Below are 68,432 nucleotides of genomic sequence, written 5' to 3'. Positions count from 1 at the left end.
CCGAAAAAAAAAAAACATTGAGTGACAACTAAAGTTGTCTTGTCAAGGCCAGCATGGGCAACTAAACCTCCAGAATAAAGGTCGTGTATGATGAATTCATGAAGAGAAGTTCTGGGAATGCAAAGTTAGTCTCCCTTAAAAAGAAACCCCTCGGTGGTGTGGTAATCCTCCATTACATTGTGTTATTGACACTGTTCCCAGATGAAAGAGAAGTCTTCATCTTCTGCATACAAGTCTTTAAGATGTGCAAAATCTTCTAAGTTAACCTTGAGGATAGTGAGTAATGTGTACTTGCAATTGAGTGAGGATAGTGAGCAATGTGTACTTGCGATTTAGAGCATCATCAACTGTGTTTCAATGGCTTGCTTTATGGTGGAAAGCATGATGGAATTTTTAAAGAAACTTGAGCCAGCAGGCATGTAAATCATTGAATTTCTTTTGAGAGTTGAGATACTTGAGAGGATGATGATCATTATGTAAAATAAAGTCTTTTTAAATTAGGTAATGTTCCTAATGATTAAAAGCTCTGATTATAGCATACAATTCTTGCTTATAAATGGACCATTTTTTCCTGGTATGATAGAGCTTCTCACTGAAGAATTCAATTAGACAACCTTATTGAGTCAAAATGGCTCTAATGCCCACCTTAGAAGCATCGGTCTTAATCTTAAAAACTTTATGAAAGTTTGGTAGTGCTGAAATAGGAGCATTGGTGAGCTTCATTTTCAACAAGTTAATGCTTTCTTGCTAGGGCTATTCCCATCTAAACTCATTCTTCTTAAGACTAGCCGTTAAAAAGGCTGCTACTTTACTAAAATTTTGGATAAACCTTTTGTAGGAAGTGACAAGGCCATGGAAACTGCAAAGTTTGGTGATATTTTTGGGTTAAGGCCAATCATGAATTGCTTGGATCTTCTTTAGATTGGTATATGCCCTCTTTACTTATAGTTTGTTGTCTCGCAGTGCTTGGAAAACTTTCCTAAGTTGAAGCAGATGATCTTCGTTCGTGCAGCTCTAAATGAGGAGATCATCAAAGTACACGCCACAAAGTGACTAATAAAAGGCTTAGGGATTTGACTCATGAGGTGCATGAAGGTGCTTGGGGAGTTACAGAGACCAAATGGCATAACCTGCCATTCAAGTTGTCTAGATGCAATGGCTAAAGAATATTTATAGCTTTTTAATTAAGAGTAAATTAGTATTAGATTAGAGCAAATCATATAAACTTCGTTTAGGATCGGTTGCATATGTAATTGATAATTTAAATTACTAGTTTCCTACTCAAGATGAGGTCTCTGCATCTATAGAAATTCTCTCATCTATTATATGTGTTCCAACACATACAATATACATATACATATATATATATATATATATATATATATGGAAATTTATTTTTATTTAAAAACTCAATTTCTTTTCTTATTGCATTTTCCAGTTCTGTCACTACCACTTCTATTGTGAGGAGTGTTTTTTTTTTTTTCCCTTAATATATAGGGCTTCAGATTGCTGAAGGCATTTTTTACGACAAAGACTGTTCTAACTGATGTTTTTTGTTCTTACTGATGTCTTTCTGAAGAAAGTATAGAATAGATTTGATCATCATAGCACAAAATGAAATCATTGTGGTTTGGCTTTTATGTGATCTCTTTATTTGTTTCTATATGATGTTTTAATTTTTTAACTACTAAAATGGTAGAGTTAAAATAGTTAGAACTAGAAGTATATATCTATATATATATATATGTTGCGCAGGATAAGTTGGGCTGCATCGTTGTACGTAATTTTCAAAGTTTCATCCACATGCAATATGGTTAATGTTGAGGATCTTCACAGGTGAAAGATAGAAAAATATCAGGGTTTTTAATGATCTAACCACATATGATTTTTTATATTTATATGTAATCCCATATTCACAAATTGCCCATGATATAACCTATTTTGCAAGCAAATTTACAACGAATTTGGATCTGTGCTTGGTTTTTGGGTAAAAAAATAGACCTGGCCCCTATCTTCCATGATCATTGACCTGCACGGTCACCCACCCCAATTCGGCATTTTTAATCCTCCTCCTCGCCATCCGAATGAAAACAAAGAAAAATAATCAGCTTCAACACACAGTTCCCCATTCCAAGGTAAGAAAATTCAGAGAGAGTTTGGAAAGAAAATTTCTGGAGAACTCTTTTGTCCGTATTTCTCAATATCAAAGGAAATTGATACGTTATGTCACCACTACAACGACACCGTTTAAGTAAATTAAAATAAAGTGCAGAAATTGATTAAATGGCAAGAAAAATAGGTCTTTGGGCTTCATGAAGGAAATGTTGTCTGGTCCACGCCTGTGTCATAAAGAATAATTTTGATTATGTATATCTGAAAAGCCCAAGTTCACAATCTTTTATATATCTCTTGCCGAGTAAGCAAGACTGTTACACATTAAAGATTCTATCAAAGAATCTTTTATTAGAAAATTATTAGTGTGTATATATATATATATATATATAATTTTGTTAAAAAAAACCATATAAAAGATATGTCATTAGTCTTTTATTAATAATAAATTAGATATTGAAATTTACTGTTGATAAGAGATTGGTGATATGTTTCTTATGATATAAGATTGAAATGCACTGTAATATAATATATACATGTATATATATACTTATACATATATACGGTGAAGATTTATAACTTAAAGGGAAATGAGAAAAGGACTGACTTTTGTTAAAAACAAAAAAAGAAAAAAGAAAAAAGAAAAAGAAAAAGAAAAGGCAGAACTCAACAACAAACACCCTTTGTGAAAAAGGAAAAGATACGGTAATTAAAACCATTATATTATTCATTATAGGAAAATATATGTATTTTCCCTTTCGGCTCACCAATTTTTATCCAACAAAACAAGCTGCATAATTTGGGTCATTTCCTCCCTTTGCAAGCCACAACATCCATATCTTGATCCTGAATTGAAAATATTTAATAAACAGTACAAAACCAAAAAAAAAAAAAAAAAAAAAAAAAAAACCTAAGTTTGATATGTAAGATGAACAGAAACAAGAAAAGAAAAGAAAACAGAGAGAACTAATATATGAAGAAATGTTAAAAAAATAATAATAATAATAAATTATTCAATCTGGAATTTGTTAAAAAAAAAAATATGCAATTTGTATTATGGCCATGCACTTGGAGGCAGCATTATTAATTTATTATACCAATAAGTAATCAGTTAACCTACACATGATTACCAACTACAAGCTTGACATCTGGCATATATTGCTTATCTAGTAATCGAAGCAAAAACTTTCAATGCCAGCAAATGTATATTTGCAACACAGTATTATTATATTTATATTTATCTTCAAATCATCTAATCGAGTTCTGCCTTGGGCTTTGAGGCCGATGTTTCCACTTTACAAAAAGGGTTCAAAAATCGAATCATTCTATACCAAGCCCACCCTTAACCGGAAACCAGGGGCTTGTCTGGACTAAAAGGATGATTTCTCTAAAATAAAATTACTAAAAATATTTTAAGATTTTTTTTTTTAGTTAAACACCATAAAAGAGTAGATTTTAAGTTCTTTGTAGTACTTTTGAAGCTTTGGAAATCACTCCAAAATGGATCCTAAAACTACGTAACCTTGAAGTAGCATCACATGGATGCATCATGATAGAGAGCAATTATATAACCATAGAAATGAAGAACCAAAACCCTTTTTACTTTCCTCCCTCTCACTTAAATTATTGTACGAGAAAAGCCAAAAGTGGCTAAATTTTAACATTTCGCTTCCTTTTATATTTGATCTTCACATACTATCCAATCTTTCTAGGTTGTCTTCTCTTTCCCTTTTAAAACTTTTATCATTTCTTCTTTGACCTCTTTCCCTCAAAATCCAAATGGGTATCTTAGTTGAAAGTAACTCCATCCGCTAAATTATATAAATACAGTTTGCTTTCAAAGTATCCCTATATCTAGCTACTTGAATCATACATACACAAAATTACAAAATTACCATATTGTAACACCACCGCGGAACAAAAATGGAAGCCTCTACGAAGAAAAAAGTAGCCCAAAAACCATACCAAACTCCAACATGGTGTTGGTACTCTCCAACATGGTGTTGTGCTTTGTGATGGAATTTGGTGTGGGTTTATATTGTTGTACCATAGAGCACAATCATTCAAGGTGTTAGTCAAGAATGATTGTTGTTGGTTCTTGGTTCTTGATTTTGTTTTTTGGGTTTGTTAAGATTTTGTTTCTGGTTTTAATGGAAATTTAGGGTTCTTGAGAAGGTTGTTAACTTTTGGGAAGAAGAAGAAATCAAAATGTAGTAGATGAGAGAGAGAGAGCCAAAAATGTTGTTTTTCAAAATCTATTTTTTGAATATTTTCTTTCTCAACGTTTTTCATTACAATTTTCATACTTTTAAATACATCAAAAAGACAATAAGGCATGCTGCCATATTGAGCAATAAATACAAAAGCATTACAAGTAACCAACCAAGCCAAACTACCTCAACTAACTCTAATCAATGTGCTGGTCATGCAAGGAATCTTCTTTAATGGGCAGTTCAGCTTGTCTAAGGCATTTGAATTTGAAAACCAGCTCTATTTGACTTGAAAATTGGAGGGAAGCCTTTTTGAATATTAAACTATGTTTTAGCCAAAAACCAGATAAAACAAAGTCCATTTACCCATTCAAAAGTAATCAAACACGAGGCAGTTTTGCCCAGTTTTCTGGGCAATAAAACTGCACAAGAGTCAGATTGTTTTGGGCTTAACTTAGCCTTCACAGCTCCAAATTGGGCCATTCTTTTTCCTGCTTCTTCCTCTGCATATCTAGTTTATCATATCCAAAATTCAGGTCCAAATCCTAAACCTACTTCAAACGGAATCCAAGGAAGTGGATTTATATTGCTGGAAATACAATTCCAGCAACTAGACAAAAAAAGGCCTTAAGCTAGATAATGAGCTTAGGGCATTACAAAAAGGATATTGTTCTTAAACATTACAAGATAAAATAAAATGCATAAACATAAATAATGTTTGGTCTTTGATGTTGCAAAACAAAGAGTGCAAGTGTAACCGAACTACCTTGCACATTGTGGCAAGATCACCACATTTCAACACTCCTCCTTGGTGTTCTTGCTTGAAATATTTAGAAGCTTCCCCAAGGTCTCAAATCTTGCTTTTGGAAGTGGCTTGGTGAAGAAATCTGCAAGGTTATCTTCGTTCTTGATATATTCCAAGCTTACTTCTCCATTTTCTTCAAACTTCCTCAAAGAGTGATACTTCACCGGTATGTGTTTTGTCCTTCCATGTTGAATGGGGTTCTTGGCTATTGATATGGTTGAAGTGTTGTCACATTTGATGATGGTTGAACCCTCTTGAGGATAACCAAGGTCCTCCAATAATTTCCTAAGCCAAATGCATTGATTTGCACATGAAGAGCAAGCAATGTACTCGGTTTCGGCGGTGCTTTAAGCGGTTGTTGCTTGCTTCTTTGCATTCCATGAGAATGGTCCACTACCATGTGAGAAAAGATACCCCGAAGTGCTCTTCATATCATCCAAGCATCCAGCCCAATTACTATCCAAGTAGGCCATTAATCTCATCACATCTTGCCTATCATACCAAACTCCAAAGTCTTGTGTTCTTTTTAAGTATCTAAGAATTCTTTTGGCACCTACAAAATGGTTTTGGGATGGTGCTTGCATATATCTAGACAAAACACATGTGGCATGCATAATATCCGGTCTTGATGAACATACATGGAGTAAACTTCCTATCATGCTTCTATATAGGGTTGGGTTTACCTTTGGTGTGCCATCCTCCTTCTTGTATTTGTCTCCTTGGCTCATTGGTATTGACATTGGCTTGCATTCATCAAGGTTGAACTTTTTCAAAAGATCTTTGATGTATTTCTCTTGAGATATGAAAATACCCCTAGAGCATTGCATCACTTCCACTCCAAGGAAGTAATTCATTTCACCAAGGCTTGACATGTCAAACTCCTTTTCAAGTTCATTTTTCAAAACTTCCACATTCTTTTCATTTTCACCCGTGACCAACAAATCATTCACATAGAGTGAGATAACAATCATGTCTTCTTCATTCCTTATGTATAGTGTTGGCTCATTTGGACTCCTCCTAAAGCCTTGGTAGGTCAAGTAACCATCAATCTTGCCATACCAAGCCCTAGGTGCTTGCTTTAACCCGTAAAATGCCTTGTGTAGATGGTAGACTCTGTCCTTATGTCTTTGCACAATGAAGCCCTCGGGTTGCTTGACATAAACCTCCTCTTGAAGCACACCATTCAAGAAAGCCGACTTTACATCAAGGTGGTACACCTTCCATGACATTGAGGCCGAGATGGATAGGATGAGCCTTATGGTCTCCATTCTTGCAATCGGTGCAAACGTCTTTCCATAATCTGCACCCGCTTGTTGTGCATAGCCTTTTGCCACAAGCCTTGCCTTGTGCTTGTATATTGTTCCATCTGGGTTGAACTTGGTCCTAAAGATTCACTTTACACCAATTGGTTTCTTATTTTTAGGTTTAAAAACCAAAGACCAAGTTTCATTCTTTTCTATCATATCCATTTCGGTTTGCATGGCCTCCATCCACTCTTTCTTTTGCATAGCTTCTTGAGCATTGGTAGGATCACTCAAGGCAACATTGCACCTTTCATATATTTTAGACAATGGCCTTTCTCCTCTAACACCATCTCCAATCTCCAATTCGGCTCTAATGGTCTCAAGTGCATCCTCCTCATCATCTTCATTTCCTTCATTGTCATTGTCATTGGTTTCTTCTTCTTCATCATCCAACCCAGCATTATCTTCATGGACAAGAAGCTCCTCCTTTGTCCAATCCCAAACAGCATCTTCATCAATTCTCACATCCCTTGTTACCACAAGTTTCTTGGTTTCCAAGTTGAAAACCCTAAAACCTTTGGTAACCTCACTAAGGCCGACCAAGATGCCCACATTTACCCTTTTGTCAAGCTTGTCTCTCATGTGTGGATGAACATGAAGAAAACAAACACTTCCAAAGATTTTTATGTTGTCCAAAGATGGTTTTTCTCCATACCATATCTCATAGGGTGTCTTGGACTCATTGGCTTTGGTGTATGCTCGGTTTTGGATGTAGCTAGCCGTGTATATGGCTTCGGCCCAAAACTTCTTTGGCATGTTCTTCTCATATATCATGCACCTTGCCATCTCCATCAAGGTCCTATTTTTCCTCTCACAAACACCATTTTGTTGTGGTGTGTATGGTGTTATGAATTGATGCACCATTCCATTTTCTTTGCAAAAATCCTCCATAGCCAAGCTTGTATATTCTCCACCATTGTCGGTTCTCAAGCACTTCATCTTTGCATTGCTTTGGGTTTCCACCATCTTCTTGAATTCCATGAACTTCTCAAGCACTTGTGACTTGGTTGTTAGAAAATATACCCAACACATCCTTGAGTAGTCATCAATGAAGGTTAGGAAGTACTTACATCCTCCAATTGATGACAAACTCATCGTCCCACACACATCCGAATGGACTAGCTCAAGCTTCTCCTTAGCTCTCCATGAACCGGCTTTAGGGAATGGAAGCCGTGTGGATTTCCCTAGTTGGCATACATCACATAGGCGTTTCATCTCCTCAATCTTTGGCATGTCCTTCACAATGGCATTGGTGTTTTTCATGGCACTATAGCTAGAATGCCCAAGCCTTTTATGCCAAAGTTGAGAAATGGACTCTACTTTGGTTTTTAAGGCCTGTTCATTCTTAACTAGGTCCAATCTATAGCTTTTGTCCTTCAATGGTACCTTAAACAGCTCATTACCACAAGCATCATATATGACATATCCATCTTTTGCAAAATTTAAAGCAAAGCCTCTTTCTACCAATTGTGCTATACTAAGCAAGTTTTCACACAAATTAGGAACATATAGCACATCTTTTATAATTTTGGTACCTTCCTTGGTGTTCAAGCACACATCTCCTTTGCCTTCTACTTTCATGAACCGGTCATCACCAATCTTCACTTTGGTTTTGTAGTTTTGGCCAAGCTCCATAAAGCCATCCTTTTGGAAACTCATGTGGTGTGAGCAATCAATATCCACAAGCCAACCAAGACCACTACTTGTGGCTTTAAGGCATGTGGCCACAAATAGGTTCTTGGCTTCTTCATTAACCATATTGGCTTGTTATCTCCTTTGCTTGCATACTTTGGCAATGTGGCCTTTTCCTCCACATCTTTCACAAGATGCATCCGGCCTCCAAAAACACTTGGATGGTGGATGTCCAAGCATCTTGCAATGAGGGCAAGGTGGATGCCCTCCTCAGTTTTGATGGCTTTGTTGTTGTTGTTGTTGATTCCATCCACTTTTGTTGTTGTTTATGTTGTTGTTGGTTGTAAAACTGGTTTGGTTGGTGTTGTTGCTCTTCCTTCCTTTATTCTTCTTTTTGTTGACGCGGCCACCATAGAATGCACTCTCTATGGTCTCCTCCTTTCTAATGGCTCTCCTTTGTTCAGTTGCTTGAAGAGCATTGATGAGCTCACTCAAGGTTATTTCACTAAGATTTCTAGATTCTTCAAGGGAGGAAATCTTAGCTTCAAACCTTTCGGGTAAGCTCACCAATACTTTCTCTACTACCCTTCGATCGGTCAATTGCTCACCAAGGACCCGAATTTGATTTACCACTTTGAGCATCCTTTCCGTGAAATCCTTGACAAGCTCATTCTCCTTCATCTTCAAGGTTTCAAACTTTCTTCTTAGGTTTAAAACTTGCATTTGCCGAGTTCTAGTATTTCCATGGAACTCCTCTTGAAGCTTTATCCAAACCTCTCTAGCACCTGTGCATGACATTATCCTTGTAAAAATGGAATCACTCATGGAGGAGTGCAAAGCAGTGAGGGCCTTGAACCCCTTGGCAACTACGGCCTCATGTGCATTTTTTTGTGCTTGGGTTGCATTAGCTCTCAACTCTTCCACTACATAACCTTCTTCTATGACTTCCCATAAATCAAAGGCTTGAAAGTAGGCTTTCATTTTTATACTCCAAATGGAATAGTTTTGGCCTTCAAACTTAGGTGGTGTTGGGGTTGCAAAGGATTGTGAGGCCATTTGAAAAAATGGTTTTTGAAAACTTTTGAAAAATGGACACAAAAACAAGCTCTCGGGAGGTGGTGTTTTGGTGAGTTTCAACTAGTCTTTTTGGGAGGTTTTGGTTTCGGTTGGAAGGCTTTAGGTGGGGGATCCTCTCACAAATAAAATGGTCTAGGTTGAAAGCTCACAAGGTCCTAAGAAATTACACTATGCTCTGATACCATGATGGAATTTGGTGTAGGTTTATATTGTTGTACCCTAGAGCACAATCATTCAAGGTGTTAGTCAAGAATGATTGTTGTTGGTTCTTGGTTCTTGATTTTGTTTTTTGGGTTTGTTAAGGTTTTATTTCTGGTTTTAATGGAGGTTTAGGGTTCTTGAGAAGGTTGTTAGCTTTTGGGAAGAAGAAGAAACCAAAATGTAGTAGTTGAGAGAGAGAGAGCCAAAAATGTTGTTTTTCAAAATCTGTTTTTTGAATATTTTCTTTCTCAACGTTTTTCATTACAATTTTCATACTTTTAAATACATCAAAAAGACAATAAGGCATGCTGCCATATTGAGCAATAAATACAAAAGCATTAAAAGTAACCAACCAAGCCAAACTACCTCAACTAACTCTAATCAATGTGCTGGGCATGCAAGAAACCTTCTTTAATGGGCAGTTCAGTTTGTCTAAGGCATTTGAATTTGAAAACTAGCTCCATTTGACTTGAAAATTGGAGGGAAGCCTTTTTGAATATTAAAATATGTTCTAGCAAAAAACCAGATAAAACAAAGTCCATTTACACATTCAAAAGTAATCAAACCCGAGGCAGTTTTGCCCAGTTTTCTGGGCAACAAAACTGCACAAGGGTCAGATTGTTTTGGGCTTAACTTAGCCTTCCCAGCTCCAAATTGGGCCATTATTTTTTTTACTTCTTCCTCTGCATATATAGTTTATCATACCCAAAATTTAGGTCCAAATCCCAAACCTCCTTCAAACGGCATCCAAGGAAGTGGACTTATGTTGCCGGAAATACAATTCCAGCAACTAGACAAAAAAAGGCCTTAAGCTAGATAATGAGCTTAGGGCACTACAAAAAGGATATTGTTCTTAAACATTACAAGATAAAATAAAATGCATAAACATAAATAATGTTTGGTCTTTGATGTTGCAAAACAAAGAGTGCAAGTGTAACCGAACTACCTTGCACATTGTGGCGAGATCACCACATTTCAACACTTTGCTTTTTTGCATTCCATGAGAAAAAGACCACTCCCAAATGAAAATAAGTAGCCCAAAGTGCTCCTCCTATCATCAATGCAGCCCACCCAATCACTATTCAAATAACCAACAAGCTTCAACTCATCATTTGCTTCATACCAAACTCCATAATCACTAGTGCCCTTGAGATACCTAAGAACTCTTTTGGCATCTCTAAGATGAGTTTGGGTGGGTGTTTGCATGTATCTTGAAAGCACCCATACAGAATACACAATATCTAGCCTAGATGAGCACACATAAAGCAAACTCCCAATCAAGGATCGATAAAGAGTACGATGTACCTTCGATGTGTCAACCTCTTTTTGGTATTTCTCTTCTTGGATCATTTGAGTGCTCATTGGATTGCATTCTTCAAGATTAAACTTCTTCAAGAGATCCTTGATGTACTTTTCTTGTGATATAAATATTCCTCTTTGGCATTGCATTACTTCCACACCAAGGAAGTAATTCATGAGACCCAAGTTAGACATCTCAAACTCCTTCTCAAGTTCATGCCTTAGCTTATCCACATTCCTTGGGTCCTCATTGGTGACCAATAAGTCATCTACATACAAAGAGACCACTGTCATGCTTCCTTCAATCCTCACATACAAGGTGGGCTCGTTTTGGCTCCTCCTAAATTCATGTCCAAGCAAGTAGCCATTAATCCTTCCATACGAAGCCCTAGGTGCTTGCTTAAGACCATATAAGGATTTGTGAAGCTTATAAACCTTATCTTCATGCCCTTGAACCACATAGCACTCGGGTTTCTTCACATACACTTCTTCTTGCAACACACCATTCAAGAATGCCGATTTTACATCCAAGTGAAACACACTCCATTAGTTGGTAGCCGAAAAAGCAAGGATGAGTCTAATGGTTTCCATTCTTGCTACGGGTACAAACGTCTCCCCATAGTTAACTCCAGCTTGTCGTGCATAACCTTTGACCGCCAACCTTGCCTTGTGTTTGCAAATGGTGCCATCCAGATTATATTTGGTTCTAAAGATCTATTTGACACCAATTGCTTTCTTGTTTTTTGGTTTAGTGACCAAGGACCAAGTTTCATTCTTCTCAATTATCTCCATTTCCACATCCGTTGCTTCCTTCTACTCTTTCTTCATCAAGGCCTCTTGCACATACGTAGGGTCACCAAGTGTAACGTTACACCTGTCATAAATCTCGGACAAAGATCTCTCCCTTCTAACACCATCACCAACCTCCAAATCGGCTCCAATGGTTTCTTAGAGTAGATCATCATCCTCCTCATTGTCTTCATCATTATCATCTTCATCATTGTTATTTTCAACATTTCTTTCTTCATTTTCTTCTTTAAACTGTGGCTCATCCTCATTCACTAATAGCTCCTCTTTACTCTAATCCCATTTTGCATTCTCATCAATCTTCACATCTTTAGTTACCACAAGCTTTTTGGTCTATGGTTATAGGCCCTAAAACCTTTGGTAACCTCACTATATCCCACTAAGACACCAACATTTGCTTACTTGTCAAGCTTATCTCTCATGTGTGAGTGAACATGGAGAAAGCACACACTACCGAATACTTTTACATTCTCCAAAGATGGTTTCTCTCCAAACCACAACTCATAAGGTATCTTGCCTTCAATGGATTTGGTGAAGCATCGGTTTTGAATATAGGAACTAGTATAGATAGCCTCGGTCCAAAATTTCTTTGGCATGTTCTTTTCATGTATAACACATCTAGCCATCTCCATCAATGTCCTATTCTTTCTCTCACACACACCATTTTGTTGTGGTGTATATGATGCGGTAAATTGATGAATTATACTACTTTCTTTGCAAAAATCCTCAAAAGCTAGGCTAATATATTCACCACCATTGTTGGTCTTCAAGCACTTCAAAGTGAACCTACTTTGATTCTCAACCAACTTCTTGAATTCCATAAATTTTTCTAGAACTTGTGACTTGTGTGTGAGAAAATAAACCTAACACATCCTAGAGTAGTCATTAATAAAGGTGAGAAAATATCTACAACCACTTAAGGAAGACAAACCCATGGGACCACACACATCCGAATGAATAAGTTCTAACTTCTCGTTGGCCTTCCATGCACTGATTTTAGGAAATAGTAACCTAGTGGACTTTCCAAGTTGAAAAATTTCACACACATTTTTAACATTATCAATCAAAGGCATATCATTCACTAAAGCGTTTGTATTCTTCATTGCACCATAACTAGAGTGACCAAGCCTTTTATGCCAAAGTTAAGAAATGGACTCAACTTTGCTTCTTAAAGCTTGTTCAATATCTAGTAAATTCAACCTATAGCTTTTATCTTTCAATGAAACTTTAATCACCTCATTTCCAAAAGCATCCGATATCAAACAACCATCACCACCAAAGTTCAAAACATATCATTTTTCAACCAATTGTGCAACACTCAACAAGTTTTCACACAATGAAGGCACATATAAAACATTTTGGATAAGTTTTGTACCTTTATTGGTGTTCAATGAGATGTCTCCTTTTTCTTCTACATCCATGAAGCTTCCACTCCCAATCTTTACCCTTGTCTTGTAGGATCGGTCAAACTCCACAAAGTTGGTTTCTTTAGAAGTCATGTGGTGTGAACAACCACTATCTACCAACCAACCAAAACCACTACTTGCCGTTTTAAGGCATGTAACAACAAATAAGGTCTTGGCCTCCTCATTCACAACATTTTCTTGTTGCCTTTCTTGCTTGCATATTTTGCCAACATGTCCTCGTTGTCCACACTTATCACAAGTTGCATCCGGTCTCCAAAAGCACTTGTTTGGTGCATGTCCATGCTTCTTGCAATGGGGGCACGGTGGATAACCCCCACGGTTTTGTTGTTGTCCTCCTTGTTTTTACCTTGCATTGTTGTTGTTATTGTTGTTGAAACCTCCATAACCCGTTCCTCCTTTGTTCTTGTTCTTGTTCTTTTTGTTCTTCTTTTTGCTTTGACTAGACATAAAATCACTTTCCAAAGACTCCTCCTTTCTTATGGCTCTTCTTTGTGCTGTTACTTGGAGGGCATTGATAAGCTCACTCAAAGTAATCTCACTAAGATTCCTTGATTCCCCAAGGGAATAAATCTTAGCTTCAAACTTTTTGGGTAAGCACACCAATACCTTCTCTACAGCCCTTTGGTCGGTCAATGGCTCTCAAAGGACTTTAATTTGGTTCACAACCTTTAGTTGTCTATCGGTAAAGTCCTTAGCCAACTCATTTTCTTTCATTCTAATTGTTTCAAACTCTCTTCTTAAGTTCAAAACTTGCATTTGTCTAGTCCTAGTGTTTCATTGAAATTCTTCTTGCAACTTTAACCAAACTTCTCTAGCACTTGTATAAGACATGATTCTAGTGAAGATGGAGTCACTCATGGAAAAATGAAGGGATGTCAAGGCCTTGAATCCTTTAGCTATCTCAGTCTCATGTGCAAGTCTTTATGCTTGTGTGGCATTTGCTCTCAACTCCTTAACTTCATAACCTTCTTCCATCACATCCTAAATTCTAAAGGCTTATAGGTAGGCTTTCATCTTTATGCTTCAAATGGAGTAGTTTTGGCCCTCAAATTTTGGTGGAGTGGATGATGCAAAACTTTGAGAAGCCATGACTCAAAATCGGATTTTGAAGAAAATAACTCTTCGGTTAGATTTTTGGTGAGTTTTCTAGCTAAATTTTTGTACCACTTCAAACCAAAAATGAAAGGAATGAAATTGGGGAGGGGGGATCTCACAAGAAAATAAGCTAGAAAGAAAGCTCAAAAAGTCCCTCAATCGTTCAAACAAAGCCCTAACACCATGTTGGAGTTTGGTGTGGTTTTTGGGTTCGCTTGGCCAAGAGTGTTGTACACAAGGTGTTAGTCTTGTGCAGAACCTTTAATCCGGTTTTTCGGTTTGGTATTTAGGTGATTTTTGTGTTTGTTTTTGGTATGGTGATATTGAGGTTTATTAGGGTTTTTGTTTGGCAGAAACAAAAAGAAGATGAAGAAGAAGAGAAGATGCTAGAGTAGGCCACACAAACTAGACAGCACAATTCACTTTGTTTTTCATTTCATTGTTGTATTATATTGGTACAAAACTTGTCTCACACATGTGAAATGTGTGTGAGACCAAATAGAAGTCTTTAAAATTCAAAAAATACAAATTTCCCACCCAATAATCTGATACAAAACATTCAAATACCAGCTAATATGTGAGTGCACAAATATGTCAAATGTTGGTGAGATTTTGAACTTCAAAAGACTGTCTCCACCAAATCGATTAATGCTACTTTGACCTGATGGAAGGCTGGGATATCTTCATCCAAATTGATTGAAGTTTGACATGTGACATGTTGAAATATTAAGGATGAAATCTAGAAAGACCAGGTCTAAAAGAATTGGGTAAAGCCTCCAATTCATCTCAAACCCATGGGCCATAACTACTGGAAATCTCAACAGTTATGCCAACGTGCAACCTACATATCTTAAGCTTCCCAAGTTCTTTTTAAGTCATTATTTTTGCTATATTTTCTTTTACATGTCTATTACAACATATCCAACAATGAAAACCTGGTTCTAGGAACCCAAAATATGCCAATCCCAACATTGGACCTATGTTGCTGGAAACATAATTTCCAGCACATGGCCATTTTAAAAAACAAAATCAATACCCAACAAAGAGGCAATTCCTAAGCTAAATACAACAAAACTTAGGCATTCAAAAGACATTTAAAAGGAACATAAAATCTCAAACATTTCATCTCAATGAATATGATAGTTTAATTACTTTTGTTTGTATAAAACTATATAAAATAGTTGATCAAATTATAAAAATATTACATGACTTAATATTTAATTTATTTGAAATATTATTTTGTTATACAAATATTTGTTTTTATTTTTTTATCTATTAATTATTTTGCATGAAGCTAGTTATTAAGAAATCCAAATTTGATAAAATTAAAAGCACAATTCAATAAATAAAAAAAGAAAATAGAAAAGGTGATTTTTTCACAAAAAGCGTCACCAAAGGGGAGAAAAGCCGACGCTTGTGTCGGCTATTGCACATATTCTTAGTGATGCTTATTTTTAAAGTGTTGGCTATTTTATAACCTTTTAGCGATGATTTCTAAAAACCTATAGAAAAGCCGATGCTTTTCTAAAAAGCATCGGCTATTAGTGTACATTTACCAACGCTTTTTCAAAAAAGCATCGATGTTTTGAATACATTTAGCAACGTTTTTATTTAAAAAAAGCATCAGATTTTCTTGAATATTAAGTAATACTTTTCAAAATGTCTGTTTTTTGTTGGTAATTTTAGCAACACTATATCAGACAATGATTTGTGAAGCGTCAACTTTTATTTTACACGATACATTAATTGCGTCTCCTGTCATTACGATTCTTGTAGTGATTAGCCAACTACCTCCTATAGAATCCAAAAATCTTTCGTAACCGCACCAATTTTTATCCGACATAACAAACTCCATAATTTTGGCCAATTCCACCTTTGCTATTCACCATCCCTATTATGATCCTTAAAAAATATTTAATAAACAAAAAAGGGAAAAAAAAACAATTATAATGAGATGTATTATATGGTTAATATATCTATGGCAGAATCAGAATAACCATGAAGAGGAGGAAACTAATAAGAAATCAGTTAACCTTAACATGATTATCAACCATACGATGCTTTTTACTTACAAAAAAGGGAAAACAAAATGATGTTTGAATCACACATATCAATATCTTAAATAGCGACGAAGTAGCATGGCATGTGACTCTGAAGCAGCATTAATCTTTCTATTTTCTATATCAGTATGAATAGTAAATGTGTTCCGTAATAATAATGGTTCGAGCCTTTAAAAGTAAAATACTTTTGGGAATCCTTTTGTGTCTGTAAGCTTGCATTTAGTTGAACTTCAATAAACTCCTTGTTTGACCATTTTCTCAATTTTTGTGCATAACAATATTCATGTAGATAGTTCACCACCATATTATAGAGTGTAGCCAGGTTGGTATTTTGTGAGATCTTAAGTGTTTTCTGATTTTAATTTAGGCATATTGAGGAGGAACATTTGTAATTTCAGTAAGCCACTGTTTCGTTCAACTAGTGACTAATCTTACCACCCTCGAAGTAAAGCACCACATACTAGTGCTTCATGTCAGAGCAAGAGAAACAGAGGGCCAAAATCATTTTACTTTTCCTCTACCTCCACCTCAATAATTGCACCAAAAAAGCCAAAAGTGGCTAAATTTTAACATTTCACTTCTTTTTATATCTATACCCTTAATTATGTACTCTTCAATTCTTTCAATTTTTTCTTCTCTCTCCCATTCAACACTTTTATTATTTCTTTTCTGATCCTTTTCCTTCAAAATCCAAATGGGTATCCTAGTTCAGAAGTAACTCTATCCATTCTTATTTTATATATACATACATATATATATATATATATATACAGTTTGCTTCTAAATACCCTTTATCTGGCTAGCTAGATGCCTGACTCATACATTTATATATATATATATATATGATAATCACTAAATCATCCACATAGTGCAAAAATGGCAGCCTCCATTAGTACACCAAGTCCAGTATGAGTTTGAAGCTTCTCATTGATACAAGAGGCCAAAGGGTCCTATTCGCCAAATCCAGGAAAGATTTTGTTGATTTCCTCTTCAACTTATGTCATTTCCCATTGGTATAGTAATAAGTCTGCTCTTAAGCAATGCTCGTTAGTGTCTTGGAAAGCTTTACTAGAGCATTGAGTATCTCAATGACACTTATATGTAGCCAAATGTTGACCAAAAAAAAATGTTTAACCCTAAAGCACCATCTTCTTACGGTGCAAATCCAATCCCTCTTTTTCTGCCCAAAATTATTAATTGGTCATGGAGCTTCAGGTCTAGTACTGTCTCATAAAAAGATGTATATATGTTTGTTCACAAATCAACGAAGAAAGTAGTTTTTATGGTATATACCGAGGAAGTAACCTGAATGTGGCGGACTCCATGGCGACATGCCCTCAATGCTTGACACTAATGTCCCTGGCCGCAGATTATGTTGTAGGCAGCGAGAAGGTTGCAGAGAAGGTATTGTATTCAACATCATCATCATCATCTGGATATGGAGGAGGGTTTTGTGAAAGGCATGATTACTTATATGGTGATGGATGATTTAGAAGTGTCTCAAATGTCTACCATTTCAAGCATAGCCTTGCTTAATAAGTTCAATGTTAAAAAGGTTGATGCTCTTCAAGAGAATATGGTCTCCATTGGCATGGATGAGGTATGTGTATACTTTGTTTGCTATTTGGTATTTAATTAAGTTCTTTGATTAATTGGTTACAAAAAAAAAATTTATAGATTATTTTTAGCATATATATTGGTCAAAGAAAAAAACAAGTGTATACCATATTAAAGCGGTCATAATTAAGATCTAAAAATTCTTTTATTAATCTGATACTCTATTTTAGTTTATTGAATTCTGCTTAAAGAATAGTCAAAACATATATTAATAATTTTTTTTTTCAATGTAATTATATAGAAAAATATATCTTTTCTTTCGTTTTTGTTTTGAAACAATTTAGTGGTTTTGTCAAAATTAGGAGTATGCATTTAAAAGTATTTTTTGGTTTTTTTTTTTTTTTTACCAAGATATCATTGGTTTATTTTTCCTTTTCTTTTTATTTATTTTTTATTTTTTCAATGTTGTTGAGTGTGAGTTAGGTCTATACACATACATTGAAGATATGTTTTGGTACACAGAGGTTGAAATTATTGAAGGCATCTTAGCAGTCAAATACCATTCTCACTCATGTGTTCCTCCATAAGAAAGCAAAATTAGAGTTCATCTTTTAGGGTTTATAAACTTTTAGTGATTTCTATTACTCTATGCATCCATGTATTATTATTAATTGATCCATTACAGGTCGTGTATTATTATTAATTAATCCTCGATGAATATGGGTGCCTAAAATTAGCACAAATTTAACACCTGAAAATACATTTGGAAAATGTACTACTCATCTAAAAATATGGATCACTCCGGATCCTCCACTAGATCGATCCCTCGGTCAACATGGATGCCTAAAATATCGATAAAAGCACAATACCCATTAAAATAATATCTTAATAGGGTATTTGCACATAATTTACCCCGGGAACTGACATAAACTTTAACTAAAATTTACAACCTATATACCAAAATGAAGCTTAGAGCGTAGAGATCGCAAATTGCCTGTCGAAGGTTTAGTCGGCAGTGGTCGGGATATCTTCGAGAAGACCTAGGTAATGTAATGCTCCTGAATCTCACGATCTAGATCAATTTGAGCCATATGTAGCTTAAATTTGGATTTAGGAGGGTCAAATTGGTCAAAAAGGATGGTGGTTCGACTAGGAACTTGCCAACATTGGGAGAGTCGATAAGCCACCACCGTCATCGAAAAAATTCTCCTACATCAGCATGTCAGACAACCATCGACCAAGAAAATTTAGTATGAGATCGGTCTTTGGTTGGATAACGTGGTGATGGTGGCAGTGAGGCAAGGTGGTGGCTAGAGAGTGACAAATCGACTGGTGAAGCTAATGGCAATTGTCGACAAAAATTGCCCGATCTTAACATGTCACTAGCAATCTCGCCCTGATTTTTTAACAATCGGCCGATCTTGAGGCAATCTTTTCATGGGTGGGAGTGTGTAGCTCATTGGTGGTCAAAGATAGGTGAAAAAAGGGGCTGGCCAGTGGGCTCTTTCTTTGTAACACCCTACCTTGAAGTACATCAAAATTTTTTGCAAGTTGATCAAGTTGGATCGGGGTTGATCAAGCAAGCCCATGATTGACTTTTTGCTGCAATTAGAATTTTGCATTGATTAAGGCATCGTGGAAAAGTACACATCCATCTGAGTACATAGACTGGTAGAATATCGAAAATGAAGCTATAATTTGAAAGTTATAGACGAAACAAATTGCAGTCTGAATTGTCCGAGCAATGCCGAGTTGACCTTTTTATTTTTGTAGAATTTGGTTTTGACTTGTACATTATCGTAAAATGCTCATCGATACGCATTCATAGGCTAGTGGCCCACTTAATTTGGATTTTTGGAGTGTGTTTTCGATGCAGAGAATTTTGAGGCAAGTCCAAAGTTTAGGGGAGATGTTGTCAGACTTTCTATGGGAAAGGCCTGTAAAGTTTCCCTTAGTCGGGGCTAGCCTAGTGTTTCCACAAAGAATTTTGGGTGGGACCTGATAAAGTGGTATCAGAGCCCTAGGTTTCTATATCCGTAAGGATTGTTCATTGTTATGCGTCCCATCTGTAAGTTATTCTTTTATTTTGGGATTTTTTAAGTATCTTTCTTTTAAACTCCTGTTTTATTTCTCCAAAATCCACTGCGATGCCCAGGTGGGGTACATGCAGTTCTCGAGAAGATGAGGTCAAGAATTCAAACAATAGGTCTTATCTCCTAGTTGACCCAGGTCTTAGGAGGTGCAAGCAACACTGGATACACCATAGACCAGGCCCGACGGTAGGGAACTATGAATTTTGGAGCTACGGCCATTGCATGGTTAGCTAACATGGAAAAGATCCTGGAGGTAGGGATATAGTGTCTCTATAAGGACAAGGTTAGAATCTCAGGTTTCAACTTGGAAGGCAATGCTAAGAAGTGGTGGAGAATAGAAAGGACACGGAGGCACCATACGTGGGAATAATTTAAGAATGTCTTCACCACAGAGTATTGTCCTCTTATTTTTCATGAGGCACAGAGTAGAGATTTTAAGGGATTAGGAAAATGAAAATCTCAAAGTACGAGAGAAAATTCCAAAAGCTGTCTAAATTTCACATGCATCTGATTTCGGACGATGATAGGAAAAAGATGAGATTCATTGATGGCCTGAACAAGAATATAGCCTTGAACATCTCCAAAGCAGTGTACCTAACCTACTAATCTATGTGAGATACCACACTCAAATTAGAGAAGCAAATCCTAGAGAGCAGATCGAGGCATAGGTCATTTAAGGTTCATACATGGGGGCACCTAACTAAGGGTCCCCGAAAAGGAGTCATAGCTCAAGTTCCTCTGGCAACTGTGGACTGAGCCCATGAGGAGAGGTCATTGTTTTCCCCAAGAAGTCCGACATTCAATCTGTGGTGGTGCAAGTTCCTATCAAAGGTCTAATCTTAGAGCTAGTCCTTAACAGTCATGCAAAATCTATGGCAAGTTGCACAGCAGGCCTTGCCAATGGGATGGTTTGTGTTTTCATTCTAGGCAATTAAACCGCTTGAGAAGAGATTGCCCCTATAGCAGGTCCACAAGCCTCGTACGCAGCAGATTTAGAGGCCAGAGTTCCCAAGCAAGTGAAGAAGTAGGTTGTTCATCTAGATCGGCACAGTAGTGCACGTTACCAAGCCAAGGTAGAGAACAGAGGTCCAACAAAAGAGTCACGGCTAGGTGTTTGCGATAACGTAGCAAGAGGCTTTAGCCACACCTAACGTGGTCATAAGTACAATTAACATTTATGGTAACAATGCACTTATACTTATAGACCCAAGAGCTACATATTCATTTGTCTAAAGAGAATTCATTACCCAAGTTGAATAACTCCAATCCACCTAAGGTGTCAATTATAGATCGCCACCCCCGCAGGAGAGTCCCTATGGCCTAGTCAAATACTCAAGCATTGCCTCTTTTGTATTGAAGATCAAATGATGGAAGTGGATTTGATTTTATTAGATATTTTTGGGCTTAACATGATCCTAGGCATGATTTAGCTTACTGTAAATCATGCCCCCTTGTGGATTGCTATAATAAAAAGGTGACGTTTAGGCAACCAGGCTTACCGGAGGTGGTTTTTCATGGAGAGCATAGGAAGCCTTCATAGGGGTTGATTTCTATCCTCACTACTAAGAAGTTACCTTAAAAGGGTTGCCAAGGATATTAGCTCATGTGCTCGACAGTCGAGTAGTTAGAATAAGGTTGGAGGATGTGCCTGTGGTAAGAGACTTTTCAGATGTGTTTCTCGATGACTTACCAAGGTTACCATTAGAAAGGGAGATCAACTTTGCCATTGATTTGGTTTCGAGAATCATACCTATCTCATTTCCACCATACTGTATGGCACTGGTAGAGTTAAGGAAGTTAAAGATTCAGTTGCAAGAGCTGATAGGTAATGGCTTTTTTAGGAGAGCCCATTTTGTTTATGAAGAAGAAAGATAGTACCTTGAGGTTGTACATTGAATAACGGCAACTTAACAAAATGACTATTCTAAAATGGTATTTGTTGCCGAGAATTGATTACCTATTTGATCAACATCAAGGTACCAAAGTGTTCTTCAAGATTGACTTAAGGTCTAGGTACCATCAGTTGAGGATCACGGAATCAGACATTCCCAAAACTGCTTTCAGGACTCGATACGGGCACTATGAGTTCCTTGTGATATTGTTTGGGCTTACCAATGCCCCAACCACCTTTATGGATTTGATGAACCGTGTGTTCCACCCATACTTAGACCGTTTTTTCATCGTGTTCATAAATGATATTTTGGTATATTCAAGGAGCAGAGAAGAGCATATGAAGTATTTTAGGAGAGTGCTTCAGACCCTAAGGCAACACTAACTATATGCCAAGTTTAACAAATGTGAGTTTTGGCTAAACCAAGTGGAGTTCCTTAAGCATACAGTATCACGAATGCCATCTATATGGATTCTAAGAAACTGAAAGCCTTGTTAAATTGAAAGCACCCTGCTACAGTGATAGAAGTGTGAAGTTTTCTTGGCCTAGCGGGATACTACAACCTTTTTCACGGAAGGATTTTCCAAGATAGTAAGGCCACTCCACTATCTGACCTGGAAAGGGATTAAATTCAAATGTATGGATAAATGTGAGCGGATCTTCCAAGAATTGAAGGAAAAATCGACATCCACACCTGTCTTAACTTAACCATATGGGAACGAGGGTTTTGAGGTTTATTGTGATGCAGCCCATCAAGAACTAGGTTGCGTGTTGATCCAGAACCAAAAGGGTGATTGCTTATGCCTCACAACTATTAAAGAAGCATGAACTTATCTACCCCAAGCATTATTTAGAGCTTACAGCAGTAGTCTTTGCTCTGAAAACCTCACGTACATCTTTACCCAAAAGACTTAAATTTGAGGTAGAGGAGGTGGATAGAACTACTAAAGGACTATGATTGTGTGATTGACTATCACCCAGACAAAGTGAATGTGGTAGTTGACCCTGAGTAGAAAAGCTACTAGATCCTTCGCCCATGTACAATTTGTCCAACTTTCTCTCATGGTCGAGTTGAAGAAGATAGGAGTGGTGACGCATATGCATCCTTCTGGAGTACTCTTGGCCAATTTTAAAATGCAACCAGTGCTAATGGATCTTGTATTAGAAGCCCTAATAGAAAATCCTAAGCTGAGGACAACTAAAAGGAAGGTGCAATAAAAGCTTGATCAGGAGGGATGGAGCCCTTATGTATAGAGGTAGGCTCTATGTTCCCAACATCCCCAAGCTTAAGAGGGAGATCTTGAAGGAAGCACACAGTTTGATGTATGCAATGCATCTAGGGACTACGAAGATGTACTAGGCATTGATAAAGTATTACTGGTGGATCGGGATGAGAAAGGAAGTCACGGAATTTGTGTCAAAGTATCTAATTTGCCAACAAGTGAAAGCAGAGAGGCAAAGGCCCTCTAGATAACTCCAATCCTCACTTGTCCTTTTATAAAAGTGGGAGCATCTTACTGTAAAGTTCGTGTTCAAAATTCTTCCCACAGTGAGAAGGTACGATGATATTTAGATAATCATCAATCAACTCACCAAATCAGTGCACTTCCTACCTGTGCAAGAATGATTCTCACCAAAGAAGTTGGTCGAGCTGTTCGTGAAGCGTATAATAAGTCTACTTAGAGTACCTGTTAGCATCACATCTAATTGAGATCCACGCTTTACCTCAAGACTATGGTGGAAATTAGTGTATGCACTTGGAGCAAGGCTTATTTTCAATACTGCCTTCCACCCTTAGATCAGCAAACAATTGGAGTAGACTATACAGACTTTGGAGGATATGCTGAGATCGTGCATCATACAATTCCAAGGGAATTGAGATGAGTAATTACTGTTAGTGGAGTTTGTCTATAATAATAGCTATTAGGCCAGCATCAAGATGTCCATGTACCAAGCCTTGTATGGGAAATAGTGCTGGACCCTACTATGCTGAAGTGAAATGGGTTAAGAAAAGCTTCATGCAATGAACAATATGGTTAAGTCTAATTACCTATAGATGACCATGAATAAGGTGAGAGTGGTCTGAGAAAGACTAAGGGCTGCTCATTGCCAACGAAAGAGCTATGCAGATGTGCATAGGAAAGATCTTGAGTTCAAAGTTGATGATTGGATTTTCTTGAAAGTGTCCTCATGGAAGGGAGTTGTGCATTTTGGCCGACGAGAGACCTAAATCCTCATCACATAGGTCCATACAAGATAACCAAGAGAATTGGCCAGCTGGCATACAGGTTGGCACTAACAAAAAAGTTAGCATGAATGCATAATGTGTTTCAAATTTTAATGTTGTAGAAGTACATTGTAGATCCGTTGTATGTGCTCGAGACTCCCAATATGGAGCTAAGAGAAGACCTGTCATATGTGCAATAGCCAATGCAGATCCTGGATTGTAAGGAGCGAGTGTTGCGCAACAAGACCATCCCATTAGTTAAAGTCCTTTAGGAGAACCACTTGGTCGAGGAAGTGATGTGGAAGGTCGAAATGCGAATGTGAGTTCAGTACCCCTACCTGTTCCAATGAAGTGAAAATTTTCATTTGTGCTTAATTAAACCAGGTAAGAGTACTGATCTTGCATATGTGTTTCGGAATCCCATATTGCTTCCTCAACCAAGTGGTTTTGCTAAAGGACTTTGTCTAATGAAACAGTCTTGTTGTGCAATACTCATTCTTTGAGATTCAGGATCTACATTGGCTACTCCACATATGACATGTCTTCTCTCAATTGGATGTCAAGAATCTCGATCATATGCGATGGATCCTTAATGTACTTCTGCAGCATCAATACGTGAAACACATTGTGCACTCGCGTTAACTCCTTTGGTAATGCCAACCTATATGCCACTAGGCCAATTCTTTCAGCTACCTAGTACGACCCTATGTGACGAGGACCTAGCTTTCCTTGTTAGCCAAAATGCATAACTCCCTTCCACAGTGACAACTATAAGAAAATCAATCATCTAGTTTGAACTCAAGATCTTTCCTGTGCACATTTGTGTAGCTCTTTTATCGATCCTAAACAACCCTTAGTCTTTCGTGAATCATTCTCACTTTATCCGTGGTCATCCATAGGTAATTAGACCTAACCACGTTGTCCATTATATAGAGCTTTTCTTCACCCACGTCACTCTAGCATAGTGGGGTCCAACACTATTTCCCATACAGTGCTTCGTATGGAGACATCTCAATGCTTGCTTAATAGCTATTATTATAGAAAAACTCCATCAACAACAATTGCTTATCCCAACTCCCTTAAAATTGCATGAGACACAATCTCAACATATCCTCCAAGGTCTGTATGGTCTGCTTTGATTGTTCGTCGATCTGCATGTGGAAGGCAGTACTAAAATTAAACCTCACTCCAAGTGCATCCGCTAAATTTCAGCCACAGTATCAAGGTAAAGTGTGGATCTGGATCACACATGATGCTGATGGATTCTCCATGTAGACTTAATATATGCTTCACGAACAACTTGACCAACTTTTTTGGTGAGAATTGTTCTCACAAGGTGAGAAGTGTGCTGATTTGGTGAGTCGATCGATGATTACGCAAATACTTTTGTACCTTCTTGTTGAAGGAAGAAGTCCATAACCAGGTGCTCCCGGTTTCATATGGGGATAGGTAAAGGTTGGAGTTGTCTTGAAGGTCTCTTCCTCTCTGCATTTACATGTTGGCAAATCAAAGATTTTGACATAAACTCCACGACTTCTCTTTTCATGCTGATCCACCAGTAATACTTTATCAGCCTCTGCTACATCTTAGTGCTCCATGGATGCATTGCATTCATCAAATTGTGTGCTTCATCTAAGATCTCCCTTTTAAGCTTGGGGATGTTGAGAACACAAAGCCTACCTCTATACACAAGAGTTGCATCCCTCCTAATCAAGAACTCCTAATCAAGCTCTTTTTGCACCTTGCTTTTGGTCATCCTCAGCTTAGGATCTTCCATTAGGGCTTCTAATATGAGATCCACTAGCACTGGTCACATTTAAAAGGTGGCCAGAAGTACTCCGAAAGGATGCATGTGTGTTACCACTCCCATCTTTTTCAACTTGACCATAAGAGGAAGTTGGATAGATTGTACATATGTGGAGGATCCAATAGCTTTTATACTCAAAATGTCAAATACCACATTCGCTTTGCTCGGGAAATTGTCAATCACACAATCATAGTTTTTTAGAAGTTCCATCCACATCCTCTACCTCATATCTAACTTTCTTTGGGTGAAGATGCATTTGAGGCTTTTGTGGTTGGTGTAGATCTAACATGTCCCATACAAGTAGTGCCTCCAGCTCTTAAAAGCAAAGTCTATTGCTATAAGCTCTAAATCATGCCTGGGATAGTTCAGTTCATGCTTCTTTAATAGTTGTAAGGCATAAGCAACCACCCTTTGGTTCTACATCAACACACAACCCAGTCCTTGATGGGATGCATTAAATCGATCTCAAAACTTTCGTTCCCATCTGGTAAAGTCAAGACAGGTGCAAATCTCAACTTTTCCTTCAACTCTTGGACTCTCCACTCACACCTGTCCATCTATTCGAACTTAACCTCTTTCAAGGTCAGATAGTGGAATAGCCCTACTATCTTGGAAAATCCTTCTACAAAACGGTGGTAGTATCCCACTAAACTAAGGAAACTTTGTACTTCTATCACTGTAGTAGGGCGATCCCAATTTATCACGACTTTCACCTTCTTGATATCCACATAGATGCCATCCGCTGGTACGATGTGCCTGACGAACCCCACTCAATTCAGCCGGAACTCACACTTATCAAATTTGGCATATAACTGGTGTTGCCTTAGGGTCTGGAGTACTCTCCTTAAATGCTTCACATACTCCTCTCTGCTCTATGAATAAACAAAAATATCATTTATGAACACAATAATAAAACGGTCTAAGTATGGATAGAACACATAATTCATCAAATCCATAAAGGTTGTTAGGGCATTGGTAAGCCCAAACGATATCACTAGGAACTTGTAGCAACCATACCTCATCTTGAAAGTAGTCTTTAGAATGTCCTATTTCCTAATTCTCAATTGATGGTATATAGATCTTAAGTCAATCTTGGATAACACTTTGCCACCTTGAAATTGATCAAATAGGTCATTAATCCTCGGCAACATGTAGTAGTTTATAATAGTCACTTTGTTAAGTTGTTAATAATGAATGCACAACCTTAAGCTACATATTTCTTCTTCATAAACAAGACGGGTGCTCCTCAAGGTGATATGCTCAGTTTGATAAAATCTTTATCCACTAGCTCTTGCAACTGAATCTTTAACTCCCTTATCTCTGCTAGTGCCATATAGTATGGTGGTAAAACGATAGGTATAACACCCAAAACCAAATCAATGGTAAAGTCTATCTCCCTCTCTAATGGTAACCCCGGTTACTCATCGGGAAACATGTCCGGAAAGTCTCTTACCATGGGCACACCCTCCAACCTGATACCACTTACTCAGGTGTCAATCACATGAGCTAAATGCCTTGGCAACCCTTCTCAAGTAACTTCTTAGCAATGAGGGCAGAAATCAACCCTAATGAAGGCCACCTATACTTTCCACGAAACACCACCTTTGATAAGCAAGACACCTAAACATCACCTCTTTACTATAGCGATCCACAAAGGTATGATTCGCAACAAACCAATCCATGTCTAGGATCATGTCGAGCTCAAAAAGATAAAACATAATCAAATCCACTTCCATTACTTGATCTTCAATATAAAAGGGGCAACCCTTAAGCATTTGACTAGGCCATAGAGACTCTCCTATGAGGGTGGCAATCGCTAACTGAGACCACAGGGGATTGGAGTTATTCCAACTCAAGCAATAAATTCTATTAAGACAAAGGAGTGTGTAACTATTGGATCTATAAGTATAAATGCATTGCTATCACAAACGTTAAATGTACCCCTAATCACATTGAGTGTGGCTAAAGCCTTTTGCTATATCATCACAAATACTCAACCTTGACTCATTTACTGGGACCTTCGTTCTCTGCCTCGACTTGGTCCCGTGGATACTGTGACAATACATATGAACCATCTGCTGCTTGGTTCACTTAGGAACTCTGGCTTCTAAATCTGCTAGCTTGATGGGCTTGTAGGCCTGATCCCAACATCTTGATATTGCCAGAAGGGCAATGTCTTCTCAAGTGGCCTAAATACCCGCACTAGAAGCACATACCATCCCATTAGCAGGGCCCATCGTGCAACTTGGCACAAATTCTACATAACCGTCTAGGACTATTCCAAGGTTAGACTTCTGATAAGAGCTCACACTGCCGCTAATCAAATGTTAGGCTGCTTAGGGAAAAAGGTGACCTCTCCCCATGGGGGCTTGATCCACCACTACCACAAGAACCTAAGTTATGGCTCCTCTTCGGGTACCCCTAGCTAGGGCGCCGCCCCCCCCCCCCCCCCCCCCCCCCCCCCCCCGTAGGACTCTCAAATGACCTATTCCTTAATCTGTGCATTTATATTTGCCTCTCTAACTCCATTGCGGTGTCTTGCACATATTGGTAGGTCGAGTGCACTGCTCCAGACACGTTCAAGGCTGTATTCTCATTCAGGCCATTGCTGAAGCTCGTCTTCTTCCTAGGGTTATCCGAAATCATATGCATGCAAAATTTAGACAGCTCTCAAAAATTTTCTCTCGTCCTCTAAGACTGTCATGTTCCCTTGGCACAATTCCTTGTACTCTCTTCTCCATGCCTCATGAAAAGCAGGAAGGTAGTATTACATGGTGAAGGCATTCTTAAATTGTTCCCACATATGGTGCCTCCACGTCATTACTACCTTCCACCATTTTCTGGCACTGTCTTCCAACATGAAACCTGAGATTCTAACCCTATCCTAGTTGGGACACTATATCCCTTCCTCCAAAATCTTCTCCTTGTCAGCCAACCATGAAATGGTGGCAGCTGGACCTTATATCCCATCAAAATTCATAGCTCCTAATCATTGGGTTTAGTCTACGATGTATCCAGTGGTGCTTGCACTTCCCAAGGCTTAGGTCAACTAGAACACAAGATTTCTAAAACTCGACCTACTGCTAAAACTCTCGATCAAGTCCTCTTGAGAACTTTGTGTACCCTGCCTAAGCAGCACAAAGGATTTTGGAGAAACAAACTAAGAGTTTAGAATGAAAGATACTCAAATAATGCCAAAAAAAGACTAAATTGCAGATGGGATGCACAACAATCCACAATCCCTTACAGATACAAAAACCTAGGGCTTTGATTCTATTTGTAACACCCTGCTTCCACTAGCACACTTGATATGGGATTTTTTAGTTAGAGCTTCCTAAGAGGTCACCCATCCTAGGATTGCTCTCATATGAGCATGCTTAACTTTGGAGTTTTTTTAAACTTTAAAGCCAACAGCTTTGATAAGCCTTGATATTATAAGAATGACTATTATTACATTTGAATCATCCCCTGATCTACACTTAGGTGATGTGGGATTTGATACTAGATAGCCTGCCAATGCCCCATATCCGCCCACATTGGTCGTCACAATCCACCTTCCTTGAGGCCCAGCATCCTCGATGGCACATGTTTGGCCAATTATAAGCTTTGATACCACTCTATCAGGCCCCACCCATAATTCCCTATCAGAACCCTATTCCTAACTAGAGGAAACCCTACAGGACCTTTCTACAGAAAATCTGACAACATCTCCCCTAAAGGTTGGACTTGCCCTAAATTTCTTACATAGAAAACACATTCCAAAAAAGCACCATCTTATTCCTCCCACCTTACTACAGATTTTTTCACAAAGGGCAACATTTCAATGGTAAAACAATACAGGGAATAGGCATAAAAATAAATAAATGACAATAATCCAACATAGTATTCAGAGTATACTAGAAGTATAATTCAAAGATAGAATTTAATACAAATAATAGGAAATTATAAAAGAAATATTCAGGAAAAGAAAGGAAAAGAAATGCTCTTCTTAGAACATAGCAGCGTATCGAAAGTGTCGAGCTCGCCCCCACACTACCATGAAGCCCACTCATCAGTCGTCCTTTCCACTAAGTCCGATTACTGGTGGCTGCTAGACGCATTAGTGCCGAAGTAGTTTTCAAACAATGTTAGCGACTCGCTGATTCCTTTGGTTCCAACAAGTTTCTAACAGATTCACCACCCCTTCCCACCTATTTTGACCACTACTTTGTCTAATTATGGCTAGATTGGGAGATTCAGGGATAGTTAGTAAACTAGCTTCCTAGTCAAATCTCGACCACCGCTGGTCCAATCTCGAAGAGGCACCCTTGTGAACTGTGGAACCAACGCAGTGGAGGATCTAGAGTGATCCATGTATTTTAGGTGAGTGGTCCATTTTCTAAAAAATTAACTTTGGGCAAATTTTAATTGTATGATTGCTGTTTAAATTTGTACAATTTCTATGATGTGTTTAAAATTTAAAAAAATAATTATTAAATTATTTTATGCAATTTATGTGATTTTATATATATAATTGTTGCATAAATTTTGTATTATTGATTTTGAAGAAAATAACCGCATTAAATTAATTGTATAAAAATTTATTGTGCATAAAAATATAATTATGTGTATAAATGTATGTGTAAATTGTATTTATTTTAGGAGAATTAATTTTATGAAAAATTGGGGGATTTAAACTTTGATTTGGACAAAAATAAGTAATTTTATGGGTTTAGAAAAATGTATCAAACCCGGTGATATTTTATAAAAATTTGGTGTACAACATACTTGCCAGTTTTTATAATTTCTGGATGCACCATACAATACTAATGTTCTGTACTATATTTCTTATTAGCGTGTCGGTATTTATTAGCCATCCTGTAGGAGCTATGGGCGAGAGGGTTGGCAAGTATTTGTACAGTGAGCATCAGCCACCCTCCTTAGTGAAGGGTTATGGGTTATTGGTATCGACTGATGTGATGAAATTTTTGTGAAGGGGGTAGATTGTAACACCCCTCCCCAAAGTACACTGAAACTTTTCGCATGTTGACTAAGTGTGACTGAGTTGATCGGGATTGATTGAGTGGGATCCTCAGTTGACTTTTTGCTACAATTAGAATTTTGCATTGACCGAAGCACCATGGTGAAGAATGCATTGACCCGAGTTCAGAGATTGCTAGCATGTCGAAAATGGAGTTACGCTTCAAATTGTCCGAGCGATGTCGAGTTAACTTTTTCATTCTTGTAGAATTTGGTTTTAACTTGTACATTATTGTAAAGTACTTGTCGATACAAGTTCATAGACTGGCACCACACTTAAGTTGGAATTTTGGAGTTTGTTTCCTGTGCAAGAAATTTTTGAACAAGTCCAACCCTTAGGGGAGATGCTGACGGATTTTCTATAGGAACATTCAGTAAGGTTTGCCCTAGTCAGGGCTAGCCTAAGGTTCCGATAGGGAATTTTAGGTGGGACTTGACACACTCTCTCCTTTTCTCTTTTTCTCTCTCCTCTTTTTCTCTCCAAATGGCCAATAAAATGCCACTGTGTGCTCAAAGGATTGGTTGAGTATGTGACATGTGGTATGTGTCAGTAGGATGCAATTTTGCATGTTTTTCACATGTGTTCGAAATATACTCAGTAAAGTCAGTTCTAGAAAAATAATTAAAACTTTACAAATCCATAATTTTTCAACCATAAGTCCAAATTAAATGTGTTGCTGGTCTATAAACTTGTATCAATGAGTAGTATATAATGATACACAAGTCAAAACCAAGACTCGTAAAAATAAAAGGTCGAACTCAGCTCGCTTGGCCAATCTGGACCGTAACTTATTTTGCCCATAACATTCTAGTCACAACTCTAAATTCAACATACCACTAATCTTTGAACTCGAATCGGCGCATACTTTGTCACGGTACCTCGGTTAACTCAAAATTGCCTCAATTAACTCAAAATTCTCATTGCAGCAAAAAGTCAATCATAGAGCCCACTTGGTCACCCTCGATCAACTTTAATCAAACTTAGTCAACACATAAAATTTCCAACATGCTTCAGTACAAGGTGTTACAATCTACCCCCTTACAAAATTTTGTACTTAACTGAAACAAGTAAAGACTTTGATTAAGGGAATAATCTTGTTACAAAGCACGCACTCTTCGTAGTCCAAAATCTGCATTGGCTGCTCCATGCAAGATGGGTTTTCTCTTAGCTCAATGTTAGGTGTCTCAAGCACGTGACAATGATCAAAGATGTTCTTCCACAGCATAGAAATATGAAACACATTATGCACTCATGCTAGCCCATTAGGTAAAGCCAATCTATACGCCTCTGGACCAATTCTTTCGATTACTTCATATGGGCCTATGTAGCAAGAAATTAGCTTCCTTCGTCGGCTGAAGTGCATAACTCTTTTCCATTGGGATAGCTTTAAGAATACCCAATCACTCACTTCAAATTCAAGGTCTTTCCTACATACATCAGCATAGCTTTTATGTTAGTCTTTCACAGCCTTTAGTCTATCTCGGATGACTTTCACATTGTTCACAGTCATCCATAAGTAATCAGACTTAACCATATTTTTAGATTTAAAGAGCTCTTCTTCTCCCACCTTACTCTAGCAAAGTAGGGTCCGACACTCTTTCTCATACAATGTTTGGTACGAGGACATCTCAATACTTGCTTGAAACTATTATTATAAACAAATGCCACCAACGGTAGTTGCTCATCCCACCTTCCTTTGAATTGAATAATGCATAGTATCAGCATGTCTTCCAAGGTTTGAATGGTTTGCTCCAACCGCCATCAATTTGCAGGTGGAAAGCCATATAAAATTAAGCTATTCCCCAAGTGCATTTACTAAATTCCATCACAACCTCTACGTAAAATGTGGATCTTAGTTGGATGTGATGCTTACAGGTACTCCACACAAACTCACTATATAGTTCACAAATAACTCAGCTTATAAATAGAAAATGGTTTGATTTAGTGAGTCGGTTAATAATAACCCAAATACCATCATACTTTTTTACTGTAGGAGGGAGTTTAAATACAAAGTCCATAGTGAGGTGTTCCCTCTTCCATACGAGGATAGACAAAGGGTGAAGTTGTCAATCCTTGATGGGGACGCATCATCGTAAACTTCAAAACCCTCATTCCCATTTGGTAGAGTCAAAATAGGAGTGGATGTCAACTTTTCCTTTAGCTCTTGGAAGCTCTGCTACATCTGTCTATCCATTCAAACTTGACCTCCTTCCGAGTTAGGTAATGGAGTGGCCTTGCTATCTTAGAAAATCCTTCAATGAAACGATAGTATCTTGCTAGGCCAAGGAAGCTCTGACCTTCATCACTAAGGTAAGGCACTCCCATTTTGACACAGCTCTCACATTTTCAAGATCTACATAGATGCCATTCACTATTACTATATGCCCAAGGAAACCCACTCTGTCCAGTCAAAATTCACACTTGCTAAACTTGGCATACAATTGGTGCGGTCTTAAGGTTTATAGCACTCTTCTTAAGTGTTTCATGTGCTCTTCTCTACTCTTTGAATAGACCAATACATCATCTATGAATACGATGACAAAACAATCTAAGTACAAGCAAAACATACAGTTCATCAAATTTATGAAGATCACCAGAGCATTACTAAGCTAAAAAGATATCACTAAGAACTCATAGTACACATACCACATCTTAAAGGCAATTTTAGGAATGTCTGACTCCTTAATCTCAGCTGATGGTACTCGAAATTTAATCAATCTTGGAGAATACTTTAGCACCTTGGAGTTGATCAAACAGGTTATAAATCCTCCAACAGTAGCCATTAGATTTGTCAACTGATTTCTCTCTCTTTGGACACCTCCTTGCCTCACCGCCACCACCGCTGTGTTACACACCCAAAGACCAACCTCCCTCTAATTTTTCTATGCCTGTGGCCGCCCAACAAGCCAGCATTGGACTATTTTTCTGATGATGGTGACAGCTCACCGGCTCTCCTGATTCTAGTGAGTTCCCGACCAAACCATCACCTATTTCCATCAACTTTGACCCATTTAAATCCAAATACGAGATCTGTTTAGCTCAATTCAAGCTAGATCATGAGATCTAAGAGCATTAAGTTGTCCAAGTCTTTCCAATGAGGTCCCAACCACTGCCGACTAGATCTCCAATAGGTCAAACCAAATCGATGATCCTTATACTCTAAGCTTCATTTTGGTATATAATTTGTTAATTTCAGTTAGTGTTTGTGTTAACTCCCCCGATGTAAATTATGTGTAAAATACACGAACATAATATTATTTTAATGGGTATTATGCTTTTGTTGATACTTTAGGTACCCGTTTTAACCGAGGAACTGATCCTGTGGAGAATCCAAAGTTATTCATATTTTTAAGTGAGTGGTATATTTTCCAAATGTATTTTCGAGTATTAAATTTGTGTTAATTATATTGTTTAAATTCCTATAAAATTATGTGGTGCAAATTATTTAAAAATATATTTGGTTAATTCTGTTTACATGAAATAATGTGGTTTTTTATATTTATTTCCTTATAAATGATAATGTGGGTTTGAAAAATAAATTATTTCCATATAAAAAAATATATATGTATATACATATACAATGTGGTTGCTATGGAAAAGACTATTTTTTAAAGAAATAGTGGATTTATAACTTTGGTTTATATCAGAATAAGGAAATTTCATGGGTTGGTAAGTTGATTTTAAAACCTGGAATTGGTTTATTAAAATTTGGTGTATGTTATATTTTTTCCATTTTTACTGTTACAAATGCACCATACAATACTGGTGTTTTATACTATATATAATTGATTAATGTGTCGATATTATTTAGTCATCATGTATAAGCTAAGAGTGAAAGGGTCAGTACGCATTTTGCATGGTAAGCATTAGTCATCCTCCCCTTAACCACATGATGACGAGTTATTAGCATCGGCTCATTTGGATGCTAAGGTGTCCAATTGCAGGTATAGCCTTTATTTCCTTGTTAGAGGGTGCTTGGGATACAAAATGCCACCAGACATAACTTGATATATAATATGGTGCATCAGGTTAATACTTGGTACATATTTTAAAAGTAAAATGTTTTTAAAATATATTTTATTTATTTAAATTATGATTTTTTAAAGCATTTAATTAATTTAATTTTTATCATATCATTTTATTTTATTTTAGTTTAGTTTAGTTTATTGTTATTTTTATCTTACCTAAATTTTAATTTTAATTTTTTCTTAAATTTATAATTATATCTATTGTTATTTCTATTTTATTTATATTTTCTACATCACTATTTTAATTTTGGGGGAATATAAAAAAAAAATTGGGTTTTTGTGAAAAAATGATTTAAAGAAATGGAACCTTTCAAACTGAGCAAATTAGTGAAGATTTTGAGAGAAACAAATTTTTCTAAATAATTTCTTAAATTACTAAATTTTAATTTCTTGCCTTCTTAATTACCAATTTATTTATTTAGTTATTTATTTATTCATTTACTAATTTATTTATTTATTTGTCATTATTTATCTTTGCTTTAATAATAATATTGTTATTTGTTAAACGATTGTCATTCATAGAGATTATTCGCATTTCATTAGTTTTCTTGATTTTAAATTCGTTCCTCTAAGTTCAGGTGACTAGTGGATTTTGAACGTTCGAGATGCAAGCTCATTGTTTTTCCTTTCATTGCTGTATTTAGAGTAGAATATTCCCCATTTTCATCTTTGTATTATTATTATTATTACTTTTGCACTTATGTTACTTTTGTTCTTATCTAAATTCTTCGTATGCTTTGGTACTACATGTTGGGCATGCAATCTCTAAATATGGTTGTTGTTGTTTTATTAATTATTAATTTTTGTGTCTATTCTAGTTATTATTGAAGTGCTGTAATCTTGTGGAAAAATTATGTAATAAGGTAGGAAAAATAAGATGGTTGTAATGTTGAAGTATATTTCCTGTGTAGGGATTTCTAAGATAAATCCAACCCTTAAGAAAGATATTGCTAGATTTCCTGTAGAAATCTTCGATAAGGCTTTTCCTAGTCAAGGCTAACATAAGATTCCGGTAGAGGATCCTAGAAAGGTCCTTACAATTTGTACACTTAAATCTACATATTCAATAAATAAGATGATATTTGTCAAAAACCTTTGTCAAATATCTTAGTATATGGAACATGACCCTCTTTCTAAATATATTTATTTCTTAATGAGCAAGAAAACAAATATCCTATAGTTGATGTTGTTAAAGAATAATGAGCTGTCAAATGATCATTTAAAAGCCAAATAACTTGTTTTTTTTGACAAATTTTTCATAAAGTTTTTAAAAAGAAAGTGAAAATACTGTTAAGGTTCCCACAACAGGCAGTTAGCATGTCTTTGGTAGCCATATCTATGAGGTGATAAATTTGAGATATCATATTTTACGTTTTTTTAAATTAGAAATTATTATAATGATAAAAATAAATAAATAGACTTTTAATCCCTACCCTTTAAATCCCTCTTCCTCGTAAATATTGTTATTAATTTGTCATCATGCAATGTAATTAACATGCCAATCAATGCAAATTCTTTTTACATTTTTAATTAAAAAGTTAATATGGGAATCAATTAGATTATTATGTATTTTCAATAAATAAATAAATCATCATGTAATCAAGTAATCAAGTAAGAAATAGCATTTATCTTATAAAAAAAATTAGCATGCATTTATTAAGAATTTTATAGAAAATAAAAGAAATCTGAAAATTCCTCATGAAAAAATAAATGGAAGTACAAATATTTACTTAAAAAAATAATAAAAAAGTAGTTCTTTTTACACCTCCAAAATTTCTACCTACAAATCATTTTTATATTTACTTTTACGGCATATTTGGATAAATGTAAAGTTAATGGGAATCTAATTTCCTTGGAAAAGTGATAATTTTATTTTGTTTGGATATTTATTATAATATGGAAAAGTGTGGATCCAAGGAATTAGATTCTCACCAATGTAGAAAAATATGTGGAAAAGTTGTTCTCATGTATATAGGTATTATTTTGAGAATTCCAAAAAAACTAATTTTGAAATTTTTTTAAAATATATATTTGCTCTTAATTTATTATACAATTTTAAATTCAATGACTTATAAATCTCAAATTTTCCCTTATTCATCAAACAAACCATAAGAAAAATTAATTCTCAGAAAAATAAATCCTAAGAAACTAAATCTTATTTTTCCAAATGGAACTTTAATAAATTTTTTTATTTACTTTTTAAATTCTTCCTTGTAGTTTCCAAGTAGATTATACACCCTTCTCTCACCAAACAACCAACTCTTGCTCTTTCTTCTCCTCCTCTCTCACAACCAGACCCTCTCTGTTATTTCTTCTAAAAATAAAAATAAAAAATAAAAAATAAAAACTAGAGTCAAGAAATAGATCTCCTTCAATCTTCAATAATGGCGAAATGGAACCACAAGTCCAAGTTCATTCTGTAATAGCAAAAAAATGGAATAATAAGATGAACTGAAAATCTCCATAATGATAAATATTTGGTCTCGGACCTTGATTTTACTGATTATGAAATTTGAGTATTTTTTCCTTTATAAAAATCAAGTCAATCACCCTATCAAGGAGAGATAACTCTCATAAAATGTTGGGTGGTTTTAGATTTTAAGTTTTTTTTTTTTTTTTTTTTTTTTTTTTGGTAAGATAGAAAATCAAAATAAAAAAATCGCTTCCTAGAGAAGGATTTATTCGGTGTGAAGGAGAAAATAATGAAAGCTTTGTTTGTGAATGACAAGGAGACAGAAAGGAGAAAGAAAGAGGTCTGGCTTGGAAGAGGTTTTTTTTTTTTTTTTTTTTTTTTTTGGGGGGGGGGGGGGGGGGGTTATGGTACAGAACATGAGAGAATGGGATCACTTCGGTGGTGAGGGAGAAGGAAAAGAGAAAAGAAAGAGAATAGATGAAAGGTTATTTTAGTAATTTTAAAAAAATGCAGTGTGGGAAGATTTATTTTTTTATTTTTTTATTTTATTTTTTTGAAGGTGAAGTGTGGGAAAATATTTGGATGGTGCAAAAAGAACACCCCAAAAAGATAAATCTCTAAGTTCTTAAACATAGTTGGCCCACTTAAAGAAGAACTCCTAAGAACACTGTTGGTCCAAGAAAAGGTCAATTACGTGTTTCTCGATCTCTGCCATTACCTGTTTATCATCAATCTCTGGTATTTGTTGGGTAATTTGAGCTCCAAGTGTTGTTGTCGGCAGAGTGAGAGTGAGAGTGAGACAATATGAGATCCCTTAGAGCGACATTGATGGTGGGTTAGAGAAGGCCAAAAGTGGTGTGGCTACGTAAAAATTGAATTGTCGGCTAGCTTTAGTAACATCCTAGCCTCTCACCAAAACTCACAAGGAGTGCTTGATGAGAATGAGTATAGAGAATGCAGCGTATGATGAAATACTCTTCAACCACTGATCGTAAATGTTGAAATTTAGAAACATCTCATTACGTAGCTCCACTGTTTCCTTTGGCTCTGTAGACTTTAAGATCACCAAATTTCCCAATTCTCAAGAAAGCCTGGAATGGAAGTTGCAGCTGATCTCTTGCAGCTTTTTATAACTATGTTGGGGAAATCACCAACCAATAGAACCTGCAAAGGATGAAGCATTCGTTTATGAGTCGCAACGATTTGGTTTGGCTGCTGTTCAACAGGCAAAGACCTCACAAAAGCAGCAACTTGTTCAGCTGTTTTCCACTTTGCCACCTAACCAAGACCTTTTTGTCCTGCCTCTCCCCCTCCCTCTGCCTTTTTCCACACACTTTTGTGGAAGACCTGCCCAGTCGTTGGATTAAGTATAAAGATGGCACCATTTAACAGGTGTTGTACGTGGCGAGTTTTTTTTCAGTTTTCTGAATTTTAACACGATACACATTAGTGTCATCAGCAAACCACGTTATTTGGTTGCTGCTAAACATCTCTCCACAGTTGTTAATTTGGGATGTATAAACAGGGTATATAGCTAAGGGTAACAGAATTAAGTCACTTCTAACCGAAAATAAAACGTAATACAAGAAGAAGAACAAGCAAAGCTGCAGTATATTTCAGTCGTCGGCTTTTGGTATATTTATAGATTTTAATCCACAATGTCTTTTCCTATTTGGAATAGGAATTATACAATTTGATGTACAATGTTAAGGAAATACAATCTGCTTGTGGTTAAGGAGTCAAATAATCATATAAAAGCCAGATAAATAAATCATTTAATATATATATATATATATATATTGTTTTTGGGACAAGTTTTTCAGAATTTAATTAAAATAAAAAATAAAAAAATAAAAAAAAAGGCCAATGTACTAGATTCCCACAAAACCTCTACCTCCTTTGTTTTTTACGAGAAAGGGGGGCCAAGTCCATATCCGAATGTATATATATTGGTTAATGGTCTCCAAGAGCAAGACCTCAACTACCACTTCTTCCTACAGAATCCGAAAATCTTCCCTAACCAAACCAATGGCTTCCTCTAGCTCTGACCCAAACCCTAACAACGATGATGGTTTACAATTGAAGCTACTAATAGACACACACAGCAAAAGGGTACTATTCGCCGAAGCCAACAAGGGCTTTGTCGATTTCCTCTTCACAATTTGCTCGTTGCCAATTGCCACCGTAGTCAATATCCTCTCCAAGCAATGCCATGGTGGGTTCTTTTGGTAAGCTTTACCAGAGCATCGAAAATTTCAATCCCGGTTACCTCCAACCCAATCTCAGCAAAGAAACCATATTGAACCCATTAATCATACACTATTAAAGGGTATTTCCTTAAATCCTCTGTTTTTCAACAATTCCCAATCACAAGCCAAAACGCCTCAGAAACTGTATATGTGTCCGAGTACGGGATATGGGTGTGGTGGAATCAATGGAGAAGAGAACTGGTTGGCTTATGATGAAAACCATCATCGCCATGGATTCCATAGGTATGTGTCTGATGACCCACAAGCAAACTGTCCTCATTGCTACAGCAACATCTCCGCTGAGGTCACTTTTGTTGCTGCTGACAAGAGTTTGTCCTCCTCTGCCTCTGGTGGTGAAAAAGGTTCAGAAGGTGGAGGGTATGTGAAAGATGGGGTTACTTATATGGTTATGGATGATTTACAAGTCAAGCCTTTCCCACTTGTTTCAAGCTTATCTATGCTTTCCACTTTCAATGTCAGAGACAATGGTGCTCTGGTGGAGAAGACTGTTTCAGTTGGCATCAGTTAGGTATGAATTTAAATTCTGTGAATTCCTTTATCTTTCTGAAAGATCTTTGATTTACTGAAAATAAATAATAATAATAATGATGATAATAATAATAATAATAAACAACCACAATCAATACAAATGCTGAGCTGATTTGGTAGTCTTGCCCCACTTACGAATAAATTTTCATCTGAGAGTTTCATCTTAGACATTATATTTGATGTTTTCTTGTATTTTCATGCTCAATTTCTTTTCTATTGCAATTTTTTTTCCCCCCAATATTCCACCTCTTTTTGACTTGAGTTTTTGGTAGCAGAGCCTGGTTAGAACAATTTTCACTGCCGTTTGTATTCCAATTAAATCTTGCTGTGTCTAATTCATGTCCATGTGGATCTTCCTATATTCAAACCAAATCTACCATTGCTTGTCATCCAGAGTTTTGCACAAGAAAATCATGTTTTTTCATTGGCAAAACTCAATTTAAGATTCTGTTCCCGACACCCTTAAAAAAAATAAAAAAATTATGACCCGCTAAAATCCAACATTCATTAGGGCTTATCAGTATCTTGCTCACCATACCCAAGTTGGCATATATACAATATTAGCTAGCATACTTCATTGTTTCTATTTAAGAGTTAATTATTACTAAATTAGAGCTAATCAAATAAACTTCCTCATTAGGGCCTGTTGCATATGTAATTGATAATATAAGTTACTACTTTCCTTTTCAAATTGATGGTTGTGCATCTATAGAAATCCTCTCTTCCCTTATACATGTCCAACACATAAAATATATATGGGAAATTTTGCCTTTTATTTAAATATTCAATTTCTTTTCTTTTTGCATTGTCCAATTTTGCCATCTCTTTTGTTATAAGTTTTCATTTTTTTTATTTAATAGACAGAGCTTAACATTGCTGAGGGCATCTTTGGAGACAGAGACTGTTCTTACTGATGTCTTTCTAAAGAAAGTATAGAATAAATTCGATCAATCATAGCACCAAACGACATTGTGATTAGGCTTTTATGAGTTGTCCCTTTTTTTTTTTTAATTTGACTGTTAGCTTTTAGATTTCTTTAGTGTTTTATTTCTCTATCAACAATTGTCTGTTCTAATTTCTTTTATTGCACTTTTCTTTTAAATTAATTAAATTGTGCATGTTGACCTCATCTTTGTCTTTGGAAAAAAAAAAAAAAAGAAAAAGAAAAAAGGACTTTCATATGAAAATGATTCAATAAAGAAAAATGACAAAATAAGCTAAAGAGACATTGAGTAAAGATGGACAAATATGTTCAAGAGAAATATTTAAAATCATTTTTGCAGAATTTTGGGTTGGTTGTTGTTGGCGAGGTCCCATTACAAATGAAATAATAAACCTCCAGGCTAGTCAAAGCCTTGAATCATTCTCTGATTTTTTTTTTCAAGATTAATTTTCATAGATCAAACAAATTTTTACATCTATGTTGACAATCTCTCCTTAATTGTTATTTCCTCAAGATTTTCTTCAAAACTAATTTCCCAAAATCAAGACATCTTCAGAAGTAACCATGATTTATTCGAGATTAATTATCCAAAATCAATCAAATTTCTAAGGGCACATTTGATATAAAAGAATATATTTATTTTATAAATTTAGTTTCTCCTATATATAGTTTTGGAATTTGAAAATTGCTCCTCCGTTTGAAGAAATAATAATTCTTCTTATTTCTATATTTTAATCTAAATAATTATCAAAAAAATAAATATTTTAATCTAAATAAACTTTAAGTTATTCTTACCATAATATTTCGATAATTTAGATTTAAATTGATTACTATAGTACCATAAATATATATATAAACTTTAATTATATGAAAAAAATTCTTTATAAAGTTTTAATTTCAACATATAAATAAAAATGATATACTTTTTCTTAATTTTTATTCATATGAATAACTAATCATATTTTATTAGAAATAGTAATAGAAGTAGTAAATTAAATTCCCACATTATAAATTATCATATATCATATAGATATTACTTTGTGCTTCATTAACTAACCAGAAATATTAATTCTTTAATTTTGTCCGCCCCATGTAAGTTTACTTCAAAGAGGTTTGATTTTTATTTTTCTCTTATATTCAAAAAGAAAAAATGAAAAAAATTGGACATGGCAACGGATACATAAATACAAGGGGTTTTTGCGAAAACTAGCCATCTCCTAAATCGTTTTTTAAGAATAGCAAAAAAAAATTTTTTTTTTTTTTAAAACTAACAAATATTTTACACTTTCGGACTAAAGTACCCTTATTTATGTTGTTTCTTTTATTTTATTTTATTTTTTTTGTTCTTTTCTCTATCAAAAGGCCTTTTGTCTTGTTTATTTATTTATTTTTTTTGGTTTCAGTTTTGTTTTTTCTACTTTCCCTTTGAAAACGCAGCTAGGGCTTTTCAAAAAATACCATCCCAGTCGCTATTTTCACCAACATTCGTCTCCTGTTCACTGGCATCATCCTCGTCCATCGTTGTGTCGGTAAGATTCGTTCAATTGAGAGCCACCAGAGACAGAGGAGACACGAAAGGCAATGCCTTCCATACCGTTCACCGCCGTCGTCATCCTCGCACCACTGTCGTGCCGTTCGCCGCCGTCGTCATCCTCGCACCACTGTTGTGCCGTTCGCCGTCGTCGTCCTCCCACCAGGGGCTAGCTGGTGCCACAGCTGCAAGGTAACCTTTCTCTGAAAGGACCGGTGCGGTATGTTTTTCTTTCCAACAACTTATAACATTTTTTTTCTTCTTCTTGTTCGCTTAAAATCTTCAAGTACACAGAAAGTGTGCCATAGCTCATCGTTGCTTGCATTCCGAGTCAAATAGCAAAGCTTTCTTTTTGGGTGCGTGCAGCTTCACCCACTATCCTCGGCTTTCATATAATTTTCCAAAATAGAAAGAGAAATAGAAATAGAGAGAGAGAGAGAGAGAGAATTAGGGCATAATTTCATATTTCTATCATATAGAGAGTCCATTATATATGCCAAATGCACCCTTTGTCTCCACCATCTCTGGCTAGCAAAGATTTCTTCTTCTTCGTCTTCTTTTCTTTCACCACTCCATCCACCCTCCTTTGCCATCTTCTTTTTTTCCTCCTCAAGGTTCTCTTTTTCTCTTTTTTTTTGTCTTTTAGGATTTCTTCTTCTTCCTCTTCTTCTTCTTCTTCTTCTTCTTTTTTTGTTTTTTGTTTTTTTCATTTTTATATTTATACTTATATATATATATATATGTATGTATGTATATATGTGCTTGTGCTTGTTCAATGTATGTATTTTCCATCTGAACTTCACGATTCTTTTGATTATCAATTTTCTGAAGCATATTCTTCTCCAATTGAGTATCTGATCATGAACTTAAAGCTTATGCCTCTCCATATTCTTATTGATTTTATTTATTTAAATTTTTTCTTGGTCGTTTCTGTTTGATCGTTTTCATTTCCTGGTTTTATGGATTAGGCAAGTGTTTGGTACATTGAGCAAGTTACAAGGTTAAAAGTTTCTTGGAATTTATTATTACTTTACTGAATCGATATTTACTAGACAGAATTTTTGTGTGTATGTGTTGGCCTTCCAGATGGTTGAGCTTGGCCAAGTTATATTGGATATTTGTATTTGAGGTTCTATCAGAATTTTCTTTCTTCCTTTCTCCCTTTTTTTTTAAAAAAAAAAAAAATATTTTAGTACTTGTTTGTTTGTCATCATATGAGTTTCTTAAGAAATTATGTTAGTTTAGGAAATTTTTTTATTTATTTTTTTTTAGGGATGCAAGGTTATTAATAAATTATGGTTTTAACAAAGAAACATTTTTGAATAACATGATGTATAATTTGGATCAGGCAACGTAGTCTACGATGCTAGTTGTCTGAGTTTACTTTTAACTCATTAATATTTTCAGCATGTTTATTGTTCTTTGGAAGGACTTTGATGCTAAAGACACTTATAGTAGGAGTCATGTTCTTAAGTTTTATGATTAATTAGTATAGTGCTATGAAACATATCTCTTCCTTTAAGCTTGAATAGTTCTACTGATGTTATAATGTTATTATCGAATTAATTAAACTTCCTAGTTAAGCCTTAGTTACTTAGACCAGAAAGAAAACCATGAAAATGGTAAAGCATACTTGATTGGCATTTGAATAATCTTAAGTGATTGTCTTAACCATAACTTATTTGATCTTGTGGTTTATGATTTGAGAAATTGCTATATGTATGGTTTCTGCATAAGATGCAGCTTTAGCATGTATTTCTGACTGTGCTAACATTTACTAAGCTTGTTATAGCATGATATACCGTATAGATAGATTGTTAAACTTATGCGACATTTACTCTGTTTTTTCTCTGTATTTTGCTCAAACGTATGTGACCTTTAAGTTGTTTACATTTTGGTATAAGCAATTTGTTCCATCCACATGTGTGCATGGGGTTTTTTGTTTCTTCATTTTGTTATTATTTGTATTGGGGGATTTTAATAAATGGACATTACTGAAATTAAAACAATATACTCGTTGTTGTCAATCTCTTTTTTGTTACTAATATTGATTTTCTATATTTTTCAGCATTGGAGGAGCAAGTGATGGACCGAGCAGAAAATTGACCGAGCAGAAAATTGAAGCACAAAATTTGTGATCGTTAGAGTTACAAGTGTTTGCTGAGAAAATTACACACACACTTACAGAGATAGAGAAAGAGATATATATATATATATATATATAAATAGATAGGGAAGCATTGGTGCTGGTTTGTCCCCCATTAATGTAAGTTGCTTCTCTGAACAAAATAGAAAAAATGTTGCAAACTAATTTCGATTTAATGTAACAAACTAATATGAAAACCTTTATTTGTGTTGCATTGAATGGTTTTTCAGAATTGTTGATAATTTTCATAATGGATTATTTTAGAGATGACAAGTCATCTCTTTATAAATTGCTCAATTTTGAACCTTTGTCATTATGAGCCATGCATATAATATTGTGTTATTTGGTGTGACAGAAATGTTTGTGTTGCATGGTTAGAATGTGAAATGCGAAATTAAAACTATCATGAAGTTGTGTTTTTGTTGAATTTAATGGGAGGTTTGAATGTGAAACCATAATGATTAATATGTGTTAGAACCATAGGTTATCCTTAGAAAGCAATGTCACATGTGCATGGTTGATTTGTTGCCTAATGTATAATGTACACTAATATATAGAAGATATTGTAGCTTTTAAATCCACATATGCGCTGGTTAGAAAAGTTTTAGCCATTTTCATTATAATTTTGCACAAACCCTGTTAGGTATATGTCATTTGTAGGTTCTGGAAATTTTTCCTCCAGGCAGAAATTTTTTTCCTCCAAGCAGAAAATTTTGCCTCCTGGCGGAAAAAGTGCTTCCTCCTATCGGAAAGAAATTTCCTCCTGGCGAAAAGCGTTTTCCTCCTGTCAAAAGAAATTTTTCTCTCGATGGAAAACAGATTCCTCTAGTTCAAAAATTGTTTCCAATAGATGCATAAATATCTTTTTGTTCTAAACTTTCAAATTGTAATTGTTCGGTGGAATTTTCGTTAGATTTTTCTTTTTTACTATTTAATATGTTTTTGGTCCTTTCGATTTTGCTGTCCATATGCAAGCATATGTTATGATTTGTTAGTTGTATTTGATTTGCAGATAAATGGATTCAAAATACCAACGAATGTTTTGGGACTCGGAGATATCGAGAGCAAAGGTTAATTGTAGATCTAACTTCTGGAATGACGTATCGGATATTAAGTTCAAGCTTACTCCAGCCCAAATAAAGAACTTCGAGGATAGCTGTTTTGGCCACTTTTTGAAGGCCAACGAGATACAATTTAATGGCCACATCGTCAATAGTATGCTGTATAGGCAGTGTGTTTGCGACAACAAGGATTCTATGGTATTTAATTTTGGAAGGCGTGGTGCTAGAAAAATTTTCAGCTTGTCGGAAAATATTTCCTCGAGGTGGAAAATTTTTCCTTCTGGAGGAAAAATTTTCCTACAGTCGGAAACCCCTTATGGAGACCAATTGAAGCTTCTGGATAATTTTTCTCTAGGTGGAAAATTTTTCCTCCAAGCAGAAATCATTTTCCTCCTGTCGGAAAATTTTTCCTCCAAGCGGAAATTATTTTACTCCTGTTGGAAAAAATTTCCTCCAAGCGGAAATTGTTGAATAATATTTACTCCTATCGGAAATTAATTTTCTCCACCTGAAAAATCAATTTCTAATAGATTATTTAAGTTAATAGTGGGGTAAAAAAATTGAGAGTGGAGATAAATATTATATAGGATGAAGATGGATTCAACAAAGAATGTATTGATGTTTAAAATCAATAACCATTTTAAAGAAAAGAAAAAATAATATATATTTGTTTTTCTTTTCAAAATCATTTGGACATTTCATAAAATGAGATGTAAACTAAAGATTTAAAATCAACTTTAAAAAGCCTTTTTTTCATTTGGGATTAAATTCTTTAAAAAAAAAAAATTGCTAATAAATCTTCCATCGTCGAGTAGAAAATATAATATCCAAGATATGAAATAATTATCAAAACATATTAAACCATAACACTAAATTAAAACTTTCTAATTCGAAGCATAAGACAATGGATTCGTACATCTTTGCCTATAATGTCCAACACCACCGCATCGGCTACATCTACGTCCAATAACATCTTCCCTTTCGGATGGTATGCATTGTATCCTCGGCTTACTAGCTTGCCTACGTGTCCATCTTGGTGGAAGAACAATATGACTTGCCACGTCATCTGGATCATGCCACTATTTTTCATCTAACATAGGGTAAATAGACTCAGCATAAGCTGCACGATATGCATCCACGGTGTAGTAATGAGAACACATGCCATAAGGAGCAATTTTGCATTCTCTGCAAGCGGTAATACAATGATAAAAAGGATATTGATCAAGATCGAAGACTTTGCATGAGCATGTTTTTGACTGGAGATTAACTGTACCCCTCAAACTCCCACCTTCCATAAGAAATTTATGCATATTAACGGCCTTCACACATAGTTCGATAGACTCCAAATTTCGAGTTTGAGTTGTTCTTCTATATGGTCAGTCACAGGCTTCGTTAATTTTGCACCTGCAGTATGTCGCTCATAAAACCACATTTGCAGTAAATCCCATATGTACTCAATTAATGCTACTATTGGCATCTCTCTAGCATCTAGCAAAATACCATTCAAGCTTTCTGCAATATTGGTGGTCATGATAGTATACCTTCTATATGGAGAAAGAGAACATGCCCACCTTATAGGGTCACATGATCGAATGTACTAGGCAGCCCTACTGTTTTTTGCCTCAATTTGCCCCATATAAAACTCAAAATCTTCAACCAAATATGCACTAGTTGCGAGCATGAAACATTGTATTATTGTTTCATCTTTCTCATGTCCATTTTCTTTAATATTTTTGTTTATATGGTACGTGCACAACGCATGGTATGCATTGGGAAAAACTTTCCATAATGCATTTTCAATAGCAGGGTGTCTATCACTCACAAACATCAAATCCAGGAAATCTCCAATGGCATCCTTGAGGTCTTGGAAAAACCATGTATATGCTTGCTCGTTCTCTCCATCTCCAATGCCAAAAGCCAAAGGATATATTTGCTTATTGCCATCCATGCCCGATGCAATGTGTATACCCTTTGTATTTCCCTTTCAATGTAGTCGCATCAATAGCCAACATGGGTCTTATGTGGGATATAAATCCCCTAATGCTTGCTCCAATCGCCATAAAGAAATATACAAAATTGTTATTATCGTCTGTTTTGATACGTGTAAGAGTCCCAGGGTTCTTCGACACTAACTCATAACAGTAGGCAAGCAACTTAGCAAAATTCTCCTCTGAAGATCCCCTAACACTGTTAAGTGCATACTCTTTACCTCTCCATGCTTTGTTGTAGCTTATATTCACCCTATATTTCTGTAAAAAATCATGTTGAATTTTTTTGGGTTTGTAAACAAGTGTAATCCTTTCATATTTAGATTTGATACATTGCCCGATAACCCGACTACTGACGTGCTTATGTTCTTGATGCATGATATCTAACGAGCAACTATGTACATTATCAAAAATTCTCACAACAAATATTTCTCCATTTTTAAATGTGGTTGCACGTAGTGACCATTTACAAATATTTTCCAAGCATACAACCTCATACCGTTGTGTAGTTGACCATGTCACATTGAACTCCTTATTTTCATGCATACAATAGATACTTAGTTTATTCTGTAAGTCACGTTTATTGTGAAATAATTGTCCAACTATTATGCTCTTACAGCTAGTGAACTTTGACGAAAATATGGCCATGGAACCACTTTTGTTACTCGATGATATGTGGTCACTTGTAGCACGATGAACCCTAACATCATCAACTCCTTCATTGTTCATTTCAGGATGCATATCATTATCATTGTCCAGCAACTCATGATCAAAATCTACATCATTATGATCAACATCATCCCCTGCTATATTGTAATTCTCATAATGATCAATATTATGCAACTGCTCATACTCCTCATCGTTGGGAAACCGTTCAGCATAGTCACCTCCAACATCAACTCCTTTGTGGATGTTAATGATGTCCAGGCCCCACGAACATCAACTTGATCTCTAAACTGAGGTTCGTGAACCATAATTTCCTAAGATGTAGCTTGAATAGGTTCAATACCGAAAACGTGTGGTAGACAAACGCCAATTGGAGGACAAGCAAAAGAATGAAGATTACTCCCACTATCCGAAGCAAAGGCTATTTGATGAACATTTCTAGATACATGTTCAACTTTCAAAATCACCTCAACATACAATGGAGGCCGCATCATTGTCATCCTTCCATTCCTCACTTCTTGAAGAAAGCATTTCACATCCCTATCACAGTGTATTTCTGTCAGATTCAACTTTTCTGCACATCATCCATATATCCATTTTAGCTTTAGCAAATATTCATTTTGATCTATCTCAATAGAATTGAAAATCTCATCCTCTAACTCTAATTTTGTGCATCTCTTGCCGATGGAAACTATTATATTTTTACCATTTCGATATTCCCAATTACCACCATCATTTTGTACCAATGTTCCATTACAATATTATCATCTTCTATTTTACTACAAAATTAAATAAATAACATTAAACTAAATCAATAAATATATAACAATTTGAATAATACTAAATAAACATATTAACTGTATTAAAAAAAGTCGATTCTGTTCTTTTGGGCCAAATGTAACACCCCGTCCCGAACCATGTCGGAATTTTTGCACGTTGACCGAGGTTGACTGTTGACTTTGACCGTTGACTAAGGGTCAAAAGTTGACTTTTTGACTCGGTTGAAATTCTAGGTTGACTGAGGTACCGTTACGAAGTACACATTGGCATGAGTTCGTAGACTAGTAGCACGTCGAAAATGGAGCTACGGTTTGAAAGTTATGAGCAAAACAAGTTGAGGTCCAAACTGTCCAAGGGGTGCCTGAGATGACTTTTTATTTATGGGGAAATGAGCTTTGACTCATGCATGGTTATGAAGTGCTCCTCGATACGAGTTCACAGACTAGTGGCACGTTTAAAACGGACATCCGGTTAAAAAGTTATGGACGCGTGAAGTTTGCTGGATACCGTAATATTTTAATGTTTTTGAGTCGATGAACAGTGAAATGCCACGTGTCGTCACCTGATTGGTCCACGTGGATGAACAGTGTCACCACTGTGGCTTTTATTTGACAAAAATCTCGGGGAGAAGAGAGAAAGAAAGAGAGGAGAGAGAGAAGAGAGAGAGAGGGAGAGAGAGAAACGATTGGCCACCACCGGTTGGCTATCGGAGGGCTACACGCGCTGGCCACCGGTGAAGCCCAGTTCCCCGCGACCCAAACCTCCAATTTTCACGGCCGTTGGCCGCCGGACGCACCCGGATCGAGGCGACAAAGATCGGCGACGATTTTTCCCTACATCGCCGGCCACCGCCGATTGACCCCTTTCCGGCCATTTTCAGGCCACATGCGCCAGCCACCCCTCACCACCTCCTCAAGTCCGGCCTACCCACCAAATTTCACGGCCACCAGACCTCCGACGTGCAGGGATCGGAGCTTTTTCCGCCGAGGGGCCGAAAATCTTCAAACCCCGATTTCTCCGCCGTCCGGCCTCCGTTTGCCTCACCGCCGGTCCCGTTGGATTCCTCTCCCCTCGATCTATAAATTTGCAAAAAATCTCAGCCAATGGCCACCGCACGCGCCGCCGCCGGCGACGGTTGCCGGTGACCGCGGCGGCTCGCCGGAAGTTACTGTTCCAGTGAGTACCCAGTTGCACCGCCGATCCCTCCCGACTGTGTTCGACCTCCTGAACCCGAATCCGGCATCCGTTTCCGCCAATTCATGACAGTTTGGGAAAATTACGGAGTCGAAACCCAAAATTCCAGCGAGATTCCGACCACCTCGGGTCCGATCACCGGAAATTAAGACCGAATCCGTGATCCTCATCACTCGAGCTTCGATTCGGTATATAACTCGTAAATTTTAGATGTCGTTTGGTGTTCGCTCCCCTGGTACCCATTTGGGAGTTACCCGATTAAAATATTAATATTTGTGGTGTGGTGTATTGTGGATGTTTTAGGTGCACGCGCGAGTAGCGGAGTCGATCCTACGGAGGATCTTGATTGAGATACATGCTTAAGGTGAGTGACCCACCTTCAAATTAATTTCGGAAATTAAATTGGTGAATATTATGTGTGATTTGAATATTTGGAATTTAAATTCTATGTGCCAAATATTTAATTGATTTATTGTGGAATTATTGGTGAAATTGTTTTGATTAAAGAAAATATGCATTATATAAATTTATGCCATGTGAAAATTATTTTATGGTCTTGAGAATTTTGAAATTCTTGTGATTTTAACATTAAATCGGGCATGATTTGATTTTCAAATATTTCAAGGAAAATATTTGTTTATGTTGGTGACTTCAATTTTTGTAAGCATGCCCATGGAATATTATGTGATTTAATTATTACACTTCAAGAATTATTTATGCTATTGGGAAAATGTGAATATTTAAAGTGGTGGATTTGGGAGTTGGTGGATTTGAAAATCATGGAATTTATGGCGTTAATTATAAAGAAATTGTGGAGAATTTCCGGGTTCAATTGGATGGAATAAACCCGTTATGTTTATGGGAAATTTGAGATTTTGATATACAAATTAAATATGTGGATTTTATGATTTTTAGATGCATCGTGCACGTACTGGTGTTCTGTTTATATGTGATATGGTTAGTGTGCACACGGATGTGATTAGCGCGCAGGTGGGTGTGAGTAGCGCGCAGGTGATATTATGAGGTTGTCCTGTGGTTGCCATTGGATGAGGGTAGGCCACCCCTCCATGGTCGGGACACCAGTTAGCAGCAGCGCAGTGGGACGCCACGCGACCGTATGCCGGTTTCTTTCTATAACCTCCTGTCTGGCGGTACCTTGGGACGCTGGGTACTGTTGGCGCCACTGGTATATAGTGGGTGCATCAAGTGATTTTCAGAACTGTGATTTTAAAATAAATATTTTGAAATTGTATTGGAATTAAAAATATAATTATTACTGTTTCTGGTATTTATGTGATGTCTTGGTTTTCGGGGAATACGAACAAAGGGTTTTGTGAAAAAGTTTTAAAAGGGGAACTTTTCCAACCGAGAGAATTGTAAGGGTTTTGAAAGAAATTATTATTTCCAATTAATTATTATTTATCTACTTTATTACCGTGGTATTATATTGTATAGTAGATAGGGTCACTCACTGAGATGATTAGCATCTCATATTTTCAAATTCCGTTCTTTTAGGTACCAGGTTGTCGGTGTTCATCCGGAGCGGACTTGATCTGCATCGCTGTTTAGTTCGTGAAGTACCTTGATCTTCTTTTATTGCAGTTGTAATATTTCTTTCACTCTTGTTGTATTCTATACTTAGTAGTACTTCATGAAGCTCTGTATACTGTATGGGACACTTATGTATTTATTATGCACTGGATTACTGTTATTTATTTTTGGAGTGCTGAAATTTGTGGAATCAACTGGTAGTATTGTGGGAGGAATAAGGGGGACGTTATAGAAGTGTGTTTTTAGTGCAGGAATTTGTGGTAAGTCCATCCCTTAGGGGAGGTTCTGCCGGATTTTCCATAGGAGGATCCGGTAGGGTTTCCCTGGGATCAGGGCTTGTCTAGGGTTCCGGTGAGGAATTTTGGACGGGTCCTGACACCAAATATAGCGTTTTCCTACTGGTAGAAAACTGGCGGAAAACTTATGAAAACTGACAAACTGCAGGAAAATGGCGGAAGTTCATCTTTTTCACCAAATTTCCTCCGTTTTTACTGTTTTTCATGATTTTTCAATTTTACACAAATTTTTCCCCATTTTTAAACTATATTGACCTAAGTATCTTTAAACTCACATATAACAGCTCATAAATTAATTTCTTACATACCCATATTAAATAAAAATCTTAAAAAAATACAAAACTAACAAAAAATACAAGAAAAAGGAGAAAAAAAAATACATACCCATATTTCCTCAGTTTCATCTAATAAGAAAAAAGAGAAAATTTTTACCTGAGTTTAGTTTCAGAAATGAGAAAATACAAGAAAAAGAAAGTGAGAGTAGATGAGATGCAAAGAGTGTTTGTGGCCCATTAGAGAATGTCTTGCACAAAACATGAACGGGTGTGTAGAGGAAGAAGGAAAGGATAAGAAAAAACATATTGTGTAATTTTCAATTTGGTCAAGGGTATTTTTGTCCAAAGGTGGCTAGTTTTAAAAAAAAAAAATTTTTTTTGCTATTCTTCAAAAAATGATTTACAGGGTGGCTAGTTTTCGAAAAAACCCTAAATATAAAACTTAGAATCCCAACAAAACATCTAGCTTTGTTTTTGCTTCAAAAGTGGGCCCTAAGTCCATAATCCATATATATATATATATACATAGATGCATCTTTGCAAGACGGCAACTACTTCTTTCCTTCATAATCCAAAATCTTCCATAATGACATCAATGGCGGCCTCTGCCTCTAACCCTAACCCTAACCCTAACCCTAACATCCCCAACAACAACAACAACAACAACAACAACGTCATTGATGTTGATACTGATGGTGATGGTGGTTTGCAATTGAAGCTTCTAATAAATACAGAGAGGAAAATAGTCCTATTTGCTGAAGCAAACAAGGACTTCATAGATTTCCTATTTACGCTTGTCTTACTACCAATGGCCTCCATAATCAAGATCCTATCAAACAAAGGCATGGTAGGTTGTCTAGGTAAGCTTTTCCACAGCATTGAAAACTTCAATACCAGTTACTTCCAACCTAATCTCGACAATGGCTAATTCTTTTAAACCTCCTCTGATTTTTCCCAATTCCCCATTGTCAAAATCGAAAGCGTCGACAAGGACGAAGTCGAACAAGCGACGGAAGCGGTATATTTGCCCAAGAATTAGGAATGCAAACTATGGAATTTACCCTGGATTCCATAACTATGTAACTGATGATCCACGAGCTCAATGTCCTCAGTGCCACAGCAAAATCACTGCCAAGCTCAATTTTGTTGCTACAGACAAGGGTGGTTTGTCCTCCTCCTCTGCCTCTGGTGAAGATGATGATTCAAAAGGAAAAGGGTATGTGAAAGATCAAATCAATTATATTGTTATGGATGATTTACAAGTCAAGCCTCTTTCACTTGTTTCTACCTTATTAATGCTTACAACTTTCAATGTCAAAGACACTAGTACTCTGGAGGAGAAGATTGTTTCAATAGGGATCGATGAGGTATTTATATATTCATTATGGGATTCCTCTATTTTTTTCTCTAAATATCTTCCCCCTTTTTCTTTTTAATTTATTGTGGAAATAATACCGTGTCAACAAATTGATATGAAGGAAATTGATTCACTGAAAAAAAAAAAGTAAAATAGAAAAAGAAAAATGCCAAAATCAATATACAAAATTGTTAGCTGATTTGCTTAACAATGTTGGGAATGTTAGAAGATTATATGTCATATTTTTTAATATACTAATTTGGTAGTCCTGCCCTACGTAATTAACTCTGTTACATTAATGAGTTTGATGTCTCTTTCTATTTTCATTCTCAAAATTATTTTTTCTATTGCATTGCATTTTCCAATTCAATCTCTTTATGTACTGAGTTTTTGGTAGCAAAGCTCATTGCCATCCATATTCCACTTAAATTGTTGTATCTCATCCATATCCATGTGGCTCTTCTCTATTCAAACCAAATCTACCACTGGTAGCAAGACAAACCCATCAACTGCAATGTTATTGGCAAGCTCAATTGAGATTGACTATCATTTTGGACATCATGATCACCTACATAAAAAGAACCCTACAACTTCTTTTGTTGGCTTTGATCAACTAGTTGAAGTTTTTCACTGAAATCCAATATTCATAAAGGGTTAATCAATATCTTGCTCACTTAACTCAATTTGGCATATATGCATTCGCTTAGGCATATTTTGAGTTCTTATTAAGGCTTAGTTTACTTTTTGCTGTGGCTTCTAAAAAACACCACTTTAACTACTTTAACTATGCTACAAAAATAATTGGTTAAGTATTTGGTGAATTATTATTTTATAGTTGTTGTATGATTCAAAATCAGTATTTGAGATTTGGTAAATAATAATGTTTAATTGATGTTATGATATACAATGACAGAACAATCTTTGTCGCACAAAGTATTGTGAATGTTAGTCATGCACAAACATGCTTTTTATAGCAGAATTGTATATATTGAAATTTATCATTTTTATATACATTTTCTAACACATACAATATATATATATATATATATATATGGAAATTCATATTTATTTAAATAGTCAATTTCTTTTGTTATTGCATTTTCAAATTATGGAACTCTTTTATGCTGAGTTTTCATGTTTATTAATGTACAGGGCTTACAATTGCTGAAGGCATCAATGGAGACAGAGATTGTTCTTACTGATGTCCTTTTGAACAAAGTATAGTATAAATTGAGTCTTCATAGCCCATAATGACACTGTGCTTAGGCTTTTATGAGGTCTCTGCCTTTGTTTTTTATTTGGCTAATAGCCTTTCAGTACGGAGTAGTAGAGATGGTTAGAACTAGATGTATATATAATTTTCAGAGTTTTCACTTACCTGCAATATATTTAATGTTAAAGGATCTTCACACAAAAATGTATCAGGTTTTCGTGGAATAACCTATATTGGTAATGTTTTCTTGGCCATTAATGACATTTGAATACCCCATTCCAAATAAAAATTTTTGGTTCATTGAACTTTAAATATTGAGAAAATATAATATTAGTTTAAGTATTTTTCCCCTCAACAACTCTATATAGTTTTAGTTAATGTTTAAATTGAATTGGTTTGGCCCAATTGTAAAACTATTAAGATTACATCTCAAACCTAGGTTAAATGATATTTACTAAGTGATATGGAAAATTTTTTACTTATCTTTCCTCTGAGAATTTGTTTATTCATATGTAGATTATGTTCATTTTTTTAATTAATAAAATAATAATATGTCAATTTGTCATATCAATAAACATTTTGGTAGGTTTTTTGCTAAGCTTCATTCAACACATAAACAGAGTACTTCCTCTAAATATGAGAAATTCCTTTAGCAGATGATCACAAAATTACATGATAAATGTGTCCATTCCTATGTTAGACAAATTAATCCCACACTTTTGATTTTAGGGGAAAAAAAAAAGAAAAAAGAAAAAAACTATACTTTTAATGTGGGGAAAGACTAAGGCAGTCAAATATCATTTAAAAGCCAGAAAACAAATCATTTAAAATGTTATTTTTTTAAAATTTGGGAAAACCACCTTGCAAAACTAAAAATAATATATAAATCAAATGTTATTTTTTAACAAATAAATGACAGTTAAAAGAATAAATGATTCTAGTGTGTATTTACATGACAGTAATTGTAATAAAAGGTTAATTTATTTTTAAATTTTGATTGATAATTTATTTGTCTTATATTGCAATTTAAATAGATGATATAACTCACAACATAGGATATCCTTATTGTAAAATCCTCACAACGTCCTTACTCTATCAAAATCATATGTATATATACATATATATTTGATAACAAAGAATAGTTTTTCAAAGATTACATCGTGCCATTGTTTAATTAAAAATGAAAAGTGCAATAACAAAAATAAAATTATATCAGACAAGTGTTGATAGACAAATAATATAAAAACAAAATAAATGTAAAAGGTTCTTTGTTTTTTTTTCTTGGTTTAGAAAAAAAAAATTATGTGCAAATGATTCAACAAAGAAAATAACAAAATTAAGCAAATACACAAGGTGAATATGTTAAAAAGAATTCAAATCATTGGTGAATATGTTAAAAAGAATTCAAATCATTCTTGGAGAATTGGTTGCTGTTGGAGAGGCCCCATTACAAATGAAAAATGCCTCTATTCAATAGATATCCAGTTTAGTGAAAGCCTTGAATTACTTCCTGATTTTCTTCAAGATTAAATGATACATCTTTATTATTGGCTGAATCCTCCTTTTCCTATTAATCAGAAGCAAGCAGCGCCACCACAGATTTCATCTATTGTGCTCTTTACCAGGAAACGGTCTCTGCTCAAAATTCTTTATTTCCTGTATAAATATCCTTGATTTTCTTCAATTAATTGCCCAAACAAACACATTTTACAAATTATGTTGACAATTTAACCTTAAATTTTTTTTTATTTCCTCGAGAAATAATCTTGATTTTCTTCAAAGTTAATTATCCAAATTTTATCTTTGCCATTTTGTCCATGCCTATTGGTACTGTAATTGGGCTTCCCTTGAGCAAAGGGATGGTTGGAACTCTAGGTAAGCTTTACGAGAGTATCGAAAATCTCAGTGAAACTTACATGCAATTTGTCCTTAACAAGGAAACCCTGCTTAACCTTAAGGTAATTACCACAAATGGTGATGTTGTTACCCCTCTCTTGTTGCTCAAAGAAGCATCTTCATCAGTGTCTAAACAAATGTACATTTGTCTAAGCAATTTGGACACATACGAGCAAGTCATTTACCAGAGCACCCTTCATTATATCGTTAATGATCTAAAAACTTTTGTGTCCATAGTACAATAAAGGCAATATCAAAATCGATGACATATGTTACAGCCCAAGCTACAGCACAAGGAGGGAGTTGATCAAGTGGTGAGGGAGGGTATGTGAAAGGGGTTGTGACTTATATGGTAATGGATGATTTGGAGGTGAAGCCTATGTCCACCATATGTAAAATGAGTCTGTAGACTAGCGGCACGCTTAATTTAGACCTACGGTTGAAAAGTTATGGGTCTGTAGAGTTTTATTTATTTTTTCTGGAACTGATCTTACCGGATAGTTGAGTATTAAAAGGAGTCTTTGATTATGCCATATGTTACCAGTTGGGATGCACCACATGTCACGATGAGAAAGTGCCACATGTCATCCTTAATAAAATATTATATTATATTATATTATTATTTTATTTAATTTAATTTTTTCATTTTTTTCTTTTTCTTTTTCTTTTTTTTTCTTTTCTACTCCCTCACGAGAGAAAAACACCCCCTATCTCCCTCCCTCTCTCTTTTTCTCTCTCTTCCTCTCTCTTTCTCTCTCTCTCTCTTTCTCTCTCCCTTTCTCTTGGGTCGTCATGAAAAAACATTTTCTGACCACTGGATGGCCACACGTGCCAGCCCCGACATGGTGACTCACGGCCAAGCGACCTCAACCGTCCAATTTTCAACCCTTTGGTCGGTGGACACACCGAAATCTATGGCCCAATGCCAATAACCAGTGTTTCCTTAATTTGTTGGTTGGTTTTCCAACAGTTTTCAACCGTAAGATCGGTTCCTCCCCTAGTTTTTGACCCCCTGATCTTAAAAATCCTCCATTCCACCAAATTCTAAGCCATTTGTGAGACACATAGATGGGAAGTTTGGCCGAAACTTCCCAGGCATTTTCCGATCACTACCGATCGAATTGAGCCCAATGGAGGTTGGTAACGTATTCCTCATTCCTTTAGTTTTCCATTGATATCGTATTTATGAATTATAGTGTTGTAATTGAAAAGTTGCTATTTTTTAATAAATTATTATATTAAATGTGAAAAATTGAAAAAATCAAATTAAATTATATATATCTGTTTATGAACACATATGTATGTGTATGTTTGAAGTACATATGTTTTGTGTATATATATATATATGTGTGGGTGTGTGTATTGTGATATATGAATATATGAATATATGTATAGATATCTACAGATGAATATATTTATATATCTATATATACATATTTATGTATATATATGTATGAGTATATATGTGTATATATATATATATAAGAATGGGTACATGCTCGCTGAAAGGTTATATATATGTGTATGTGTGTGTGAATGTATAATTTGTGTTATTTAACATTTTGAAATATAAAATGTATATTTTAAAAATTAAGGAAATTGTTATTTAATTTTATTATGCTATTTATGTGATTTAAACATATTTGTTATATAATATTTATTATATGGTTTGGAGAAATTAATTGTATATATTTATTATTGAATTTATTGTTGTATTTATTTTGTATGATAAAATGTATTTATGTGAAATTAAATTATATGTGAATTTTATATAAGTTAAATAAATTTTGTATAAATAAATTTTAATTATTTAAAAAGAATAATAATTTTTAGTGTATAAGATATATTGTGCATTTGGATAATCGTGAAATTGAAGTAATGTGGAATGTATTAATTTTATGAAATTGCTAGATTTATTTTCATGGTTTAAAAAAAATATGGAATTTAATGGATTTAGTAATAGTATATAAATCTGGTTGTATTTTATCAGATCTTAGTATATATAATATTAGGTATATTGGCAGCTATGCATCCTGAATTTTATCGGAGTTGACACATTGCATCTTAAACTTTTTTTCCTGGCATTATGCACCCCAAACTTCTTTTTCCCTTGCATCGTTGGTTCTTCTGTCAAAAATGCTTAATGGAATTATCACGTGTTGCGCATGTGATCATCAAATAAGGGTAAATCAAGTCATTTTGTTGTTCTCAGATTAGAAATTAAGGCTTAAAAAATGGAGTTTTAGCCCCAATTTTGAAAGAGATATTGCATTTTGAAATGCCTCCATTTTTCTTTGCCCTAAAAAAAAGAGCAAGAACTGTGAAGAGACAGCCATGGAAGGATACAATCGGTTCCCAATTCGAAAGCTTCTTTGCACATGGAATAGTGCAGTTCATTTTAGATGTGAGAATCGTCGATCTCAATCATCGACATTGACTAGATCGCAGTTTTGGATGTCGATGGCTCTCGCACCATCCGATACTATTGTTTCAATTTGAGAAAGCTGCTCTAAAAGCCAATCGAATCTAGACCCCAATAGAACCTCTGACATGCTCGGCGGCAAAGGTCTCAAACTCGATCCAGCACTATCGTCGTAATAGAGCTTTAACCCACATCCCTTTGAACCACCATCGCGTTAGCTCCATCCGACGACGATCCATGAAGCACGTGTTGAATAAATTAATATTTGTGGATTTGGCATAATCAATTACTCACTTACAGGGCCTATTTATGCCATTAATGGGACTGGCTTATTTTATTATTTTGTAGTAGGGCCCTTAGTCACACACTCTCTATAAGACTCCAGTTGGCCCATTGGACTGGAGGACCAACTCTCTTTATAAGCCCATTGACTTATCCATATTTTTTCCTAGTATAATTATATTATCAAATTATTATTATTTTATGTGTGTCAAAATTAATGGATAAGTCTGACTTGCAGAGACTATTTAAAAGGTCTAGGGCAAGCAAACAAACATATGCCATACGGTATTTTGATATTAGGGTTTTTAGAAATCTGAGAGTGGTTTGAGAGTAGTGTGTCCATAGGCACTACTTTACGTTGTTTCTATTTTGCAGGATTAAAGATCTAACGTATCAATGACTGAATTTGGAGGTTAGTAATTTATGATTTATGGAATTTATTATGTATATTTAGATCCATAAAATTTCTTACAATTGGTATCAGAGCCTAGTTAATATGCATAATAAATTTCTTTGTGATTAGTCTTCGTTGTATCGATGATGATCGAATTGAACTGTATGTGGCCATTGAATGATATGTGGGATTCAAATATATGTTCTTTATTTTATTTTTCTTTCTGTGTGCATGGATCTGTGAAGCTATGATATTGATGTGTGAAGAAACATAATACATGCCCGATTGTTATTTATAAAATAAAAATAAATAAAAAAAATTGTAAATATCGGGCATGTATTTGTTTTCCAAAATTTTGGGTGTGCTTGGTAAATTTATGAGCAATCCCGATCCTATTCATTACCAAGCAGTTAAAAAGGTCTTTAGGTATCTTCAGGGTACTAAAGATCATATGTTGACATATCCTCGCACCAACTCTCTTGAAGTAGTGGGTTATAGTGATGCAGACTATAAAGGTTGTGTGGATGATAAGAAATCTACCACTGGTTATATATTTATCATGGTAGGAGGGGCTTATCTTGGCGGAGTGCCAAGCAGTCAGTGACAGCATCCTCGACTATGGAGGCAGAATATGTAGCATGTTATGAGGCTACCCGTCATGCAGTTTGGCTACGGAATTTTATCCGTGATTTAGGAGTAGTTGACTCCATTGAGAGGCCTATTATGATGTATTGTGATAATATTGCAGCGGTGTCTTTCTCCAATAATTTAAAAGGTATTCCTGGTGCGAAGTACATTGATGTGAAATATTTTGTGGTAAAGGAGAAAGTTGAAGAGGGTCTCATTACTGTTGTTCACACACCGACTTATAGCATGGTGGTAGATCCACTGACCAAGGCTTTACCGGTAGGCATATTTGAGGAGCATGTGTCCCGTATGGGATTGTTATTCAGTTGAGACTGCTGTGGGTCAGTGGGAGTTTGTTATGTTTTCTGTTGTAATATCCATGTTGAGTATTATTTATTTCTTTGAATATTTTAATACATTGATGTATGTGGATCATTATTTATTTATTTATGAGATGATTTATTACACATATTATTGCTCCTTGTATTTACAGGCCTGTTGAGACTATTAGTCTATGTATATGTGTATGTTGATCCACAGGTGCCATGGTAAATCCCTACTACCTAGTTTGGGTATATATTGTTGTATCCTGTCGATACACAATGTGCTTGAATGAAATGCTTTTGTGTGTTGGGGATTGCACATGGTTAGGTAAATCTCTACTACCTAGACTGAGTTTACGGCATGCAAAGTACTCAGTTGAAATGGTATAATGTTTTGAGAGATTTACTGAGAGAATCTCTACTGCCTAGTCTAGTATATTGTTGTGCCCTGTCGGTATACTATATATTTGGATGAAATGGCATTATGGCTCGGGAGATTCTATAGTAAGTGAATTTGGATTTTATATGAAGATGATGATTATGCAGTCCAAGTGGGAGAATGTTGGATAAATTAATATTTGTAGACTTGGCATAATCAATTACTCACTTACAGAGCCTATTTATGCCATTAATGGGACTGGTTTATTTTATTATTTTGTAGTAGGGCCCTTGGTCACACACTCTCTATAAGACTCCAGTTGGCCCATTGGACTGGAGGACCAACTCTCTTTATAAGCCCATTGACTTATCCATATTTTTTCCTAGTATAATTATATTATCAAATTATTATTATTTTATGTGTGTCAAAATTAATAGATAAGTCTGACTTGCAGAGACTATTTAAAAGGTCTAGGGCAAGCAAACAAACATATGCCATACGGTATTTTGATATTAGGGTTTTCAGAAATCTGAGAGTGGTTTGAGAGTAGTGTGTCCATAGGCACTACTTTACGTTGTTTCTATTTTGCAGGATTAAAGATCTAATTTATCAATGGCTGCGTTTGGAGGTTAGTAATTTATGATTTATGGAATTTATTATGTATATTTAGATCCATAAAATTTCTTACAGCACGATCACCGGGTTGAAAGGAGAACGGTCGCTGCCATGTCTTTCACATGAACAAAGCTTCCCTTTCCATTCCACAAACCATCAAAACTAGAATTTGCAATTAAAAAAAAAAGATTTATTGGATGGATTTTCAAGAAGTCTTCTCTATGAAAAGAAAATTCATCTTCATTCGAATAAGAGAGAAAAAAAGGGATAAGGGTGGTGTCTAGGAGACAAGAAAATGAAGAAATTAGGACTTTCTTGGAAAAAAAGTTGGACAAAACTCTAAGAAACTTTTCTATTCTTCTTTGTTTTTTTTTTTTTTTTTTTTTCTGATTGTTTATTTTTTATAAATTTTCTTTTTAATTTGTATGAGAGAGGTCAAATTTTCCATTGGAAAAGGGGTTTTGAAGAAACCTGAGAACAGCAAAATGACTTGATCTACCCCCACTTGATGATTCCGTTAAGCATTTTTGACAGAAGAACCAACATTGTAAGGAAAAAAAAAAGTTTGGGGTGCATAATGCCAGGAAAAAAAATTTAGGGTGAAATGTGTCAACTCTCATAAAATTTGGGGTGCATAGCTGCCAATATCCCATAATATTATAAAATTAATAATAGTTTTTAAATATATATATCCTGCTATGAAAAACATTGGGATGCATGCAACTACTATTCAAAAGCCTATTACTACTGAATATTATTTATGAACATGTTTCTTATCTAGCTTGTGAGAATCGGCAACAAAGTGGGATATGGATTCCTCCAATACGTGGAAAATTGAAGATTAATGTGGATGGAGGTATTTTGAAAAGTTACGACAATGCTGGTGTCCAAATACTGATGCAAAATGAGCAAGGTCGATTGATGGCAACAGCAGCTATTCCTTTTTTGAAATGCAGTGCACTTATTCTAGAATTATTGGCTCTATGAGAGGGTCTGAAATTTATTGTTCAATTTGGTATTTCTGATGCTGAATTGGTAAGTGTTTCAAAAGCTACCATTCAAGCTATCACATCTACATATTGTTATATGGTTTTTGATTGTTTTCTTGTTGCAAACATTAAGGTACGGTTGATTTTGCAAGGGAACTTTTCTTGCTCTTTTGCACATCGAGAGTCAAATAATGTAGCTCATGTTTTGGCTCAAGATGTTGTGAAAGCGAGCTAGTTTGAATCTTGGAATGGAAATTGGTACTGATTGGTTGGATCAAGCTGTCCAAGTTGATATGTGTATCTCTGAAAGTTCTCTTTGTAAAATATTTCTTTTCGAAAAAAAATAAAAAATCACATAGTGGTACTGGTACTGGTAAGGAATTTCGCCATTTGCAGACTGAGTAGTATTCATGCATTATTCCCTAAACGCAGCTATATATATTCACACATTAATTGCTATAATTTTTTTTTTTACGTTTTTTTAAATTCTAAAATCATACACTAGCTGTACCTGGTATTTTGAAGAAAAGAAATAAAAAAAAGCATTTTTTTCCAAAATGGAAAAAAAGGAAAAGTAAACTATTTTTTGAAAGAAAAAACAAAAGGACAATACTTTCTTAAGTGGTAATTACTTTTAGACTAGGTCTTGAAGAAAATGATTTAATTAGTAATTGAGCTGAATGCTTTCAGAATAATTTAGAAGGCAATAACCACTTATGATATCTTCCAAATCATAGATTCAAGACCCCAAATTTATTAGAAAGGAAACTGAGCTCATGAAATATTTTACTTAAACTCATGAAACATTTTACTCAAACTCATGAACTCAGATCGAATTGAATTAGTAATGAACTCGAGTTTAACCAACTCCACTCATGATAAATTAGAAAACATTGAAATTAATTATATATTTTAATATATATATATATATATATATTTGCATAACTGAGTCTACTGCTTAAATTTAAATTTAAACTACTCACATAAAGTTCATTTATTCACATGACAAAATAAAAATTCTTCAAAATCCATATATATGGCATCGCAAAAGGTAAAAACTAATAAATCAATTAACGAAGTTTTTATGGTTTATCAAAACGAAGGCATTTTCAATAAAACATCTTGATCAAATTTTACATTCTTCCCCCCTCAAGTAGTAACAATCAAATATTTGCAGAATCAAGAAGTATAGCTTATAAAACTTTCCTTTAATATCCACCACCCGGAATGGATTACATAATAATAATAATACATGGAAGCATAGAGTAATTGATATCAACTAAATCTTGGGAGTTGCTTACTCCGCCAGGAACACATCGGTGAGAACAGTTTTTGACTGCAAAGCTGCCTTCAATAATTTCAACCCCTATGTACCAATAACAACATATTTTTCAATATATGTGTGTTAGACCTAATTCACACTCAAAAATATTGGGGAAAAAAAAAACCAAAAATATCAATAATAATAAATGCATACTTTTAAATGCTTCAAAACAGGAAAGAAATAAAAGATATAGATTTCAATTTTAATAATTTAAATATAATTATATTCAAAATAATTTAAATATATAAGTTGTAACTAGTTTTTTTTTTTTCTTTTTTGATATTGGGGTGGTGTATTTTTTATTTTGTTTTTTTTCTTGACTTCACACAACTGGAGGATAGGGGAATTTCGTCATAATTAAGGTTTAAACTGTGCACCTAGAGGTGTCTATGTTTTATAGTTTGACTACTAGACCAAGCCTATCAATATTTGGTGGGAGAATTTGAGCACTGGGATCGTCTAAGAAAATAATAATTTTTACTACTTGGCTATCCGCATGGGAGCAAACTAAAATAAAATATCAAATTAATACATAATTTTAAGATCTTAACTATTACCGTTTTAAACCGTTATAAAGTACTTTTTCTTTTTTTTTTCTTTGACCAGTATCTGTAATAAAAATAAATATATTTACCAATTACTCAAAATACGTAATTAATTACCAATTAACTAACAGAGTGTACACATACCTTTTATCAAAAAAAGAAAAAAGTATACCCATACCTCATTCACGCCAATGGAAACCATCTTCTCCTGAAGACCACCAATCTCTTTAACATCGAACTTGTTAAGGAGGGCTATGCTTGAAATGGTAGACATTGGAGACACTTCCAAATCATCCATCACCATATAAGTAACCACACCTTTCACAAACCCTCCTTCTCCACATCCACATGATGATGATGATGATGTTGAGTGCAATTCATTCTCTCCAATCTTCTGGGCACCTACAACATAATTCACTGCTACAGACATCCTGCTCTTGCACTGAGGGCATATGGCCTTGGAATCATCCGCCACATACAGATGGTCGCTTCGGCTGTATCCGCTAGAGATCATATTTGAACATACATACATATTTTTATCTGCATGCTCTTGACCAATGTTATTGTTGGGCAACAAAAGAGGGATTGCATTTGCACCGTAAAGAGCTGGTGCTTTGGGGTTCAACACGGTTTCTCTGTCAACATTTGGTTGCAAATAAGTGTCATCGAGATTCTCAATGCTCTGGTAAAGCTTCCCAAGAGTACCAATCATGGCATTGCTTGACAGCAGATTTATTACCGTACCAACTGGCAAAGACATAAGGGTGAATAAAAAATCAACAAAATCCTTCTTCGCTTCGGCGAATAGGACCCTTTGGCCTCTTGGATCGATGAGAAGCTTCAAATTAATACTGGACGTGGTCTTCGTTGAGGCTTCCATTTTTGTTCCGTGGCGCGGTATCAATTGGGTAATTTTGTGATTTTTGTGTATGTATGAGTCAAGTAGCTAGATATAGGGATATTTGGAAAGCAAACTGTATTTATATAATTTAGTGGATGGAGTTACGTTCAACTAAGATGGTCATTTGGATTTTGAGGGAAAGAGGTCAAAGAAGAAATGATAAAAATTTTAAAAGGGAAAGAGAAGACAACCTGGAAAGAGAAGATCACTTTAGCCACTTTCGGCTTTTTTCGTACAATAATTGAAATGAGAGGGAGGAAAGTAAAACAGGTTTTGGTTCTTTAATTCTATGGCTATATAATTGCTCTCTATCATGATGCATCCATGTGATGCTACTTCAAGGTTAAGTAGTTTTAGGATCAATTTTGGAGTGATTTCCAAAGCTTCAAAGTACTGCAAAGAAGTTAAAATCTACTCTTTTACGGTGTTTAACCAAAAAAAAAAAATCTTAAAATATTTTTAGTAATTTTATTTTTGAGAAATCATCTTTTTAGTCCCAAACATGCCTTTAGTTTCTGCTTAAGGGTGGGCTCGGTATAGAATGATTCGGTTTTTGTAAAGTGGAAACATCGGCCTCAAAGCCCAAAGCAGAACTCAATTAGATGATTTAAAGATAAATATAAATATAATAAAATTGTGTTACAAATATACATTTGCTGGCATTGAAAGTTTTTGCTTCGATTACTAGATAAGCTATATATGCCATATGTCCAGCTTATAGTTGGTAATCATGTGAAGGTTAACTGATTTCGTATTGGTATAATAAATTCATAATGCTGCCTCCAAGTGAATGGCCATAATACAAATTGCATTTTCTTTTTCAACAAATTCCAGATTGAATAATTTTTTCTTTTTTTACAATTCTTCATATTTTATTTCTTACTGTTTTCTTTTCTTTTCTTGTTTCTGTTCAGCTTGCATATCAAACTTAGTTTTTTTTTTTTTTTTTTTGGTTTTTTACTGTTTATTAAATATTTTCAATTCAGGATCACAATATGGATGCTGTGGCTTGCAAAAGAAGGAAATGACCCCAATTACGCAGCTTGTTTTGTTGGATAAAAATTGGTGAGCCGAAAGGGAAAACACATATATTTTCCTATAATGAATAATATAATGGTTTTAATTACCGTGTCTTTTCCTTTTTCACAAAGGATGTTTGTTGTTGAGTTCTGCCTTTTCTTTTTCTTGCTCTCTTTTCTTTCTTTTTTTTCTTTTTTTGACAAAAGTCAGTCCTTTTTTCATTTCCCTTTAATTTATAAATCTTCACCATATATATATATATATATATAAAAGTATATATATATATATATATATATACATGTATATATAGTTATATTACGGTGTATTTCAATCTTATATCATAAGAAACATATCACAATCTCTCATCAACAACAGATTTCAATATCTAATTTATTATTAATAACAAACTAGTGATGCATATTTTATGCCTTATGATGCAGGATTGATATATTTTTAACAAAATAATATATATATATATATATATATATAAACTAATAACTTTCTAATCAGAGATTCTTTGATAGAATCCTTAATGTATAAACAATCTTGTATATAAAGGATTGTGAACTTGGGCTTTTCAGATATACATAATCAAAATTATTCTTTATGACATAGTCGTGGACTAGACAACATTTCCTTCTTGAAGCCCGAAGACCTGTTTTTCTTGCCATTTAATCATTTTCTGCACTTTGTTTTAATTGACTTGTATTTTTCATTTTTGTTAGAGTTTTCAAACGGTGTCGTTGTAGTGGTGACGTAACATATCAATTTCGTTTGATATTGTGAATTACGGGCAAAAGAGTTCTCCAGAAATTTTCTTTCCAAACTCTCTTTGAATTTGAATTTTCTTACCCTGGAATGGGGAACTATGTGTTGAAGCTAATTATTTTTCTCTGTTTTTATTTGGACGGGGAGGAGGAGGATTAAAAATGCCGAAGTAGGTTGGGTGACTGTGCAGGTAATTGGTCATGGAAGATAGGGGTACTTCTATTTTTTTACCCAAAAACCAAGCAGAGATCCAAACCGATTGAAAATTTGATTGCAAAACAGATTATATCATGGGCAATTAGTGAATATGAGATAACAATAAAAATATAAAATCATATGTGGTTATGTCAAGACCATATCCAGGATCTGTTACTAAAATCCTAGATAAGCCCTGATCCCAGGGCAAATTCTACCAGACCGTCCTATGAAAAATCTGGCAGCATCTCCCATCGGGGTTAAGCAATCCTCAAAAATTCCCTGCACAGAAAATGGACTCCAATATCATACCACCTTATCCCTCCCACCTTAGTACAAGATTTTTCACAAATTTTCAGGAGTTTTATAACAATAGCACAAGAATATAGATGTAAAAAGTGATTTAATAAAACGTAAATACGTTTATGATTCGTGTTCGTCCACACCACCCACTTATTATAATCATATGTTATTGTGGCATTTCCCAAATGTATCAGATCCATGAATACATGTAGGAGATAAATATAAAAACAATAATAATAACAATAATAATAATAATACTAACAATAATGGTAGCGATACGACCTCTCGAAACCTTAGGTAACTTGTCTGAAAGCTACTTTATTTGCCTGAAGGCTACTATATGATAATAATAATCATTATAATAATAAATGGTAATAACAATAATAATAATCATCATAAATAATAATTATAATGATAATTAATAATTACAACAATAATAAAATAATAACAAATAATAATAATAATAATAATAACAATAACAATAATAATAATAATAATAATAACAACAACTACAATAATAATTAACAATAGTAGCATTGATAATAATAATAATAACAATAACAAATAATAATAATAATAATAATA

General features: G+C 35.2%; 2 protein-coding genes across 2 annotated transcripts; one reads left to right on the top strand and one right to left on the bottom strand.

The window, feature by feature from the left end:
• Nucleotides 1–39,068: 39,068 nt before the first annotated feature.
• LOC125421480 (uncharacterized) lies at nt 39,069–40,880 on the top strand. The gene has a single exon (XM_048470642.2). It carries the CDS (start codon nt 39,463–39,465, stop codon nt 39,841–39,843), a length of 381 nt encoding a protein of 126 aa, XP_048326599.1. The 5' UTR covers nt 39,069–39,462; the 3' UTR covers nt 39,844–40,880.
• A 22,961-nt stretch (nt 40,881–63,841) lies between these two features.
• LOC125421398 (uncharacterized) lies at nt 63,842–65,731 on the bottom strand. The gene is made up of 2 exons (XM_048470322.2): nt 64,839–65,731; nt 63,842–64,157 (listed from the first exon to the last, which is right to left on the bottom strand). The coding sequence occupies exons 1-2, from the start codon at nt 65,538–65,540 to the stop codon at nt 64,089–64,091; spliced, it is 771 nt and encodes a 256-aa protein (XP_048326279.1). The 5' UTR covers nt 65,541–65,731; the 3' UTR covers nt 63,842–64,088.
• Nucleotides 65,732–68,432: the final 2,701 nt, after the last annotated feature.

Source organism: Ziziphus jujuba, chromosome 8, assembly GCF_031755915.1.
Source record: "Ziziphus jujuba cultivar Dongzao chromosome 8, ASM3175591v1".
NCBI classification, from domain to species: Eukaryota; Viridiplantae; Streptophyta; class Magnoliopsida; order Rosales; family Rhamnaceae; genus Ziziphus; species Ziziphus jujuba.
This window is presented reverse-complemented; position numbering and strand designations above follow the sequence as displayed.

What these genes read in the sequence shown, in the direction of transcription:
- LOC125421398 (XM_048470322.2), bottom strand. Translation starts at nt 65,540, where the DNA reads ATGGAAGCCTCAACGAAGACCACGTCCAGTATTAATTTGAAGCTTCTC. An exon ending in TTTCCATTGGCGTGAATGAG is followed by an intron (nt 64,158 to 64,838) that starts GTATGGGTATAC and finishes ATTGGTACATAG; the next exon opens with GGGTTGAAATTATTGAAGGC.
- LOC125421480 (XM_048470642.2), top strand. Translation starts at nt 39,463, where the DNA reads ATGTGTCCGAGTACGGGATATGGGTGTGGTGGAATCAATGGAGAAGAG.